This window comes from Cuculus canorus, chromosome 6 (assembly GCF_017976375.1).
Source record: "Cuculus canorus isolate bCucCan1 chromosome 6, bCucCan1.pri, whole genome shotgun sequence".
Lineage (NCBI taxonomy): Eukaryota > Metazoa > Chordata > Aves > Cuculiformes > Cuculidae > Cuculus > Cuculus canorus.
The window spans coordinates 29,444,882-29,516,745 of NC_071406.1; the positions used below are offsets into that span (position 1 = coordinate 29,444,882).

At 41.3% G+C, this 71,864-nt stretch overlaps 2 long non-coding RNA genes across 4 annotated transcripts in view; both read right to left on the bottom strand.

Annotated features, from left to right (window-relative positions):
• The window catches only part of LOC128852558 (uncharacterized), a 4,620-nt gene extending 2,645 nt beyond the window's left edge, over positions 1-1,975 (bottom strand). Inside the window, exons 1-2 of the long non-coding RNA XR_008450510.1 lie at positions 921-1,975; positions 625-713 (exon numbers count right to left, since the gene is read on the bottom strand). This is a non-coding gene — a long non-coding RNA (uncharacterized LOC128852558). The remainder of the gene's footprint in view (positions 1-624; positions 714-920) is intronic.
• A 6,194-nt stretch (positions 1,976-8,169) lies between these two features.
• On the bottom strand, positions 8,170-36,166 carry LOC128852557 (uncharacterized). 3 transcript variants are annotated; one of them, XR_008450508.1, is made up of 4 exons: positions 35,458-36,166; positions 34,494-34,696; positions 33,681-33,792; positions 25,754-28,771 (listed from the first exon to the last, which is right to left on the bottom strand). It is a non-coding gene; the product is annotated as an uncharacterized LOC128852557 (long non-coding RNA). The 3 variants fall into 3 exon arrangements; XR_008450509.1 differs by lacking the exons at positions 25,754-28,771; positions 33,681-33,792; positions 35,458-36,166 and adding exons at positions 8,170-8,452; positions 17,305-17,352 and having other exon boundaries at positions 34,494-35,447; XR_008450507.1 differs by lacking the exon at positions 35,458-36,166 and having other exon boundaries at positions 34,494-35,447.
• Between the last annotated feature and the right edge of the window lie 35,698 nt (positions 36,167-71,864).

A 71,864-nucleotide genomic window follows, 5' to 3' on the forward strand; every position in this document is an offset into this window, starting at 1 on the left:
GCACAAAGCCTGCAGAACTTAACTACCTGAATAAGTTTTCTGTGGTGTCACTATGCAGCTTATTTCTAGTATGCGTTTTCTGTGTATCTCATTAGTTTTCCTCTAGATTCTGTCTAGACTGGAGTGTATGGTTATGTGTTTAACTTGAATGGATTGATTTACACTGGAGCAGCAAACTGCATGTAGCTTTTTATTTTTTTCTCAGTCCTTGTTTTAAGAGTTTTCGTCAAAGTGTCTTAGAAGTTGGGTTCCAAGCCCATGACAGGGGAGTTGGAACTAGATGATCTTTAAGGTCCCTTCCAACCCAAACCATTCTATGATTAAGTGCTTAGATGCTGCAGCAGCCAAATGTTTTAACCTGAGGATTCTGACACAGGTCCTGTCTTTGACTGTATAAATAGGAGGTAGTGAATGAATAATTTCTTGCTATGAATACAGGCATCTGTTGGTGGGGTAGGTTGCTGAGAAATCCCACTCTTCATTCTGTTAGAGAACGTGATAGATAACAATGTAATTAAGTTGGCTGACTGAAGTAGAAACAAAGAAATTGGAAACCTAGTCTCAGTTGTGTTTTCAGAAATGAAAGTTGAAGTTTAAACACCTGTTCTTTCTGTGTAAACTTACATCTCTAGTGAAATTTGTTGTATTGTCAAAGCAGGTTTCTGTTAGCGTGATACTGCATTCAGTTTTTCTGTCCACTTGCTTGTCTGGATCTGTAAAAGTGAAGATCAAATCTTGATTAGGTTAGGCCAGGCTCAGATTTGTGCAGAATAGTTTTCCTTGCTGAACATCTGTACTGCAGCTGTGGTTCAGTGCCATTGGTCTCAGTAAAGTAAAGTACCCAAACTATAGCATGAGAGAATAGCTCTAGTTCTAAATTTGACATGGGAGGGGAAAAAAATTATGATTAACTCTCTTACCCTGAGAAGAATCTGGAACTTGCTGTTGCAGTCTCTTCTGGCTGGAGTTACAGTCCAATCAAATGTATTCGTTCTTGATGTGTAGGAACGTAAAAAGAATGATTTAATAAGTCTTACTAAGGATTAAATAGGAAGGAACTAGCGGTCACACATTCAAATTCGTTGGGAATTGAAGGACAGAGAGGGGAAAAAACCCAAAACAACAAATCAACAAAATAACTCTCCAAACTTGAGTTTGAAGTTAAAGACTTTCTAGAGGCTAAAGTGGCAATAGTACAGCCTTGGGTTGGGGAGAGGATTTTAGGTAGTATTTTAGAATTGAGGGTTTAGTGTTCAGTTATATTTCTAAATCCTTGAACCACTTTTGAGCCTTCAAATGGTAAGATAGGTAGAAGGTCTCCTGCAACTTTATATCAGACAGCAGTAGTAAAGGGATTGCTTTTTTAAATTAAAGCTTACAGGTGACCCACGAGCCTGACTAAGGCTGCTGGATCAGTGCTGTGGGGCTGTCAGTTACCAGACCTCAACTGTTGGCTAAATTAGTAGTAAGAAAAGGCAAGGGGATCTGTTAACAGTCATCTCTTTCTCTTCCTGACAAAGCCCCAGGAGACTATTTTCTTGCTAGCATCAACTAAAAGAGATTAAACTGTAGAAGTAAGCAATTATTTAGCAGTAGAAGATTATCCTTCCATTGTATATTTACTGACCGTATAGAATCTTGGAATTGTTTGGGCTGGAAGGGACCTTAAAGATCATCCAGGTCCATCGTTTAGGTCCAACTCCCCTGCCATGGGTAGGGACACCTCGAATACTTGGGAAGCACCTACTGAAAGAATGAACTTGAGGCCTGAAGGAACCAGGATTTTCACTGAGGAAAGCAAACGGCAGAGGTCTTTTGTGGTGTATGATGTTAAGGCGCCAGTAGGGAGAGCCATTGTTTAAAGCGTGTGTGAAAAGCCATAGGAATGGTACAAGTTGCTGTCAGGGCAAAGCACAAAGAACTGCGTTGCTGTGAGAGTTCATAAATTTTTAAGCAGATAAAAACTCTTGTAGAGAAGGATCTTCGCCTCCTAAAGCCCCCCCCCCCCCCATCTACAGAAAGTTGCACAAGGATCACCGAACAGTTCAAGGTTTAAATCGATGCTTCTGCATTTTTATGTTCCCTGTAATGTACAGTGTTAAATGATTTACCTGGGATATGTGCAGGGCTTCTCAAAAGAGCTTATAGAGTGAGGGCAGTCTCATGTGCCATGGGATGTTGGTCAGGAAAGGGCTGAGCGAGATGTGAATTCCAACTCAATATGTACTTAGAAGTCTCAGAACTTATGTCAAATGTGGTGAGGATCAAATTCAACGTAACAGCACAAACCATTCTTCCTGAAGTGCTCAGTTGCTGTTGAGACTTAACAGCATTGTCACCACTGAGGAAAATGGTGCATCCTTAGTGCGTGTGAGTTGGTATCATCCTGTTCTGAGTGTCCTGAGAGCACGCACCAGTCTTATTTTGGCTGTAAGGCTGATATTGCACACCCAAGAAGGAACGTGGCATTCCCAGCTGTTCTGTTACCCAGGACCGTTTGCAAAGCTGAATGTATCTATCTGCTTTTGTTGGGGCATGTGTAGTTGCTTGGCAGCTTCTTGGCCCAAGTGCCAAGACCCCGTAGGACTTCAGAGCTTGAACAAATCTCTACAGAAGACTTGACTGAAGCTGCAACTTCTCACCTTGCTGCATGCTGGGAACTTCCTGAATTCTTGATGTTACGTGTCCTTAATTGGCAGAGGATCTCTTACCTTGCCAAACCATTCTAGTGTGGGGGTAATGAAACCTGAAACCAGACAAGTTTTGTGTGGTTCTGAATTTCATCACATCTCACGCTTCTCATTTCTTGCCTGGGGGAGAAAAACTCTGGTATCTTTCTGTCTCCAGAAAGGAGGCAACGCCTGCATAGTTCCCCCATGATGGGTGATTATATTGACTTAATCATAATTGAGAATATCAGCTTATATGTGATACTGGCATGTGGAGCCCTGTACAACCGAAGGCCAGCCCTGATGAGACAGCAAGAAGGAAGCAGTGATGGCAGTGTGAAAAATAAGAGTTTTGCTGACATATCTTGCAGTCGTCACTAAAAGCTGAAGTGCAGTTGGAATTGCAAGGAAGCCACCTTTTGCTCACCAGAGTTCCTTCTTTAATAGGAAATACTGATTTCAGGAGATCTACTTCGAGTACACGGAATCAGCAGTGTATGCCAAGGAAAGCCAAACCGGAATGATGCAGGCTATGTAATAAAAATATCAAAATGGAGAGCATTTAAATATGAATCTTTCTTTCCTCAATGACAATCATAACACAATAAAGGAAACTTCCTGGGATTTTTGATTCTTACAAAGCTCATAAGCCTTGCATGAATTCTCACTACTATTTTTGCAGGCTTATTTCTTATTATCTCATATTGTAGTGAGTTTAAATGACTTTGTTGCAGAGCTGATCGGCTGCAGGAAAAAATCAGAAAGTCAATCAAAGCACACGTGCTTGCTGCTCTGGATGTTTTAACTCTTACTGGCTGTAGTGTCTATGTTATTTCTACTGCCTCGCTCCCCCCTTCTCACTCATCAGAAAAATGCAGTCAAGCATCTCTTCTTTTTTTTTTACCATGAAGCAATTGCTTACTAGTCCATACAGCCAGTGCCACCAGCCCCTGCTGTGGCTTCTGTGGTTTCATGCTATTTACCCACTGTGTCCTCGCATGGTGGAGAGTAGAATGACAGTGCGAGCCCTGAATTTTCTGTAAGGTAGTGATGCGTATATACTATAGGTTTAACTGAAGCCTTCATTTTTCTTCTCCCTGGCAGCTGCACTTATGCCAGCAGTGCTAGTACTGAGAAAGTTACCAGTGTTCAGCTAGCACAAGTGTAGCTGGGAGGGGAAAATGACTCTGCTGTTGTCTTGCACTGTTTCTGCAACAGTGAGTGACAGTGGGAAGCACTCATGGAACTACAATAATGGGAGACTTCTCAATTTATCTCCCATCAGTGGGTTTCTGAAGCAGCCCACAAAAACACTATGGCCTATAATGAAAACCATTTATTTACATTACTGGGATCGTGCAATATTTTTAGTGTGTTGGGATGCACCTTATCTTTCTCACTTCTTTTTCTGTTCTTTAAATAATTTTTACCTTTGAATGACCTTAATGATATGAGATTTCAAACCTTCAGTAACTTCAGCTCTTTACCACAATATCTGTGCTGCAGGAAGTAGTACTTTGCCTTGAAAGATCTGGGGACTTTCTGGAAGGTTGTTGTAAGAAGAAGAAAAGGGAAAAAAAACTAACATAAAAATGAATTCTGTGGAAACGGCTCTAGAGGGAGTTTTCAGAGCTGGGACGTACAGTCGCTATGGGCTTACTAACAAGAAATTCTGTACATGTGGAGTTCAGCAAAGAGAAATCAACTAGGAGATGAAACCCATGCTGTGTGAAAAGGTGCGCTTTAGGAACTCCCCTGGTGTGAGCAATGGGTAGCCAGGAGAGTTAAGAGGTTTAGCTAACAAATGCTGGAGAATAACGGATAAGAGAATGAAACTCCCTCACTAATGCACTGCACTGTTTTCTTTAGTGTTAAAAACAGCAGGAGAGAACTGGCATTGCTCAGTGTTAGTGGTTCTGGCCTGATACACACATGAAGGTTTTGTACATGTAAAGTACAAAGGGGAATGTGTAGCTCTTTTCCATCAGTTTCCTTTGTTGAAGTTTGCTCTAATCGGTTCCTTTCCACTTCTCTTGGACTTCCATATGCTTGAAGCTAGAGCTAAATTACTGAATGCTGCATTGGTGCCAGTGTGGCTTTCTGTGGATGATCTGGGGTGATGGTATGTGGAGACTGACCCTGCAGTGATGGAGCATCAGCAACTGGCTAGAAAGGGCGCTGTGTTTTACTCTGTCTCTTCACTTAAATTATCTGACAAGGGTGATGGGAGCATCAGTGTGACATAAAGATCACTCATGTATAAGTTTAAGCATCTGAGCTGCTTTTTCTTGTCATTTGTGTGATGCTTGTACTAAGTCAGTTGCTTGGAATAGTTACCACAGCAGTAAAAGCTGTTTTAGACATTTCTGGCAGCAAAAGCTCAGAAAAACAGGTAACTGATCCTCTGTGGAGGGATACCTGGCAAGAACAAAGGGAGGTGAAGGCAATAAGGTTCTGGCCAGAAGCACCAAAATTAAGCAGGGCACAGGAGAGTAGCTGAGGAGTTGATAAAGCTTGTAACATAGTTCTTAGCAAGAAGTGGCTTTCATTGTTAATGTTGCATGACAAACCCTTGATACTTAGGACTCAGTTAAAGGTAGGTCTGTGCCTTGATCCTATTTAAGCACTGGGGAATTAATTTCTGCGTGACACTTAAACCCAACAATAAAAGCTTTTGCTGACTCTAGCCCAGGAAAGCATGCAAAATATGAGAATATGGTGACTAGCTTTGTAGGCTACTCTGTATGAGCAGGAGGACAATGTATGGGTTTGGGCGACTGGTCTGTTCAGAAAAGTAAAGGTACATTTAGCTTTTTTTCAAAGAAATCTAAATTTCAGCTTCTGAGCTGCATGTGTAAAGAAATTAATGTGGTAGTTTTCCTCAGAAATTGCTGAACAGAAAAAGTCAGGGGAAAAAAAAAAAAGAGGGGTAAACTCGCTCTAACTCAAGTTTTGGGGAACTAAATTGAGCATTAAAATAGATTTGTACCATCAGTCTCCTTAGACAAGAACATTGCTAGGCTTAATGAGAAAGTACTGAAGCAGAATGACAGTTTCTTATTAACTCAACAAGACTTGTCTAGCTGTTTCCACGCTGCTTTTGCTTGCCCATTAATGACCTTCTGCACTATAAAAAGAACAACCCAAACACTCTAAGCCCCTGGGAAGACCTTTTTATATGGTCTATCAGATGTTAAATGGCCTGCTAGCGGCGAAGAATCAAGCCTGTGAAATGCTGGTCAGCATTTTTGTCTTGTTCTTGTGTCTAGACAAAAAAGTATAATTGATTAAATTGTCTAGTGCAAGATAACAAATGCAGGTGACACTCTAAGCCGGAGTCACTGATGTCTGTACTTCATTCCAGCCAAATCCAAGTTGACTTCAAAGTAATGGAGTCACAGCTGTAAGTAGCTCAGGAAGAAGATAAAGCTGTCAAACTTTCCATGAACACCGCTATAAGTGAGTGAATGGCCGAGAAGGAAAATGTTTGTCATTGACCCATTGTTCTGAAAAAGCAGAAAGTGTAGCAGGAAGGAAGTTAAAATAGCATGGATGTAAGTGATTGTTTCCTTCATGGGCTAGCTGGGTTCCTCAAGGTGGGAAATAGGTTCCTGTGTCAGAGCAACTTCTTACAGATGGAGATAAAAAGCAAATGCTGGCTGGGTCTGCTTTGTTAGCCCACGGCTCACCTCTGCAGCCACTTCCTCACAGTTCTACAGAATTACAGATAATTCCTAGTAGTGCCTGGCTATGAGTAGAATTATAGAATCGCTGGGTTGAGAAAGACCTTTGTAGCCAGGTTACCTGACACAGGACTGCTCACTGTGATTGGGGAATTGATAAATTGGTTTGTGAACTCTTGGCGGTGAGTTAAATTCATTTCTGGTGGTGTTTCAGAGTTCAGTGGATGCTACTCAAGCCTATTCTGTCAGTATGGGAGATTGCTGTGGTGAGTGGGAATAGCAGCTTAAAATAACTTGAGGACCAGAGCTCTATGGACTCAGTGCAGTGGAACCTTCAAACGCACACCATTTTCTGCTCTGAGGGACCATTATGCTTTTAAAGCTTGGGAAGCAAGAACCCAAAGTTGTGTTAGTGATATTCAAACTTGTTAGTGGTCCTCAACTTTGTCCCAAACAAATCTGAATCTGGAACAGTTTTTAAAATTAGATTAATTTTGTTTGTTTGTTTTCTTGTTTTGAGTTTATCTGGGTTGGGAATTGGTAGATGTGAGGGGAGTTATTCATTAGGCATCAGTGCAAGTCTATTGAATCGAGCAGTATCTAGGTACTTATATAAAATCAAAATAAATGCCTGCACAATCCCCTTTGGGCCGAGATTAGTGATTTGGCTTGATATGAAATCCCTATCCTCTAACCTGGAAAGCCTGCAGCTGTAAAAGAAGTGGTATTTAATAATAGACCAAGACTTGATTTCAATGGAGGCATTGTCCGCGTAGGGACATCAGAGCTTGGTTCCAGAGCACCAATAAAAAAAAATAAAATGGCCTTTTTATTTATTGGGCACTCAGACTTGAAGACTCCCAGGTGCCTATTAGTCTAAGGGCTTGTCTATACAGGAAAGTTAGTGTGCAATATGTTGTAATATGAATTTACAGTGCCCCAACTCCTCTGTGCTCCCCCTGTGTTTGGATATTTTTAGCACACAGTAATGGTGCCTTTCTCTGTGGCATTTCATTCAGCTTTGAAAGTAAAGTAAATCTTGTTCTTCTTAATGCTTGTGTGGTGAGTGAATGCCAAATAGCCAATGCCCTCTCAACTTGTACCCAAACTTCCTTCTCTTCACTAGTGCTAAGGGAGATGTTTAGTAGGATTCTGCCTTTGTCCATGGAGATGACAAGTATGACTCTGCTTATGTTTTTAGAAAGGAGGAAAATAGTACATTTTCAAAACTCCCTGTGTTTCAGTTCTCAATACAGTGTTGGGTACATAGGGGTTTAGTTCAGGAAGTTCCAGTAGAACTCCTCTTTGCGTTATTTTCTTTCATATTTAGCTGATGCTTACTAAAATACTGCATGCTTGAGCCTGACCAAAGGGTTTGTATGGCTTTTTAATGAATTGGATTGAAGTTTACTAACCTTCTCTTTTATAAACTTTCTTAGTTTTAAGGGCAAACCCATTCAAATGCTTTTGCATTTTGCATATGGAAGAGGTAATGTAGCATCCGAATGAGAACATGAAGGAATAAGGGTGTGAGCATGAGGATATTGCTCTGTGGTTATGTTTGGTTTTTTTGTGGCAGTGATGATGTTTGACATGTTTTGAAATTGAACATGCAAGGTGACCCAGTTTGCTCAATTTTTGTCATGAAAATTTTGACCAAGAAACCTGACTGTTGGAGAAACTTTGGAAGATGGATTGTTGTTTAGTTTTTTTTTTACTCAACCTGGGGAGAAAAATGCAACCATGACTCTCAAGTTAATATCTATTATGTTGGGGAGGGAAGGGAATAGGGAACAAGTGTCTTGCTAATTCAGTCTAATCCATGCTTGATCTACTCACCTAACTAATAAAATTCCTTCACCCTTAGTGCTCTGAAAATGTACCACCTTGCATGTAAAAGGTACAAACTGGTTGTGAATCTTACAGCTTTCACAAAACTGATGTTACTTTGCTGCTGTTCTGCTTCAGGTATCCATGGTATGTCATAGGAATGCAGCAGAGAACCGAAGTCCAACTTAGTCTGTTTATCTTGTATTACTCTGAAGCTTCTAGGGAGACAATCCTGACTTTGTGGCTCTCTGAATTCAGTAACAGTGTTTCCTGGAGGAAAAATGAGGGAGAAATTAGCACCAAAATGAGGAAGAAATATGTCCAAGCACCAAAAAAATGGTGCCACAGGAATTAGACTAAATTTCACATGACTAACTAGCTCATTTCTTGAGAAGGATCTAATTTGTCTGTTTCTGCTCTTCTGTGTGGTAAAAAAGAAAAAGAAACACACGCATTAATGCTAAATTAATTATTGTGTTTTTCCCAGCTCTATTGTTAAGCGGCTGAGAATTATTCTATCCATCTGGAGAACTAAAGCAGGCTGAAGGAAAAATTGCTGCTCTGTCCATCATATGTGTGTGCAGAGAAGATTTAGCAACCTGATGGGAACAGTGGGTTGCTCAAAGGGGACTGCACTTGGAGTCCATATGTAATGTCCATTGAAGAGCCTTATTCTGTGGTAATTCCTCCTTAATACCAATGTCATAAAACTGAAGGAGACGAAAGGTGACTGGGTATCAGCTAACTACAGCGAGTTATTTTCATGGGATGACTGCGGTGAACCAGTCAGCACTAGTTATTGCTGGGGACTGGTTTGTGTGATGTTTGCAAACACACAAGTTTGCAGTTAGAGTAGATTGGGAAAAACATGTTCTTCATTTAAGTCATGCTGGGAGAAGGCTCTCATCCAAGTCAAATTTTGCCTTGACCAGCTGATGTAGTGTACACAGCTTGTCCCTGCCTGTGGCATTTGTAAAGCCATGCTATGCATTGACGTGATCACAAAATATTTGAGCTCGTGATCTCCTGTGTTGTAACTGTGGTGAGGATAAGCCTAAAGGAAGTGCCTGCCCTTCACACAAGGACAATGCAGCTACGATACGAGTTGGAGCATCAGTGTTAGTGGGGTAACTATTTCTTCTGTACAAAGGAATTGACCCCCTACTGAACTTCTGGTTGTAGGAAGAGAAAAGCATTTGACCTTAAATTACGTGCACAAAGACCAAGAAGGAGACTGTCAGGCTAGGTCTTACAAGCAGCTTGCTCCTGATCCTCTGCTTAAGTCACTAGACCATATGTCTCTCTCCATTCATGCTGAATGAATTCTCAGGCTGTGCTACATTTCCTCCCTTGAATAATAATCTTTAATGAAAAGGAAAATGAGAAAACAAGGTAATGACAGATAGCACAGAGAAAACATTGGAAAGTGAAGAAAGAAATGTCTGGGAGTAATAGCAATGCTGATATTCCCATGTTAATGATTCAAGATCTTTCTGACTGCCATAGAAGCAAAAATAGTAGCTGCTGCAGCCTGCAGAGATTTAGGCAGTGCAGGGAAGAATTTGAAATTGAACAGTAATGGTCCCCTACATTTGTTCTCAAAAGATACCTCCAGCTTCTTCCTCAAGGTGTGAGATTGTCTCTGAGATGCAAAATGTCCCTTTGCAGGTTTAAGCCTGTAGTTAATTAATCTGAAATCCTTCCTATCTGGCTTGACGTGTTAAGAGAACATAATAAATTACTGAGACACTGATTGCAAAGAAAATAAAAACGCAAAATTCCCAATTATATCATCAGATTTGTCTGTGCCAGAGTTGCACCAACGTGCTCCTAGTACCTACTTCGGCTCCAGGTCTGCCATTCTTTTCACCCAAGCACAAATACTGGTGATTCTAGTAGCTCTTAAATCACTTTTTCCTTCAGACTCTATGGGGTTTTTTTTTTGTGACTTCATTCACCTCCCTTGCTCCCTCCTCTGTTTTGAGGTCAGTCGCCTGTGACAGATGCTATGTTCTATCTGGTATGTGCAACTAACCACTTCTGATTTTAGAGAACACGTTTTTAATTAGCACTCTTCCTCTCCTCTGGTTGCTGAACAGAGCTGGCCTCAGGTGGAATTTTTTAATTGTGCTATTGCTGTCTCTGTTACACAAGCTGGAGTTCTGTTTTGTAGACTAAATTTGAAACAAAAAAAAAGGAGACTTATTGTAGCAGAATTCACAAGACTAATCAAAACTTTTTTGAGTCATGACAACAGTAGTTTTTGACTTCTGTAGTAATGTACATAGAAAGTCAGGGAGGTAAAGACCTTCCTCTGTAGGTTTGCCTGATGATGATGGTTATTATTATGATTATTATTATTATTTGCCAGGCTGTTTGATGACATGTTTGAATGTGGCTGTGCTGTGGTGGTGCTGGAGTTGCCCATTTCTGCTATCTGTTAAGGAACTCGTTTCCTGAGACATTGAGGTAGCTACTGGGTTTCCCTTCTCCCTTTTCTCACTGGCATTGGTTCTCATGTTTGACTGACCTGTGACTAAGTGATCCAGGTTGCAACTTTGTCAGATTTTCTTTCTTTAATTTTATTTATTTATTTATTTGCTGGGCTAGTTGACAGGTGGATGAGGAGCTGATGGACTCATGGGAAAGTTAGGCAAATGCCAGGTCTAGAAGGAAGCAGTGGGAGTGTGGGATACCTGTTTTGGCATGGTCAGCTGTTTAGCTTACTGCATTGTGCTTGAGGTTTGCAAAGGTAAAAGCTATCTCCCTTCTTTTTAGGCTGCAGAGAAATTACTGGGGAACAGAAGAATTATTCTTACCTTAGAAGCAAAGCCAGGACCACGACTGTAAACAGTGCTGGGCCGTGAGGCAGCAGTGACAAAGACTTGACTGCTGATTTCCTTCACTGTGACAGGCTTGGAAAGCACCAGCCTTTCAGCCAGCACAGGAGAGAACAACTTTCTGCAACTTCTAGGACGTTTTCCTGAGTAGATCATGTTGGTAGGTGGTTTTGGTGGGTTTTTTTGTTTGGGTTTTTTTTTTTTTGGTGTCTTGTTGCCACTCATCCACCCGCTCCCCAAGGCCGTGCTCTAAGCTGTTTAAATACACTCTGGAAAAAGCTATCTCTAGTTTGAATATACCAGCCTCTTATCTATACAACCCCCAGAATGTCCTATCTTCAAGCAGTGGTTTCCAAGATTTCGGTGGGTTCCTGTGAAGATAAATCACATCACAGGCATGACCTTTATCCTCAGTGCTGTTTAAATAGCTTAAATATCTATTGACTTCGTGCCTTGTGATTTCAGTTGCTGAAAAGTGAACTCTAAAGAAAGGAAGAGTTGACCTACAGTGTATCAGATTGGTGATATCTTTGTTTATAGAGCTTCGCAAATACAGATGGCATTTTTCCAACAAATTCTCTCCCCAGCTTTACTGTATCGTGGCCAGATACTTTTGAGGGGGAATCTGTGCATCCGTATGTAACCTAGCAAAAGAAGAGATTAGTGTCTATTGTAACTGCTAAAGTTGTGCAGGGAAAGTAAAAAACATAAGTGAAACAATTGGGAAGCTTCTTTGTCTGCAAATACATCATATGTTCCTTAGTGGTTCTTAAGAACGCTTTTGAAATAACTTGCCTATGTAATTCTGCATCTTTGTGGGGATATTCTGAAGAGACAGTGGAGCCGTAACTGATCATGTCAGGAAAGCATAATCCAGAGCATCACAGTTAGTACGTTTAATAAAGAAATGTATTTGCGTTTGCCCCTTAAAGAGCACCAGGTTCAACGTATTATGGAAAATTATGACAAAGTGTATGGCACTCCATCTTTACAAAATGGATCCACTCCCATGGAACTCTGCTCTGGAATAATCTAATTAATACAAAACCCTGTTTTTTTACTTTAAAAGGCTGTGGAAAAAGTATTTCATGTAAGCCAGTGTGATGTGATGCCAACATGAGCGTGGAGACTCTGTGAAACTGTAATTGAAGAACTGATTAACTCACCAATGCTGATAGTTTGACTTTAGCCTATTTACTAACCTGGTTCAAAGACCAGGAATGCAAAGAACAGCACTAGACTGAGGCCTGTGGGTCAATGCAAGGAATTTAGAAGATATATATTAATTTCTTTGGAATGTGTTTCCCCATAAGAGTATTAACCATGTGTTTACACTGTATAAACTGGGTTTTGTATTGCTGTTTGCATTCTGGAATCTTTGTTCTGGTGGCAGATGCAACTGTGTTATCTGACTTGGGAGTATACATAGGGCAGGAAGAGGACAGTCAGCTTTCTCATTTCTCCGTACTCATATCAAACTGCGTCTTTGAAGATTTCTGTCTGTCATCTCAGGCACTGCTTCTGCGATAAGATCTATGAGAACAGACTTCTGTTCCTGGAAGTTTTGTTGTGTCCTCCAACTAAAAGATCCCTTGCATAAGGTCTTTAGTTATGTTGCTCTCAGCACAGGATAGGCTGTTGATATATTTTACCTATTGTTTGTTTAATAATCTGGCAAGTTAATCTTGTCATAAAGGTATATGACAGGAGACTAGACAGCACACTCACTTAAATGGTACATGCAAAACCCAAACATACTCTTTCTGTGTTTCTAAAGTCCTGAGGCTTCTCCTTTCTTCTGAACAGCTACCTCTGGAGTTTTCTGTGAAGATGACCTGAAAGATTTCAGACCCGTGACCTACAATGAATGATATTTAATATCTGAAATATTTTCAGAAATAGTTCTCATAACTGCAAGTATTAAAAGTGAACTCCTGAATATGGCTTGATAGACAGTCCTTTTCCTGGCTTTGGATGGTTGTGTAGTGTTGCTGTGAATCGTTAGCTGCAATTTGGCAGGGCACAGGCAGCAGCATTTCACTAGTGAGGTGACCCCATCTATAATTTGCTTTTATAGCTAAGCATTTGGATTTGTTAATGTTTATAAAATGCTTTGAATTAAATTTACAGAAATTTATATTATTGTGACATCTGTTCCTCCCCGAGAGCTTCTGTAACCTGGTGGAGCTGTACGACTGTAAACCAACAACATAGCCTGCACCCCTACGAAACAGTAAAGAACTAGAAGTAGGTTGGCTGTGTTTCTGTGGTTCCACACTACTGCTTGCATTATAGTTTCGGTTTTACATCAGCAGGGAAGGTCTCCACAAATTCTGACAGTCTCTGGAAGCAACAGGATTTGGATGGTGCTGAAAGGTCTGGTGGGTGATCATGGAGATACAGCTGCAGGTGAAAGAAAGCATTCAGTCCGCACGCTGAGCCTGTCTCTGCTGACAGGGACATGGAAAAAGTTTCAGGCTTTCTGCCATGTCTTACCCTCTGCATAGCCTATCGTTTTGATATTTATTCGTTGTACTGCTGCTTGATCCTGCTTTACCTTATGAAACTTGTCCAAGATGTTTTTTCTTAATGCAATTGTTTCTATAAATTCCTTTTCCGAAGTTGTTATCTTGGGTTAATGTAAACTCTCCTAACTTGAAAAGATAATGTCTCTATTTTGTATTTTTAAGAAGTACTTTGTGTGTTTGTGGTACTGTAGAATAATAAGCACAGATAACATAGGAACTCGTTTAGGTTATTGATTATAAGTGTTATCAGATTGTGATGGGATGAGTAGCAGATCGCAGATAAGTCCCTCTCCTCTAGCTGTTGCTTACATGTTACAATCCTCACTCTTTATCCTGATGGTCTGAAAGAAGCTGAATTGTAAATCACTATGCAGTTTGGAGGTACAGTTTGTTCAGATTGACTGGCAACCTTTATGTAAAACAGGCGCAGGGCTGGAACAGCAAAACTGTTGCAGATCAGGACTGAGTTGAGTTGGCACTGAGGTGTGAGAAGCTCACGTAATGCAAGTTGTAGCTGGTGGTTATCGACGCTTCACTTTAAGGAGCACAGAGCTTAACTTTGCTCTCAGCCTGGCAACTTCCCACTGGGATAATGTAATGCAGCTGCAAAATTCTTTTGGCTTTGTGCTAACTCCTTCCCATACCTTTTTAAATAGTCTATCTTGTGCCTTTCCCCGTCCAGTTATAAAACCCTTCCTAACATTTGTTCTGCTTTTAAGAGCTAGTAAGGGTATGGCAGTTGACAATGAAGCCAACATCCTTCAATAAAAATGCACTTTTCAGCAGTGAAATATGCTGCCTTTTTGGGAATTTCAAGAGTTGATTCTGGGGGATTGAGTTTTGTTTTGGTTTGTCCTTTCTCAGCTAGCTATGCCTCTTAACACAAGACTGGCTAAGGTGCAGTTTATGTATTTCTGTTGCTACTTAAAAACAGATCTGATGCTTTCCCAGTGGAATAAAAATCTAGTTTGCTTGAGTCTTGACCCATTTAAAGGGATATGAAAAGGCCTGAGATTCACCCTTGGAAGACAAGATTTCTTCGAGTTCTTGGTCCTGCCTTCTTCATAAAATCAGGACTAAGTTTGGCTCTCTAGAGAACAGACCCATATTCATGGGTGCTCAGTTTGACCTGTTCATCACAATCATTTTTTAACAAAGGTAATTATTGATGTTGCAATTAATGCATCAGTTATGGTAGAATGAGATTTGTTGTTTTAATCTTAACTAAAAGAGGCTTAATTTCTATTTATTGCCCAGCTTTCCAGTTCTTGACTATAAATAATGCAAAGAATTTGAGATTATTATAGTAAGTTTCTTCTTTTCATAGCTTCAAACCTGGAAGGACTAATGCAGCTCTTATAATCAGGATAAAGCCTTCGTTCAAGGCAGTGAGGAAAACACCAGAATAAGGGTGAGGTGAAGGCAGCTCACTACACTCTGCCTTTGACTCCAAGCTTCTTGCTTGGAACCTGTGACAAAAAAAAACCCTCCCAACCCATTTTTAACTCGCGTGATTATTTTCTTCTGGAATTTGACCTTTAAATGAAAATTTAAATAGTTTTGACTTCTTGTGGGGAAACCACAAATACGGAGGAGTGTAAACTGCAGCGGTGACAAATGTTGGTGTCTGCAGAGGCTGAAACAATAGACCCGGATGGTGAAGACTGCACCCTCCTGCTTAATCGATTCCTGACTTTCTGTGGCACATGGGCCAAGGTACAAACTTCTAAGAACTCAAACTGACCTCAGAAGGAAAGGAGGGAGACTGCTTTTATGTGTCTAATTACTTTCCTTCTTAGTAAGTCAGCGATTTCAGTTGCTGCTACCGAAATTCGTTCCCCTTTGCAACCGACGTGGTAAATTGTTCTTGTTTCTCTTCTAATGTTCCTTGTCCTTGCCCAGACAAACCATTCTTGTTAAGGGAGATCTATTTATGCCACTTCTGTTGGGGCCATTGTGTTCCAGATCGCTTTGGGAACTCGTTCAAGATGTGCCATTAAGACCTGAAAAAGATCTGGGAGAATTTCTTTGTTTAGTTTTCTCCCAAGCCGTGCCCGGGGCTGGCAGGGAGTCCCTCTTCCCGGCCTTGTGCCCTGCACTGCCGGGAGGAGGCAACAGCCGAGGCTCTGCAAGAGTTAAATAAACCCTTCGGAGACAAAAACTACATTTCTAACTAATTGTCCTGGTTTTCCAGAAATGCGGGATTGCCTGCTGTTACCAGCGACCTCGGTGTCCTTATCACTGATTTGAATATTCAGAAATTCAGCTTTTAGTTTGTATTTTTTATTTTTTCTTTTTTTTCTTTTTCTTTTTTCTTTTTCTTTTTCTTTTTCTTTTTCTTTTTCTTTTTCTTTTTCTTTTTCTTTTTCTTTTTCTTTTTCTTTTTCTTTTTCTTTTTCTTTTTCCTTTTTCTTTTTTCCTTTTTCCTTTTTCTTTTTTCTTTTTTCTTTTTCTTTTTTTCTTTTTTCTTTTTCTTTTTTCTTTTTTCTTTTTTCTTTTTTTTTCTTTTTTTCTTTTTTCTTTTTTCTTTTTTTCTTTTTTCTTTTTTCTTTTCCCCCCTCCCGAATAAAATTCTCCCCTATTGTCTTGACAGCAGGGAGGGGGAAAGCAGGGAGAGATTATCAAATAATGTGGATTGGAAATAACCAGTCAGTGTCTGGAGGGTGCCAGGGTGCAGTCACCAGCATGTAAAGGCAAACATCTGTAGGATGCTTTGGGTTCCTGAGATATTTTTATGAATGAAAGGTGCTTATGACAGGAATGCATGCTGAAATAGCCAGTGCTAATGGAGAGCCTCTACAATCTCCTTATCTTCTCCAGTAAATCTGCCCCTGAAGATAAACGTTTAATAACATTACTATTTGGTTTTACTTGTTAAAAGTGGTTGAACTAATGACCCATAATCCAATAGAGCCATTTGTAGTGAACAGCATTGAGGGTTCAATCCTGTGTTGCTGATTTAGCGAGATGTCTGCTTAATTTACTGTTTTTCTGTTACAGTGCTCACTCACTGCTCAAACCAAAATGATTTACCTGACAGTGCATGTAGCCCAACACTCAATTGCACAAGGGCAATGATTTCTTTGTATGTATAAAAATTAACAGAAATCACACATGCCCTTGGGAATCAGTAAATGTGAGCGTGAGAGGCAGACATTTGAGTTGTTCCTTCATTATGATTTGCTCAGATAACTAATGTGCGGTGGTAACAGTGTACACAAACTTCTGGTGCAAATACCAGTGAATGAGTCTGAGATCTGTTTCAGTCCATACTACTTGTGCACTCACATGGCTTTTTCCTGCAAACATTAAAGAAAGGTGGAAATGTGGCCAAACTAAATTTGTATCACACTTCAAACAAATACCTGTGGAATTCTTTCTAATTAGTAAATGAAGCACTCCTAATCACTTCAATGGGAATCTGTCTGGTTTAAGGAATGCAATATTCTGACCTAAGACCCCTGCTACAACTTACGTAATGAGACCCACTGAACCATGTGGGACTACTTATGCACATGAGTAGTTTTACTGACAACTTTGTGCAATACGCAGGTCCAGAACAGGGGTTATGACTGCAGGTACTGATTTTTGATTGCAAAGTAACAGACTTGTACATTAGGCTGGGGCGATAGTGACCCCAGCCTTGTTTTCCTGCTGCTGCATTGGGGATGATCTCCTCTTCCTTGCAATCTCTCTTTTAGAGGACAGTTGCTTTCATAAATCCTGAAAAATCTTCCAGCAGCTATTTACTCACCAATTTTTTTGCTAGATGGAAATGACTGGCCTGCATACCAGGAACTTCCTGTAATAAGAAATAAATGCATAAAGAAATAAGCCCCCCACCCTTCTGCGGTTACTCAATTATTTGCTCTGTTAGGAAGTTCTGCAGTTCAGAGTAATGATAATTGAAGTAGGGTAGGGAGAGAAATAACTACATCTGTGAGATACGTCTCTTAAAATTTTATTTTTTCTCAAGTATTGCTCTCAAGGTCGAGGTGTTTTATTGCTGTTCCAGATATAAGGCTTTCTTATTTGCATCTCTTTATACAAGAAATGTGTTGAGGCAACTGACTCTTGATCCCCCATCTTGTGCTCTCAGGTTTTGCAGTCTTGCCAGTAACACTTTATTGAGGACCTGTACTGAACAGTGACTGATAGGAATGATCTTACCACTGTTACTAAATAGCCTTTAATTTAGTAAATCGAGAGACGAAGTGAGGCCCCAGGGAAGGACACAGCAAAACAGTGGAGCAAAAGGATTCCCTTCACAGCCTGAGAATTTTCTGACCTGTGCTTAACACGATAGCAGCTGATGTATCAGGTGGTTTGCAGCAAAACTGAGGCATTTCATATGCTTGATTTCAAAAGGTTCATTAATTATATTTTTTCGAATTGCAAGTGTGTAAAGCAAGGCCAAGGTAAGGAAGGGAAGTAGCCTAAATACAGACTATGGATGATATCTCTTCCCTTTTATATCCTCCACAGTAAATTAGACTATTTTCCGTTTTCTAACCCTTGGGTAAGCTCATGCACACTTTCCAGTGTAAGCATTTGTGTTTAAACCTCTACCTTAACCTCTGTTTCCCTGCCTGGTATCCTTCATTTCTCCCTCGGTTTAATAAGATGCTGATCCACAAGTTTTACTAGGAAAAACCTGCTTCCTCATGTGACTCAATGACTCAGCAGCGTTGCATCCCATGTCTGTCTATTGTTTCAAATTCACTGAGTAATTATTTTTCTCCTGAATATGACAGGGTAGGATTTAACCTGGATATCTGTACAAACCACAAATGGTTGCATGTAAGGGAAATGACCAGAGCATTCTAGAGGAAAGTAGGTCCAACTTTCTGCAAGGGAAAATTAGTGAGGGGAAGCAGTTTCTCTTGTTAGACTTACTGACATAACTGGGAGCGGGGAGAACACATCAGCTTTTGGGTCCACAAGCCCTCTCCAGGCCTGCTAATTACCTATCCACTATGCAATATGCGCTTATGTTCTCCCATAAATGTTTTGTGTATTACTTCGTGCTGAATTTTATAAGAAGATACAGCTTGTACCTTATTAATAATTTCTTCAGTCGAAGAGGTTTCATGTGAATAACTGTGAAGACTGGCTCTAGGTTCAAAAGGTACTTCAGAGTCTCCTGCAGTGAAACTGAGAGCATCTTGGTCAAGGTCTATGTAGTTTTCTCTATGTCTCTACTTATAGAATGAGTTTTAATAATAACATTATTGCTTAAAACAAATAAACCAAAACTACAAGCAATCAAGCTAGACTGACAGCCCCAGAAACAGAAATGTCATCTGTTTCCTCACTTTTAGAACAGGAACAGCATGAGCAGTGCCACTTCCCAGGTACACAAACCTACTAAATATGCAAATAATACCCTAAGGCAGGGTAGGTCCACCTAGATCTTAGACTGCTCTAATGAAGCAGTGGCAGAGGTGGTTGTGTGGTGCTAGGCTCAAGGGCGAGACCAGCCGGGGTCTGGCTAACTTCATACTGGTGAAATAAAAATCGCATATCAGATCTCTGTGGAGGGTCTGCCCTTCTCTCCCGTGTTTGCAGGCAGTGCTGGGGGAAGGATGCATCTTGTGTGTTTCTCCTTGGGCACACTGAACTGGGAGATTGGGTTATCAGCTGAGGAAAAGCAGCTGTCTCTGGCTGACCCCTGTTAGTGGCTGCCTGAGTGTACTTAGACAGGTAGACTCCACAGTCAAAATACCAAGAGCAGGGTCACAGTCACAAACTCCTGTAAAAATGACTCAAAACTCTAGATATAAAATTGTAATGTGTCATTCCCTGGACCAGAGCTCATCTTTACCTCTGTCATCTGAGACTTCCTCACTTCTTAAATTCTTACATAACCTCACTTGCGGCATCTTGTGTGATAATCAAGTGCTGCTGTGAAACTCAGGAATAACTTGTGAACTTTGTGTGTGGTTTTACCTACTTGCTAATGAATAGCTCCCCATAGTCCTCACACTTTCAAGAAAGAGACAACATAGCCTTGTAGTTCTAAACAGGATAATGTAGGTTGCTTCTTTATAATACAGAATTAAAATAACATCAATTATAATTTTGTGTCTTTTCAAGTATCTATACCTTTTCTGCAATCTGCTAACATGAATAAGAAATGCAAAATGATCATATAAGATGTCTGTTCTAATTATAAGCATATTTTTATACGAATAAAGGACTGTTCTAGTCACCTTGAAATTTTCCTCCAGAGAATGGCTGCTCAAAATTTCTTATGCTTTTACTTTAAAATACTAGAGGGCCCTGTAGCTGATTGTCCTGTAACAATAATATGAAGACTTTGCTTTATGTGGTGCGATGAGGAAATTCTTGATATTCTTGTAACAGCATTTACATTTTTGCAATAAGAGGGCAAGTTGGTATCTGAGACCTGATGACTCTTACTTGTTTTTAAAAAACCTTCAGAAATCCCTTGTGAATCTCTTGGCTAGAGTGGAAAAACAACGCCACTGTTCTTCAGCTGTTTCTGAATACTTAAAATTATACATAAAATTAGAAAGGCTTTCTTACTCCAACTTGGAAGAAAATCTTTGCTCAGACTGCGACTAACTTGCACGCCAGTCATTTTGAATTGCTGACTCTGGCTTAGTCTGTTACTCCTTGACAAATGTAAGATTTTTTTTTCTCAGTTGAAATATTGACATGAATGTTGATAGTCAACATTGCCGTTTCTGATGTCATTTGACATGAAGATTGGATTGCTTTCTGCCTTCACTTCAATGATACTACTAAACTATAAGAACATCATTACAAGCATGAAATCATTGTCTCAGGGATGGCTGTTGTCCTAAAAACTTAGCGGGTGTAATATCTGAAGGTAGAAAGTACTGCCTGTCCACTCTCCTTCACTTCTAAGATGTGGCATTGAAGACCCTTCATTGTTGGGGCCATCATGGGAAAGAGTTTCATTTTTAAGGTGCTTTTCACTAATGGAAATGTTGTTGCTTTTGCAGGTGTCCTTGAATCCTGGAACTGAGTGGCTTCTTGCTGCAGACTAGGGTGTGGAATATGCCTCACTGACGACTTGCTTTTCTTGCTGAATAGCTGACCGTGGTCCGATGTGGCCGAGATCTGCAGGCATACAGGAAGGTAGACCAAAATGATGGCACTGTCTTGCCACAAGGGACTAGAGAAGGTGTGGTGATATACGGACAGTGAGAGAACCTGCTTCAGCTGGACTCTCCGCTGAAGGGTGGATGGAAGAGGAAATAGACTGCACAAGAGGGGGCACTTGTTTGCAGGGGAAATCCGCTTTGGTGAAGCTCTGAATGATGTGTGTGTGTCAGAGATGTGCAGTGTCCTCTCAGGGTGTCTGGGTGCCAGACACGCTATGGCCATCAAGGTAGGGTGTGAATGGATTGTTAACACATGCATTTTAAGAAGACTAACTCGCCAGAGCAGCCAGAGCAGCTAAACTATTTAAGTTCCACAAAAAAGTGAGTGCTGGGGGGGCAAACTTTGCTTGAGAAAAGCGCATTTCAAAGAGGAGCTGGTGCAGATATTACTGGTTTCAAAAGGTCTCCTGTGGGTTACTTGAGAGAACTCCTCGCCTTCCTGCACGAGTGGCAGTTTTGCCATTGAGTTCACTAAGACCAGGATGTTGCCCTGGGAGATAAGATGAAAGAAATCTCCCTTCTGGTGAAAGATCTCAAAATGAACAGGGAAGTTTCTTTATGGTCTTTGGTTGCAGTGCCCATGGTAACTTGGAATGAAAGGTGTGTTGAGTTAGTGATAACTGTAGGAAGGAAGATAATTTTTGACCTTTTCTTTCTCTTAAAAAATAATCACAATCAATTAATTTATAAAATAAATTGCCTGATAGGAAAACAAGTATTTTAATGCTGCCTGATTTGTTTTAGCTATTCCTGAACTTGTAATGTCTAACTTCTCTATTTTGGTAAAAATATTTATGGGAGTTTTATATTTGTGCTTAAAAGGATTGAAGAAGTGAGACCATAGGAACAGCATGTTAAATTGGGAACCTGAGAACAAACATTTATGGAAAGAGAAAAAATTGTGTATATTGTTAATTGTAGAGTTCGAGGGTAGACACACTGGAGATTGTAAATTCTTATTTGTCATTAATTATTGGGGTTTAATATATGATTAAATTAAGTGACAAGCAGTATTATAAGCATTGATTTCCTCCCTCAGAACAAAGAAAAATCTAGAAAAATTTTTTTCTAGAAAAATCTGAAAATGAAGAAAATGTGTGAGCTATATACAATTCTTAGAGTATTCCACTCCGTTATTTGTGTATTATCACATTTTACCTCATTAAATATTCACCTTAAAGTTATTGATTTTAAGTGATTATGGGAATATTGATTTCCATCCTTGTTATTTATTTATATATCTCTGATAGTTTGGGGGAAAGGTCTGTAATGTAAATTTTAACACTTTAAAGTTAGCAAACAAAAAGCATTAAAAAATTATTTACATTATATCCTCATTTAAGTTTGAGGTTTTGGAAAACTTACCTGAAGGGTTTTTTTTGGCTCTTACAGAACTTAAAGGAATAATGCTTGTAACTGCAAATTAGTACAACATTGGATTTAGTGGTTTATATTTTTTTTCAACACCTAAAACTGATTCTGTCTCCAACAGTAAGCATGGAAAAACAATATAGAATATTTTCTTACAAAACTGAAATATGTTCATGTTTTGGAGTAGGTTCCTGATGCCTTTTGATGAATAAGGGGCATTTTTTTTTTTATTATTAGTGCACCTTACCTGTTCCTGTGAAAAATCCCTCTAATTTATTTATAGGTATGTTATAAGCCTTTGAGAGATTTCCGTTTACGTAGTCCAGTGACATTTGTAAAGGAGAATGCAGAAAATCCATTAATATTGTTTTCATATCTCTTTTCTTAATGTTTTCCTCAGGATTGCTTCTCCTGGAAGGATGCTTTACATAGCCCCACTGTTACTATTATGTGCACATAAGACTTGAAAATGCATGTTACAGTTTAATGTAATTATTAAAGCGGTGTCTTAAGCAATCAGAGGAAATGTTTGGCTTTTTATTTTTGCCTTTCAGAGCACCAAGGATCTAATTCAATTCCCACTGTGGTCCAGAGCTGGTTTTCTACTTGGGATTACATTCCAGTAGCTTAATAAGGTACGCATTGTTGTAGTTTATTGCTATGGTTTAAAAATATTTCAGTGGTAGTAGGAAATCTTAACTTCAGTGGGCAGACATCTGACAAAGTTCTGTCTCTCTTTTGATAGTCTCAATCAATATCCTGCAGCACTAATGCTGTGTGCAAGATAACGCTTATCCTTAATTTTAACGAAGGTCAGACATCTTCAGCTTTATTAATGGTGCAGAATGGTTCAAATAGTAGCTGAGGTCTTACTTTGGCAAATAACTGTCCTTGAAGCTTTATTTATAGAAGTAGTAGCTAAACTAGCTGCTTAGACACAGTTTGTGTCCAGGTGTTTTTTTAAAGCGTCGTGCGTGTGGTGTTTCTTACTAAAGGGGACACCTCCAATGCTGGACTAGAATTGTTTGCCCTGTTAACTTAAAGAAGTGTTTGAAACCGTGCATAGTCTCTTTCTGAAGGAAATGTTTTTCACAGGTGTTCTGCTAAATAAATATTCCTGGAAGGTTTTTTTGATTTTTCTTGCTGGTTTTAGACTACCTTAAAACAGCTTAGTCTTTTTTTTAATATAGTTTTCTAACTTGGAACATAAACTTTCACAACAAAAAGAATATGGTTTGGTCTGAACTAGAGTTCTTTCCCCTAAACACAATTACAGCATATGTTCTTAATCTGTACAGCCTAGAGGAAGGCTCACTGTGTGCTAATATGTTTGGGCACGGTTTACCAGTTTGTTTCCCAATCATGTGCTGGACTTCATCTGTGCAACGCAAATGAGCTGAGATGCTTTCTCATGGTTAGGGTAAGAAGAATCTCTACTGAATTCTTTTGCTTTAGAGGAATTTAAAGGCTTTAAAGGATGCTTCATTGTATACAGAAAGGTTCCCTGTGATTGACTGTGTCTGGTTTCTAGCTCATAGAATGCCTTCATACCAAGCATTGGAGATGTACAGTTGCTGTTTGCACTGAAACCAAGTGGAAGGTGCTCTAGGAGTGTAATTCTTTATTTAGGGGACAGTTAGGGGAAATCAGGGATGTCCCTGTTTGCCGATGAAGGTTAAGCTGTCTTCAGCAGACCCAGAGGAAGGCAATATTCATTCACTTCAACCACACTCCCCTGTGTGTGGATTCAGGCCTCTGGAGCAAGACTGACTGAGAGGCAGAAAGCTCAAGTTGATGCTGCAGAGGCAGAAGTGTTTCTCTTTGGTATGGAATAAGAAAAACTAAACAAAGTTGATCCTTCACATGCATCTATACCCAGGAAACATAGAAGTATGTACAGAAATGTGATTTCTGGAAATGGTGTCACTGATTAGAATTTTGCTAGAGTTATAGAAAAATTAGTAAATGGTCTTGTAAGAAACTTATTTAAAATAGGCCAGCTTTGCACATAGCCTGAGAAAGTAACAAAGAACATCTTGTCACACTATGCCATTTCCCCTACCACCACTGAGTCTTCCCTGTGTTATTTGAGGAGGGGAGTACAAACTCTGTGGAGCTGTACGTGTGTAACTGAAGGCATAATTTGATCTTTGAGACATTTGTTACTGTGAGTGATACAAGAAAAATGAAAGTCGCAGGTGATGTGCAGGTACTAGATCAAGTTTAAAAAAATGCATAATTACAGAAAACATAATTCTTGCTGGCAGCTGGCTTTGCTATGACCTGCCCTGGCTTTTAAAACCCAGAGCAAACCATTTTACCAGGGAAAAGAAGCGGCGTGGAGAATATGTCAGTGCAGTAACAGGATAGTGCAAAATATCAGTAAGGAAGCAGGGAGAATATTTTTTGCCTTTTTTTCTGTTGTTGTCTATAGATTGACTAGGAATTGATTGATAGGCTGTCGGGCAGGGCTGCCTCTCCTCTGCCTGCTTACCTCCAACTTCCAAGAGGAGAGCTGTAGCACAGCTGAAGTTTGAACATGCCCTGGCTTTTGTGAAGGACATTAAGAAACCAAGGAGGGATTGGAAGGCCGGGGTTTTCCTGGCTCGGTGCCGTCTCTGTGTCCTAGGCAGGGTGCAGAACGCTCACAGGTCAGCACAGGCTGGACTGCGTTGATATGGCTGTCACAGCCAAATGGGACTTGGGTCAGGCGATCTGGCTCCCATGTCTAATGAAGCAGCCACATGCTTCTGCAGTAATATTCCTGCATTGACTGCATTACTGAACCAAGTAATCACTAACTGTGCAGTCTCTCATTGGATTCTAACATGCTTCCCACTTATTCCTAACAGTAAAAAAGATCTCAGAGACACAAGTTCTCTTTGTTGTTGTTGTCCACGAGTGACAACTGCAAACATTTGGTGTATGTGATGGCCATTACCAGAAACAAGACCTACTCCTTTCCCATAAACTAGTCTGCAACTTATTTTTTTTGAGATTGCACGACTTGTCTGTCAGAAGATGATTCACGTTGGCTGGCTGAGACGCATAGCAGAAATACCTGAGCAGATTACAAACTAGCTGCCTCTTCCTTTTTTTGATGCTCTCTGCAAGGGAAAGGGACACGTGGTTTACAGTTGGCAAATTCCAAGGCAGCTTTGACTCTCATTTGCACAATATCCCTAACTCCTCCATAGCTGTGCTGTGATCTTTCCTGTTGTTCTGGGCAAGTGAGCTTTCTGTACAGAAGTGTCTGGATAAGCAGAAGGGATTTTGTCTCAACGAGAAAAAATTTGACTGGGTCCCGTTCTTCAGTTTTTCAAGACTGTCTGAATTTTGTGAGCTACCTATGTGAAAACAAAATTAATCTTTGGAATGTTTGTGTTTCCCTTCATTTGGGTTGAAGCTGAATGGAACAGGAACATCTCAATTATTGGCAAACTCTGACAATGAGAGGCAAACTACTTAATCATCAGGAACCACCATGAGGCTGCCTAGTGAAGTGCTGTTATAATACACTTTAAAACATAAAACCAAGCAACGTTAGCAATCTGTATCATCAAGGCAGAAACATTTTTTTAGAGACAGAATTCTCACATTTAAATGTGCTTAAAATAATTGTTTACACTATAATCTGGTAATGCACAGAATGATGAAACTGTAAAGGACTGGGTGATTTATAGCACAAATGTAAATCCAGTTTGATAAGTGTTTTCAAATGTACTGATTATTTTCCCTTAGACTTTCATCTTTTTCAGCCAGGACTACCAAAATGCAGCTCTGCATCACAATGTGTGAGGTCAGTTCCAAAGCTCATGTACAGGATATTTTCGTCCACAATGCACAGATTTGAGCTCCTGAATACATACAAAAATGAAGAATGTTCTACAAAATAGGATCTTTTACTTGATTATTTTTTGCTTTCTGCCACTTCTCTAAACTTCCTGAGTGAAAGTGTATTTCTTTACTGTCTCTTCTTTCCTGTATATGAGTGTCTTGTGGGGTGGATACTGACTGACTGTTGCTTTTGGGGTGAATTTGGCATGGAAGCCAAAGCTGCCAATTGACAAAAGCAGAGATTTTAAAGGTGTGTAATAAAACATCTGCCTGCTGCACTGGAAGTGGTGGCTTTGCTGCCTGCAACTTTCTTCATGGATAAATCTTTGGAGTTTAGTTCTAACACTGATCTTTTTTCTGGTTTTCTTCAGTGAGTTATTAACTTTCTTGCCAGGATTTGCCAAGCCCTGCATATTGAGATGTGCAATCCACTCCCGTGCCAGGGCTTTACGCTCTTTGCAGTGAACGTGGCAGCTTTTATCAGCCCTTTCATCCATTACGTGGTTGAAAGCCCTACTGGCTTCCAGACTTTCTGCTTCTCACGCAATACTCTTTCTTCCACACCAAAACTGCCAGGTATTTTACCTGGCATGTGCCAGCCTGTAGCAGTGGGCCTGTTAATGGGCTCACGATGCGCAGGATGCAGTGTGTTCTGTCCATCAGGCAGGTCTGGTGCATTTGGGTTCTGGCAGGGAGGAGTCCAGCACTGAGCTGATGCTGGGGTCTTGGATACTCTTGTCTAGTGCACTGGAAAGACCTGTGTCTGGACTTTTCTACTACCTCTATGCTACTATAAAGATGTGTATAGACAGGGTATATAAAGGTGTTGAATCGTCTTGATTTTCCTGCTTTTTCAATATCATCTGGCACATGTGAATTTACAGAAATTAATTCCCAACCCTCTTTCCCTCTGCTTGTAAGTGAAAAACACAGACACTTCCTAAAATTCCCAGGATTCCTACTAAAAATATTACTCTATTCTCCATAGCTTAAACAAAGGCAGTAATTATAGATTCCTTTCGTAGAAGAAACATACAGCAGTGGCTTAGCTTTTTGCTCTTCCAGGAGAGCAACACGTGCAATCCCTACAGGGATAGCCTTGGAAGTGCTGTCTGGAAGGACATCAATGCTGCAGGGAGCTTTAGCACTGGCCCTGCTCTCCTGGCCTGCAGAATTTTTTGCTATAACTGGTGGCAGGAGACCTGGTGCTGAGGTGCTGGTTTGAGTACGTAGCTCATCATCTTCAGCGGAAAAGGCGTATCGGGGAAAATAAGGAAATACTGCATAAAAGAGGCACACTTCAAAATACAAAAACTAAAATGCAATAATGCAAAGAAGGCATTTAGAAATTAATAAATATGTAACATAACTTGTGATTTCCACACTAGTAATCTTTACCCATAACCATCTAATTAATCTTTATTTTTGCAAGGATTTGCAGGTGTTGTTTCTTTTACAATTATCAATCTGAAAAGATGAGCAATTGTAATGTCCTAAAGGAAATTCAATCAGTGTTTGTTAACCAAAAGTATAAATTGTCAGGTTTTGCTACAAAATTTAAGTAATGGATTGCTACTGGACGTACAGGAGCATGTAGAAAGGCATTTTTGTAGTATCCTTTTGAGAAATGATAATAGACATTGTGTTTTTCCTTTGCTTTTAGAAATAACTGTTCTATCTTATATTCCACTGGGTAACTGTGTGCACTGAGCACTGAATTTTTAATGTCCGTCACTGGCTTATAGAAAACAATTTCTGCCTTACTGGCCTTAATACTTGTAAAGTATTATGTGCACAACTACAATTTCTATTCTTATATGGATATTCTGTGTCAGGGCTTCTTTTCTAGAAACAACTGTTTTTCTATAGAAGAAGTTTTAATTAGGAAGTATTAATTAATAGGCTTCTTCCCTTAATTTGAAAATATTTTCCTAGAAATTCTGTTTGCATTTCAGTCACATAAATAGCTACAAAGCAGCACAAACACACGTGACATAGACATAAATGAGTTAACTTGAATTCTGTAAATGGTTTTGCTTGTAATTTATCTTTCCTCAAAGCGATAAACTGTGTGTAATTGTGATGCTGAGCCATTCAATAGGGTGCATACAGAGCACTAGGAAAAAGAGACCTGCTCTTCTAGCAGAGTTCCTTGTCAGTTTGCACATTCTTTCTGCTGAAACATTTCCTAAAGGTTTTGGTACAGTACAGCAGTAAAAAGCACATGCAGTGTCTTCCACATATCATCAGAAATGGCCACAGTTTAACAAATATTTGAGGGCACTATAATTACATGTACATAAAATCTTGCAAAATTTGTTTCATGTCTTGAACCTTCCAAAGTGTTAGTACAAACTGATGCTGCAGCAGAGACTGTTATCAGAGTGCTATCATCTGAACTGTACAAAATGTAGATGTAAAGTGCAGTTCAGGCATATTTCAATAGGAAGTTATTTTGGACTGACTGATGTGTTTGCAATCAGGTGCCATTTGCTGAGGGGGTAAGATCTAGGGGAGACTAACTAGGAACTTTTTAGTTTTATAACTGAAATTAAGTTAGTATGACTAACATTAGGCAAAGGCAGCCCTTTTTGATGTAGGCTGGTTGGCCTTTCTTGTAGCGGCCCTTCATGTTAGCATTCATCCTTCCCGATTCTGCCTTTTTCTCCTCCAGAGTAAACGCCTGGTTTCCTGTTGGGGATTGGGTGAAGCTACCTTGATGAATGTCTGGATAGCCTCCAGTGGCCATCTGGTGCTGCTTAGCTGTACCTTCTGGCCCAGAAATGAGATCATGCAGGGAAGGAGCCAACAAGTTCTCATGGCTGCTGGTTACTGGCTTGGATGTGTCACAAAGAGCTCCTGGAGTAAGGGAGGTAAATGCAACAGAGATACTAGTCAGTGTTTTTGTGACTCATTCCCTTACCCAGTTTCTTGGAAAAGATGCTTTCCAAATGGCTGTATTCCTGTTGTTCTTTTCTATGTTTTGAGGAGATGGGACTTGGCAAAGTCAGAAGGCACTATAGCTCTGAGCAGCATCTTTAATTTTTTGTTGCTATCAGAAACCTGACAAATACAACTTAATTTCTCATCTTTGTGCAATGCTGAATTGGTCATTGCCAAACCAGGCTGCAGCCAAATTAGGAGCACGTGCTAATGTTTGTTTTAGTCTGACTAATCTTAGAAATTGAGGGGAAAATTGCATGTGTTGCCTATGTGACATAGATGGGACTTATTACAGTCTCATTACATGATGTACTTCTCCACACAGGTTTTTCTCTTCTCTCTCAATTGTCTTCGATTATTAATTAGTAATAGACATTTTACGCAAATCAGAGATGTCTATTAATAGGGCTGAAGTTTCTTTCATACTGGTAAATGAATGTGACTCGTATGAAGTTGACTAAAAATTGCATGTGTGTGGAATCCAGTCCTAAAGTAATGGGGACGGTGCTTCTAATTTCTGTCCCTAGATGTGTATCTGACACTCTTGCAGTTGTCATGGGGTGACGAACACATATTTAATGAGTTTTTCTGCTAGTGATATTGTAAATTCATTGACTATGCTGATGATTAGGATACCCTATGTTATAGTACGGTATTCTTAGCATGTTTTCTGGGCTTCCCTTTTCTTCTAATAATGTCAAATTATTTAAGAATGCAGCTGTGAGCTTTCTTTCTTTTTGTTGTTGTTCTGGTGCACTTTTTCTGGGAGTGGATGTCATTGACCAAATGAAAATCATTCCTCTCAGGTGACAGGTCTGCCTGAGCAGACAGGCAGATGAGGATGACAGTCACAAGACAGAGAAGGGAAAACACAAGTGAAGACCAAAATACTGTGGTCTATGTTACAGATACAGACAGACCAACTGGCTCCTCATAGTCCCTTCTAGTTCTAGAACTCTGTGGAAGCACAGGCATGAGAAGGAGTAGGGAAACTGAGGAAGCCAGGGGATAAAGGGGAAAGCAGGACTGTAGTATACGTGGAAAAATTATTTTCTTTGTTTACAGTTTGCAAACTCCTGATTTGTTTCCTAGTGTGACATCTGTGGTTCAAGAGTCACATTAATGCCAGGTATACTGGGGAAAGTTGTTGCCTTTTCAATAAGTGACAAGCAGAATACTTTCCAAATATTGTGTTTTAAAGTGAAAAAGCATTTAAGCATTAAACAGCGCTGAGAAACAGCTTCAAAAAAAGCTTTCCCTAGGTACTTCAGTTTTCTTATTCACAAAACAAGTAAAAAGCCCCATGCTGTCACAGGTAATGCATCCCAAAAGCTGTCATGCTATCAGTGTCAAATGCAGTTTAACTCTTAAGAGGTTTGTTGTTTTGTTTTGTTTTGTTTTTTAAGAAACAAACAACAGTAAGAAACCGAACCCCCCCAAACTTAATACTGCCAGTTGTTGAGCTGAAGCAATGGGCCTGCTTATGTGGAGAAGTAGGAGTTGAGATGCAAATATGATCCAGAAGACTGGCAGACATAGGACTCCAGTCTTCGGGATTGATGATATTAAAAGCTTCTGTTGTGAGACAAGATGACCAGAAGGCTACTAACAACTTGGCTTGTTTTTTTAGGGAGCAAGGGTATTTATTTTATTGTATGATGTCAATGTCGATTGCAATGAAAGATGTGGCTATTGCTTTGTAAGTATGTGTGCAGGGAAAGGACAAGTGTGCAATGTACATTTGTACAGGTCTTGTACACTTGTGCTGGAGAACCTCCTTATCTTGGGTGTTTTCTTTCTCTGTGTTGCCTAAGCTGAGAAACCTGTCTTTGTAACATTTTCAGCCTTTGTTGCCTTGGCAGCCCAGATTCCAAATCTGATTTTTCTTCTGGCAGTGCGTGATGTTGCAAACTAACTGTGGGAGGGCCACATGTGATCTGCTGAGTTCTGCGATGTGCCCCGTGGCCCTGTATCTTTTTATAAAGAGATACGGCCTTCGGAGACCACGGGTCCCAGCAAGCAGTGCTCCATTTTGATCTGATAAGAACATACTCAAATCTAGATGTGTGTTGCGTGTTAGGGCGTGCTAGCTACATGAACCACACCTCGGCATTCAAGATAAAGGTGGCTGCAGACTCCTCCAGCCGACACAACGTAGGTGCAGCTCGGGCCACGGGCTGGATTTTCTTTTTCTTCTTGCCCTCAATTTAAGGAATTGCCTTTTTGTTTCCTGTCTAGTATTGCAATGAGGTTCCAGTATATAACATGATAGCTTATCGTTTTGAATAACTCTGCTTTTGTTTTCTGGGTTTTCCTAGATGCTACTCTTACCTTCGCTAGGATGGCTGCCCTCATATGCTGTGCAGGAGTGGGCAAAACTTTTGGAAGTGGCTGATTGCGTCAAGAAAGGGTGGTGTTGCAAGACATCCAGCGCAGTTTTTACTTGCCAAAGAGACCTGGCTCATTCAGACAAGCTTTGGCGAAGAAGTCTGAAATTTGGTGTGGTTTATCTGATAAGATTTTTTTTAAGTTTGTCCAATTCGAGGAGAGAGACTCTACCTTACTTTGACATGGATAGCTGAGGAAGGAGCTTTGACTCACCTTTGGACATAAGCAATTTAAGACATCTGCTCTGAGATGCCTGCAGATTAAGAGTGCAAAAGCTGACTCTACTTGGATGCAGTTCAGGATGGGAGAAATGCCTTTCTCCCAGCTGTTGGCCAGATACATTACAACGGGGTTTCCATGTAGCTTATTTCTCTATAGTGATGCCTTTCTGAGTCCTGCTCTTCAGCTGGGTCTACATCTGAACAAGCAAAGGCATGACCACGAGTTCCTTTGGGATTTCACTGTTTTTCAGGTGTTTCTCAAGGAATGTGTAAACCCTGGGTAACTCTTCTGAGATTGTAGTCAACTTCAATGTTTCTGTTATCTGTTGTAAAATATGAACCCAAGATGTCAAGTGCCCTGAATTGTCACTCATATTTATTTCTTGCTTTGTAGTCTTGTTCAAAGAAAGTTCGGTAGAGCAAAGAGCGGCTTCTTCATATTATTTTAAAATCCAGATAAATATTGCTTACTGCCACAAGAATGGCTGTATCGGGTTGACCAAGAGACTTGTTTGGCCCAGTATTCCATCTCAGCCTGTGGTCAATAACGGGCTTGTAAACAAAGAGTATAAATGACATTATACATGAGAAAAGAGCTTCACGTTGAAATGCTGTCCTGCTTAGGAGCTTGGGCTTCCTAAGTTAGAAGTCGCTTCTGGATCATGGTTATGCTTCAGTTCCTGCTGAAATGTTTTCTCTCACTCCGCATCCTATATATGCACTTTTGCACAATTAACATAAAAATCCCCTACAACGTTACTACTTGAATTTTTGTGTAGCTGTTTAGTATGGGTACTACACAAAAAAAAAAGCTGTGTGAAGGAAAATCAGATGCTGTTACTCCTTCCTGCTTGATGTTTTGTATATTTTGAAGCTTGGAGATAATTCTTAAGGCTGCAGTTTGGTCATGTATTACCTTTATTTATAATTCTTATTGAACCCTGCGATCTGGCTTTTATCTCAACCTGATAAATAATTGAATCTTTGGCTATTAGAGTGTGGATAAATACATAAATAAAGAAGAGCAGTTAATGAATAAGTACCTGGTCAGTAGTGATGACAGTGAATACAGATACCTGTCAATTCCTCACACCATAAAATCAAGCTCAATTGGCCTCATCCAATGTCTGAAGAATTTCTACTGATTCTAAAGGGATGCCTTGTTATCCGGCATATGACAAATTCTTATCTCTGTACCCTGTTTCCTTTTCTTTTTTCCTTTTTAAGCACAGCTACATTATTTGATTTTACTCCCTTCTGCTTCACTGTTTTCTGTACAAAACAGCTTCATGGAGAGGAGTGGCACTATGGTGTGCTGGGAACCGCCTGTTGGGTAGAGGCAAGACAAAAATGTTCATCCAATGCTTTTAAGGGAACGGCCAGCCATTGAAACATGGGTTTCTCCAGGCAAATACTGTAGTAAGGGAAGTGAAAAAGTCTGTGAGACTGAGAAGGCTCACCAATCCTCTGTGCTTATTCTAGGGCATACTTTTTGCTTCCCTTGCGAGACATATTATTTGGTTGATTTTCAACCAGAGCAAGTTTTAATGCAGTTATACGTACAAGTAAGCCTATCAAACTGCTGCACTGACAAATCTATCACAGGATTTCTGTCCAAGCCCCATTTTATTCTGAATTTCTGGCAGACATGAGTCTTTTTCCCCTAAGGCACTTCAACTGTGCTGTCTTTTTTACTCTGGATATTCTCTTGTTCTCTGACTCCATCTCAAATGTGTCTGCATCTTAGGACTTGGTTACCCTACTTGTCTCCCCTGGTGCAATTATAGCATGATTAAAATATGTAGTATGGCTGGGACCTTGATCATGCTCTAACAAGAATATAACCCTAGACATGTAGCCCAGTTACAGCATTGTAACGATGTCACAGAACAACCTTGCTTGTCTTCATAGCATGGAGTCTAAGTGCTTTTTCTTGGCATCTTTCTAGTCACACCACTTGCTATTGTTGTATTTCAAATGTCATTACCCAGGTGCCTACATCAGCCCCAGGGCTGAACTTATAAATACCCCTACACAGCCTTTCCAGTAGCATTTTGCTACTGTCTGCATCTCTAAAGGAGTAGTTGTAGGCACTTCCTAGTTTCCCCTTATTTTCAAAACATTAAGTATTTGCAGATTTACAAACTCTATTCCAAAATAGTGCAAATACTTACTTGTTAAATATTGTTAAAAATTGTTACTTACTTGTTACTTACTTGTTAAAAATTCTGCGACTCTGAGCTCAGAGGCCGGTCTATAACTTCATTTGTTCCCTTTTGGCCCCTTCTTGGGAAGTGTCCAATGCTATTCACTGTCAGAGACAAGATCCTAGACCAGATGGACCACTGGTTTGTCTCAGTTCTGCACATTTTATATGTCATGCTTAAATTATGACCTAGAGACAATTTTATAAGCTATTCCAACTACAGAAGAATTACAAAAAAAAGCCCCAAACCCAAACAACAATAAAAAACCTCAAACACACGCAAAACCCCCCAAACCTGACCTTTCTGTATTCCTCCATTACCAGATCTTGTTCTGAGCCAGGAGATGAGATAGTAGGAAAAAAAGCTGTTTTCACCAAGTCCTGTAACATACTGGCTCTTAGCACACCCTTGTTTAGCTATGAAAGAGCGGAAGATGGTATAAAGAAGACTGGCAAATAAAAACAGTTCAGTGTCTACAACTGGGAGACTTATCCTATCACTAAATCTATAGTGGAAAAAAGGCACTGCACTCCAGATGCCCCTGTGTAGGAGGAACCTTTCCTTATGACCCATTTCAATGTGTTGCATTGCAACAGTGCTTCCTTCTTATGCAGCATTGCTACATGCAACCATAACCATTAGGTCATATATACTGAAGAGCGATTCCCTGTGCCCTGTGGTCACAGCTAGCAGTGACAGCAGTGACAAATCAACACTTCCTTGTATGCTACATGTTAATAAACCTTGTCATTCTTCAGGAATCTGTCAAGTTCAGGACAAATATGCCTGCTATGTGGCATGAAAAATATACATATTTCTTACCCCTGTAGGCCTTCTTTCTTTCAGGGAAACAGCCTCCGCAGAAAGTGGAAAGGGATATCTCACTCAGCAGATGAGGTGTTGATAGCAATGTTCTGTGGGTTTGTTTAGAGTTTGTGTCCTTTTGGATTTTCTATATAGTTCTGCTCATTCCCGTGCTCTGCCGTAACAGCCTTTGCAACCTGGAGACTTTTCATCTGTGGGTTCTGGGAGACAAGAGAAGGAGAACTTTCATAGAAGAGCTGGGCAGAAGAGTGTGATATTCCATCCCTTCTGCCTATTTCCATATTTTCTTTGAATTTCTGTCATTTGACTTGAAGACAGTCTTCATTTTTGACAAACCTGAAATGTTCTGCAGAAAGCAGACACTCTCAGGAAGTTGTGCTTAGTCCAAAACATGGGTTCCATTCAACACAATTTTTACTAGAAATATTTTTGGTTGAGTCTGAGCTCTAGTCACGTGTTTGTTTTGTGCCCGGGATGTTTTTCTGCTGATTTAGTGAGCTGAATCAGCTCTTCCAGGAATCAAATGAATATCACAGCAAACACAAGGGGAGTATGACTGTTTGGCCAAAGCAGGAAGGTGAGGGAGTAAGTTTTAAGTTTTTCTATTCTCCGTTGCCAGCTAGTATGCTTAAATAGATAACCTTTTTCTTTCACGCATTTTTTTTGCGCTTTATACACCATTTAGCCAAGGAACTGTGCTGACTCTCAAGAGGGGCTTGGCAGCATTTTTGCTGACTTTGGTGTGATATATTGAGATCCCCTAAAAAGCGACACTTTAATGGGTATATTAGTGCAAGATATTTTTCTTCTATGAAGTCTCTGTAACTGTTTTCAATGCATTATTTGTATGCAGGCATATTATTCAAGTCTTGGTGAATAGTCCAAGTGTCACAACTCTAAACAAAATAATTGTATGGTTTTGAGAAAAGACTTTGACAAGAGCATTATAAACTTCACTTACATTCTCTGCATCGTCTCAGCAGTCAGATAGCTCCAGAGCTTTCATTAAGATTTTGGATGTTTCCAGTCTCCAAGCACCTTCCAGTTTATGCTGAGTAACGTGACTGCGATCTGTTTTGTGCTCAAGATGGAGTTTATGCTGATGCAAGTTTTGATGTAAGACGCTCCATTGTGCCCATTCAGAACCAGTCCTGGGGGTGCCTGAGGGGACTCGGAGCTGCAGGCCAGGAACTGGCTGAAAGGCAGCAAAGTGGAGCAGTGAACAGAGTACCTGTGGGATTTCTGAACAGGAGGCATTTTGGCTTCAGGCAGCATCCTTTGCAGCCCCTGGTCTCCATTATCTTGCTAATGGCCAAACAGGCTCTCCTCCTGCCAGATGTTTCCTTGCTTCTGTAGTTTCCTGCAAATTTTGTCTGTCCTCCGGCTCCTTTAGAAACAAATAAATCTGTCCTACAAGAAAAAGGGTTGTGAAGATTGGTAGCAGAAATGCAGCAACTACGGGAGATCATAGCAAGTCTAATATTTGGAGTTGAAATGATGTGGGGTTTCATCCCCGTCCAACACTGGGAGCTACGGTGTCTTGTAAGGCAGCAGATTATGCATATGGCTGCAAGAGTCTCTGTCCATCCTGATGCATCCAGTAACAACTGAGTGGTGCTGGTTTATGATTTTATGAAGTAGTTGATATGGCTGAGCTTCAGCGGTCTGTGATCAAGGACAGCAAGTGAGATTTGATCCTTGTGCACTGCATGCAAAGCTCCTTGTTTACTCTCTGAATGTATACGGGCACAGGTTAAGTTATAATCTAATTGAGAATTCATGCTGTATTCCAGGAAGTGGTGTTTTGCTTCAGCGATTTTGTTTTTCTTTAAGGTGTTGACCAGTACTTTGGAATTTAAAACTATGTATCCTGAAGAAGGCATAGAAAAGTAATTTGAATGCAAACTGTATTAAGCGTTCACATCCTGTATCCTAGCAGGAATTTCACCAAACAGGGGAGGTATTCATTGCACTAGGAGCAAAGCAATGTCAAGTTGAGAAGGAAATTACTATGGAAATGAGTTTTAAAAGCCTGAGGCAGATGTAGGGAGAGGTACATTGTACTGGGAATTTTCCTCACACTTTGTAGCTTATATGGCCTTTCCATTACTTCAGCAGCAGCATGTAAGAAATCCTTGGCTTGGAACACAGTATCTTAATTTCAGTAGTTTTGTGCTGTTGCTGTGGGCTGGGAAGAATGGAGGTATCTGCTTATCTAGGCATGGCCTTACTTGGGGCAGAGCAGAAGTCCTTTAAGCCCAACATGTTGTTTCTCTGTGGTCAGTAATGGATGCTTAGGAGAGAATGAGAATGGGAGAAATATTCTCTCAGTGCTTGGCAAGGAGCAGCTGAGTGCATCTGTAGGTTTAACAGTCAGGGTTCTTTTTGCTTCCATAAATTTGTATATATATATTTTTTAAATGAGTCATTTCAAGGATCCATATCTTGCAGCGATTAGTTCCACAGTGAATCTGCACAGTGTAGGGGTGTGGAGAAAAGACCTGCCTAATGATAATATCCCCCAGAATTTTCATGTTTTATAGAAATGGCAGACAAACTGCCTGTTAATTTTCTTTGTGCTCTTTATGATTATATAAACTTAGATCATGTTTTCTGTCTTTGAGCAGTACATTTTTGAGCAGTACATAAGTGTATATTTTGGCTTAGTTCATTGCAGAAGGATGGTGGTACAAACAAAGTGGGATTTTTCAGAAAAGGCAGAGAGGTTCTGTAGTGTCTCCCCATAAATTCCAGAATATTCCTGAGGCAGCAGTTGATTCCTGATTCACTCTGGAATGGTTAGATTGCAAGTAAAGAGATATATAGCTTAGGGCAGGTGAAGAGAAAACATTAATCATGTTGGCAATAATGGATGAGAAATTATTGTGGAGGAGAGGAAAACGGATTGTTACAGTATAAATAATTATACATCCTTATAGATTGTTGCGGGTCTAATGGAACTTTGAAGAGCTCAGTCCATTCCAGTTTCTCAGACATTGTAAGGGAATAAACTGTAACCCACCCCCCTTCTTTTTGTTATTTTGTTGCTAAAAATACGTAAAGAAAAAAAAAAATCTTAATAGACTGAAACCCACTTTTTTTGATAAACCATCTGAAAAATGGTTAATACTTAATACAGCTCTTTCTTTAATATACTTGGTTTCATTCAAAACACTTTGTAAAACTATTCTGATCACTCCCAGTAACAGCAGAAGTGTATCTGTTCCAGAGTTGTTCATGCTCAGCTGTGACATTGGAATTGAAATGACACGAATGTGCACACATAAAACCAGTTTTTAAGCTTTTCAGACACTAAACTGGGGAAGATGATATCAAGCGAGGTGCCAGTTGGAGACTGTTTCCCCAAAAAAATGTATCTGAATAGAGTGGAAGTTTATAACTTGGTTATATTCCCAAACATTGTGGCTATCTGCTATATCTTTAAAGAGGCAATTTATATGCCAGATCTGGGGAACATAGGTTTATTCAGAATACAAATTTTTCCGTCTTAATGTGTCTGCATTTGCTAAATCTGGAAAGTATGGAACTGAACATTTATAAACTGTAAAGTCCCAAATTTGTGTCCCTTTCCTTTATCACATGCAGTAAAATTATTAACTTACCAGGCTCAGTTATGCAGTTTTAGCAGTTTGTACGTTGATATTGATGATAATAATCTGAGCTCTGATTAAAGTCCTCTCTGCTGGTGTCTGTTCATTGATTTGAGTGAAAGCTGGTTTGGACTCCAAAACCTATGAATCCTGTTATCTGAGGAGAATGTTTTTTCTGTTTTCCTTCTGCTCAGCTAGGAAGGAATGTGTGTATCAATGTTCATTTTCCTCTTCCAACTCCATATATATGCAGTAGGGTTTTTTTTCCAACATCCCCCCAGTAATAACTTCAGAAACATCTGCATTATTCTTAAGTATAAAACAAATTAAGAAATATCATTGTAACTATCTTTTAACTTTAAATGCCATTGACCTGCACAGTGGAGCTTGTCTATTATGCCAGGATCCCAGGTTTGGGAGAGTCTGAAGAGGTACCTCTTGGACAAATAGCCTGGGCAAATCTGTTGGTCAACCTGGTTATTGAGTTTGCTGAGGAAATGGATGTATAGGTGCTGAAGTGTTCCTTTGTGATCCTTCTGCAGCAATAATAAGTGTGGAAGGACTTCAGTGTCGGTGTCTGACCCACCTCTCTGCTCCTGCTGAGTTAACAGGCTCTTAATAATTACTTGGAAGGTGCTGATGAAGAAGCCTACACGTAAGCAGCTAAGCCAGTAAGAATTTGAGAATTGTGGTCAGGGTCAGTCACCTTTTTAGTCTATTCTGATTTTAGCCACCTTCTCTGGTTTTGGGCCTCATCCAGGATCTGCTGTTGTGCAGTGTGTTGCCGATGATCTGAACAAGTCCCGGTGCCGTGCGGCATAAGAACTGAAAATGAGTTAATGAGGTCCTAGTGCCTTATCTCAAGTACTCTGCCATGTTTCATAGTTGTTTCCTGATTAGCGTGAGTGTCACTCATGTCACTCCCGTGGCTCAGGAGGGACTAACTTGGGAAGACCTGTTACTCTTCATGGGCTGGAAAGATCTGGGTTTCCTATGTCCCAGTGAGCAGATGAGTGAAGAGCTGAAAGGTCGTAAATGGAAAATCAAATGCTCTCCTAGAAAAAAATAAATGAAGAGTAGGAATAACAGCTCTGAACATTAGTTACCTCCATAGACTGTGAATTCTACTCAGTTCTAGAACTATAATTGTGTCTGCCAGTTAGTCATCATCTTCTAGTTTGTGTATATTCACGGGATGTATTTATTGGCACTTCACAAAACAGGCCACCCTGTGTTTCACAGTGTAGGAGGCATGTTGAAGCCTGTCATTTGCCTTTGCAATACAGGCAATTACTGCATTTAATCATTCTTTTCCTACATCTCTGTAAGTATTTCTCCTCAGCATTCTGTCATTTCTCCTAGCAAGAGCCATTGTAAACAACAGGTTGATACCATGCAGTATAAAACTTGCACTGACATCAATGGTGTTCATTGCTTTTGAGCCTGTCCAGTCCTGAGAGCCCTCTTAAGATGTGCAAGACTTGACTTTAAGGTACTGGGTGCTCTCAGCTTGAGCTGGAGTCAGGCAGCATATGAAGCCTTTGGCAACAAATGTGCCTGCATGTCAGAATATTGGGAAGTCTAAACTTGCATTAAAAAAAGATAAAACTAAGACTGATCAAAACTCCTTCCTCTGCAAGCTCCTGTCTTACACAGCTCCACAGCCAGCTATGGCTATTGAGGCATTGCAAGAGGACCTACACGAAGGAAGTTTTAAAAGGGCTATGGGAGAGATAGTTGGATGGCCTGTGGCCTCAAGCTCCGACAGGAGAGGTTCAGGCTTGACATCAGGAAAAAATTTTCCACCGAAAGGGTCATTGGGCACTGGCAGAGGCTGCCCAGGGAGGTGGTTGAGTCACCTTCCCTGGAAGTGTTTAAGGGATGGGTGGATGAGGTGCTGAGGGGCATGGCTTAGGGAGTGTTAGGAATGGTTGGACTCAATGACCCAGTGGGTCCCTTCCAACCTGATGATTCTATGATCCTATGATTCTATGGGGACATCAGAGCTCGTGGCGTCCAACTATAAGCAAGAGCCAGCCCAGATACTGAGAAGCAGTGGGGCTGTGATGCCAGAAGGGCCAGCCCTTCCAGCCCTTTTGGGGTTTTGTTTTGCTGAAAATCCAACTCTACGTCCTTTTCAAATGGTTCCCATTTTGGTTCTCATGCTATCTCAGGGGGACTTGCAGCAGATTTGAGAAGGTAGAACTAAGTTTAACTGACCCATTTTAAAATAAACATCAGTAAAAAAAGAGGAGTTTTTCCACAATTTGTGTGTCTATGGACATAATAACCCAAGTAGCTTGGACTTATTTTTTCTGTGAGCCCAATATTATCCAAACCTAGAGATTTCATTTTACAGTTTGTATGGTTTTTCACGTGCTCTAGTGCTCAGAAGGGCTTTCCATTCTTCTTTACCCAAACAGAATCAGCAAATGTCATGTCCAACCTGTATTCCTGTAGCGATCTGCTTTCAGCATAAGGACAAGATGGATCTTAACTGATGGAGCCCATTGGTGCTCTGCAAAGATGCATTGAGATTGTCACTCGACACTGGGGTACAGGAGCAGCTGCCTTCCTTGGCGACCCCAATCCTGCAGCCTTTGAGCGGTTCCCCTTGCTGCCAAACGGAATCCTAATTAAGAATCCCTCCTTGCTCGAAAAAAGTAAGAATTAAGCTCAGATTTCCTGCTTTCTGTAATTTTAAGTTTCCGTGTGTAATAGACTATTCTTCACATCCTGATCAGAAGGTGAGATGTTAGTAAAATGAGTCTTTTTATCATGATGAGAAAGCTTGCAGCTTCTTCCCTGTAACAGCTCGTTGTTATGGCTGGGGACAGCAGGATGGGTTAATCGTGGCCCCATTTCCTGAGGTCTCCTGCAGTCAGGATTTGTGAATGCCTGAGAATACCCCTGCTGAATTCTAATTGTTTGTGGCAGTCGGCACATGATTTCAAGTGTTTGGTCACAGCAGTGTTCGTTTTCTGCTCTTTTAATCTTTGATGGATGTTTCGCCTGGCTTCACTGATGTGGTTCATGACACAGTAGGCAGTGATTTCCTATAAGATGTTTTGTCTCGACTACAGAGGTGTGGAGTCCCTATGCGATGGCCAATATTTATTAATGACATCTCAAGGTTTCTAAAGAGAAAGCTCTGCCGTAGACCATTAGAACCTAATCTATTCCAAAATGTCAGATGCAGTTAAGCAAGAGCTAAGTCGATTGCAGAGAGACTTTCCTCATTAGTTCAGACTCTGATTAGAAGACTGATTAAAGGCTTTCTCTTTGTAAAGGTTCTCTCTTTATCTCTGCAGATATCGTTACTATGTAAGATGTGATAGAGCTAGCTTAAGGCTCATGCAAATGCTGGAACTGAAAGGTATTTGTGTATACGTGTGTGCACAGTCATTCATGGGCATACAGTGCACATGCATGTTTTTAAAATGCCCTTAATTAGTAACATGATAAACATTCATTTCTGAATATGAATAGGGTTGAATTTTGTTGCACCTGTCAAACTTTTCAGGTGATGTTATTAGTAAGCACTTGTATAAAAGGTCAGATTTTCATATCATATGTGAAGCTGTAGGATTAAGATTTTAACAGCAATTTGGGGGTTGCTGGGATACAGAGTATTTTCTGCAGAATACTTGGTATTTGAGATCATTATGACTGGCCAAATTGCTTCCTGTTATTTAAACATTGCTCTTGCTGTTCACTCTAAGCTACACAACTGTGATAGAGCTGAAATAGTCTAGGTTCCTCCTGATGTTTTACCTCCAAATAGCATGAAGCTTTGGGATATGCATTTAATTTTGTCATGATGTTCAGTGAAGATGGCAGTTTCGGATATAAGCTCGTAGAAGAAACGTTCATTGATTCGTTATGTGTTTGTATAGTGCTTAGCACAATAGGGGTGAGGTCTTCAGATATTTCTGGAGCCTAGATAATAAGCTGGCATTATCAGGAAATAAAAACATTCATGAGGCAACTGTCAAAACTTCCAAATGATTTTGCAAGATGTACTTCCTATAAAAATGGAGCTTTCAGCTTTTATTCTCAACTATTTTGTAGTTAACTGCCTTGTGCATGAATCATTTTACAAACACCTTGTGGGCTACTCAGAAAAAAAATCCCAAAACAAAAAGATAAAGACAGCTTTAAGAAATTGTATGGGAGTCAGCATTCATGTTAGAGGGATTTAATTGTTGTTTCTAGTCTAGTTGATTGCTTGGATATGCATATTTGTGTGTGAAAGAGAACATAATATGAAGTAGCCATATTGGTCCAGTTACCAGAGAACAGATAGTTTGTTTAATTATTGACAAACTTTATCTGGGAGACCATGCTCTGGAGGGCAGTGAGCAGTATAGTGTGCTGCTTCTGAAGTTAGCTGGTAGACCATGGTTGACCCTTTGTGTGCCACAGTCAACCTCATTAATCTTGTTCTGCAGTTTAAAAAAAAATCTAGCTGTTTTGTTGCAAATACCACGTAGGACGTAGCATGTCTTGTAGCTGATACATCTTGATTTTGCTTTTTTTTATGAGTGTCCCTTACATAAGTAACTGAAGTTGCCCTTTATTTAGGCTTATGGTTTTGATGAATTCTGGAAAACATTTTAGGCCCATCCTTTTTGGGACAAGGTAACCAGGGCTGCCAAAGACGGTAGCAGGGCTTCTTCTAGTGAGCTATGACAGTAACAGCAAGTCACAGGATTAAGACAAAAGCAGATCTCTCTACTGCAGAGTTGTCTGCTGACCAACTTCTAATTAGCTTTGCCAGATTCATCACAGACTTGCTTTGTGCTGTCAGATCTCCTGCAAAACTGATGCAGTTGTTTGTCAGAGGCTTTGGTTTCTCTGTATTTCAGTACTGGTGACCATTTTATTAAACCAAAGTTTTCTGAATGACAGGCCAGTATTTTTATGCCCTGTTCTGTGTGACTCTTAATAAATCAGTCAATCTCAGCTAACATATAAAAGAGGAAGAAAATTTCTGTCCTCCATCCATACAGCCCTACACACTCACACACATGCGCGTGCAAACACACACACACACACACACATATTGGCACAGAGTTTGTGTGTGCTATGTACCATTTTCCTCTTCCAGAATCTAGAGACAGTGTTTAGTCTTCTTGAATGAAGCAGATTAAATAATGGTGTGGATAGACAACTGACCAAGGAAAGGAAAGCCTTAAGGGCTGTGCTACGGACTGGGAGGAAATAGCTGTGTTGTAATTTATTTCCCAATTAAAAGTTCAATTCCTCCTTCCAATGCTGTTTTTCAGGAAACATCTACTCTGTGCAGCTGTATTTTTTTTCAGAATACCTGCAGCTGTTGATGACTTTAGCTGTGCTTGAGGCTGTTTCTGGACATCAGGTCCGGCAGTCTCAGTCTGGTGGTAGGCGTATTGGCTGGATCCTGCAGAGCTTTTGCTAGTGGTAGACTCTACAAGGTGGTATCTCTGCTTTCCTTCATGCCCTCCCAGACCTGCAGGGTGTGCTTCCAAAATGCACTTGGCAAGCTTCAACCCACACCTCGTTTAAATCTTAACACCAACCAACTGCAATTTTATCTCCAGAAAGTGCGTGCAGAGATGCTCTAACAAGGAAATATTGACCCTATCAAATCACCGTGAAGCACATCTTTGGCTCTACTTTGCTGTGTAGGAATAAGAAGTTACAAGTCTAGTTAAATTTGTCCCTTAAACTGGTCTTTAAGGTTGGTTGATATCTAAGGAATACTTTCAGTGTTTGGAAATCTCTGGATGAAGTACTATAAACTCAAGATATGACCTCTATACTCTCCTTCCCACAGAAAAAGGAATTTAGTTAGAGACATTAAGATGTTGCCAAAATCCTCAGCTGCCTCAGCTCTCTTGAAACTGCTAGGCAGCAGCAAAGTAAGTTGTGCTGGCCATGACAGTCCACTTAATTCCAGGATTAAGTAACAACATAGGTGGCACTGAGTTGTATTTGTGCATGACCCCTTCTGTCACATGAGGAACGAGGTGCAGCTTGCCATCAGGTGTGCTGCAGTATTTATAAGCTATATAATCTCCATCAGCCCATGTCATTGCCCTCGCTCTGGTCTGTACCTAGTTCATGAAGTAGAGTGCAGATGAAAAGAAAAAATTGCCTTTGTATCTCCTGTAGGCACTGTTGGCACAATATGGCCTGATGTTGCGTCTTCGGGTCTCTGATATTTAGTGTGGAGATGGAGTCATAGGAAAGCAAAACGAACAACTACTAGAAAATGGTTGGAAGGAAAACTAACCTGACCTGTGGTTGGTTTTTAAACTGTTTGGTCAGCTCTGACAATGTTTTACATTGTCTTCCAATGTATAAGCAAGCAATATTTAAGCATTTGTCAGCATGAAAATATGTGAGGCCGGATTAGGATACTTGCTACCTGATATTCATCTTAACTTACTAATACCCTGTGTCATCAGGAAAGTGGCACAGCATGGGCTTGCTTAATTTGAGAATTTACTGTTGTAGACATCTGTGAGTGTATCACTGGGTGTATATATAGCACAGATCAAGATGTAGGATGTTAGAAAAAATTCTTGCCACAAGTTTGGGATCAACTCATTACATCACTGATGGTGAGCCAAGAATGAGTTAAGTAAAGTCTTCCCAGACAAATGTCGGCAGCAGCTCTACGATATCTCACACCATCAGAGATTGCTGGATAAATCTCATCCTCTTAAAACACCTCATTGTGCTTTTTACCTTTTCTTTTTTTGAAGTAGAGTTGCTGCACTGCAGAAAAAGCATCATGTCATTGGCATGGGTGTAGCTTATTAGTATTAATAGCAATGAGTTATGCAGAATAAAAATTGCTATTATGTAATTGCTTTGAATATTATACTATAACTTGAGAAACATGGGAGCTGATGTGATGAATATCATGTGGGATGTCTGAGACTTTCCTTTCCAATACAAGCTAAAGAAAAAACTTGACTAGTTAGCATGAAAACTTTTTCCACTTGGACAGGAGTAGAGGAGGTTTGTTCCTTGTCAGGGTTCATAGACATGAAATCCGCACGTGAACTGGCTCAGTTGATGCTGATGGCAAAGTTCCAGCAGTCTTTACAACAGCCAAAATCCAGCTCCATGTGGGCTTCAAATAAAGCAACTTTCCATACGGCAATGTGTTTGTGAAATACCCTACCCTTTGTGGAGACACAAAGATCATGTTGGCACCATTTAAAACCTCAAAACAGGTAGAAATTTAATCATGCCAAACGAACTATAGCTGACAACTTTCAAAAAGAGGGGAAGATTCTAGGGAAGATGCTGGTAAAGGATATGTTTGAATATCAGGTGAATTTTATTAGCAGCTTAACATCAGTGAGCAGCAGCAGTCTTCTTGAGGTTTCATGGAGTCACTGTGCAGTTAACGTCTAGAGGAACAGTGCCAGGGGCCTCTTGTAATCTGTTCGTTCTTACCTGTTTTCCTCTGTATGCCAAAATGTCTCTTGTCAAGTCCTGGAGGGTGTGCAACTCCATCTGTAGTTTTCTTCTATGCTTGCGGTCCTGCAGGCCCACTCTCTGACCTCCCTTTTTCCATGAAGGCTCAGCTAGATTCTCACAGCAATGCACCCATTCTTGCACTGCAGGTTTTGGGAAGAAAGAGACCCAAGCAGTCCTTTGTGATGTGCTTTGCATTTGAAGTCTTGCTAAAATGGGAGTAACTTTCATGAGACTTCCAGTTAAAATAATCCTAAAATAGAGAAAGAAAATGTAGGGTAGACATTGGAAAGGGAAAAGCAAACCAAAATCTTTAATCAATTTGGAGTTTGTCAATTTGTGGCTTGCTAACTACACAGGAAATGATTCTTTCCTTACATGCTTTCACCATTGTGGCTTTATCGGCTGTCATCAACAAATCTATCAAATGAAGCTCTGTCTGTGCCCAAGAATTACGGTACAGCACAGCTAGGACCTGAGCCACCGTGTTCTCCAATAGACCACCTATAGCTAGAAGTACTGAAAAGCCAGAGTTCAGTGTGAATTAATCATCAAGGTTTTGCTCACTTTTAATCTGGCAACACACTACATTACTTCAGTGGGGACTTTAATTGGTTTCTTCTTGACTGCAAGAGGGTTTTATGGATTTAGGTCCAGACAAGCCCTGCCTGAGATGAAGGTACAGTAAGCATTTGCTCGAGGCAGCAGATGCATTGAGCTGCGACTGTGAGCAAGCAGAATGCTTTGCCTAAAACCAGAGCCATGTAAAGCCAGGCTGCTGCTGCGGTCACTGAGGTGGAGTCTCATTTGACAGTGGCAGTTGTGGCTTTTATCACTCCTTTTATCCTAGTGACAGCAGCAGCAGCAAGCCTACATCTGCAGAGCTTTCTCTTTTCTCTCCTCCCAGCTCTGCCATTTTCCAGTGCATCTCCCCTTCTCCACAGCAGCCCTGGAAGCAATCAGTTTTGCCTGCAATGCTGAGGAGCTCTGGAACAGTGCTAGGCTCAGGCTTCTGCATTGACAGATTTGTGAAAGATGACCATTTATAACTGCTTTGGGGATACTTCACAGTTTTCACATGGGGTCCAGCGTGTCTGAGCTATAGAATACAAAAATTGAAACAAATGTACTTTTAGGATGCTTCTGACTGCATCTGAAAAATGTCCTTTGAGAAGAACTCCAGAAGCAATGCTGAACACGTAAAACACTTGTGTTCTACGTACAAGCAGTGTCATTCTTAGCGTATTGCTGTGCTGAGAAATGTGGCAATGATGTCTTTTGATAAGCCTGCACGCTAGAGCCATATTCACATCTGTGTTCGATGTGGTTTGTATCACATTGGTTCCTCAAGAACCACAGACTCAAAAAGTTGTGTTGGTGCTTTGCAGCTCATCCATGACCACTATGACTCTGAAACATTTTTTCCTGTTGATTGGGAAATTAACAGAACTGAAATGTAATAGTACAGGGGTCAAATGTCTTAGGAATAAAATGCAATTGTAGCTTGTTATCTGTTTCAGTTTAAAATGTTTTCCCTCTTCGCCTTTTCTCTTTGCACAATTGATGTCTTTCGAAAGAGAGGGTGTCCCATGAACAGAAACATTGCTCAATATTGTCTTTGATGTAAAGTTAGGGTGTCATGTTCTGGTTCCCAATCACCAAAAGTTACATTTTAGAATAACTGTTGTGATAACAGTGCTTAGCAGGGTGAACAGTCCCAATTCTTATGGGAGGTGCACCTTGAGGCAGGATGAGAATACACAAAGCCGATGCTTTCTTCTCGGCCCTTCTGACTCTAGAACTGCAGTGCTGAAGCTGGCAGGGAAGTTTGGGGTAAATTTTGATCTGCACTCTGCTGGCTTTAGTTTTTCATTGTTTTCTGTGTAACTGGATCAAAATATGATTCTTTCAGAAATAATTCTGAAGATCCACTGTGCCAGGGTAGGGCTCCTGTGCAGAGTGCAGTTGGTGTGAACACACAGGAAAAAGTTGTCACTGGCTGTGATTCTAATGTGTTCAGTTCTCACCGCGGTGCTGCAGAGCATCATATGAATGAGTCTGTTCTTTTAGCTGTTGTGAAATTGGTGGAATGTGCTTTTCATGCAAAGTATTATTTTAAATCAGTAGAACAGATGTAGGCTCAAAAAATTCATACAAAAATCCTAGAACCAGCATGTTTACCTATTCATCTGACATTTAACAACACAACAACAGTGATTTTTCCATTGAAAATCTATTCTTTTTTGTGTGTTTTGGCTTCCCCAAAATTTTTAAGATTCTCCAGATTCAGCTGCAGCAGACATGTATATCTCTCATTATAGTACGCTAGTGGTTATTATTGCATTTTGATTTTCATTGCAAAGAAGATACCTTTAATTTGTCATTAAAAGGATTATTTCAACATTTGGTAACATTCTGAAATGGAAAATATTTAATCCTTGGGAGCTACTATGGAGAATTTTCTAACAGCAGCTCACTTCTGGTTCATAATGCACTTCCAGTTTCTCCTGGTCTTTTTTCCACCCAAAGCCCCACAGCACAGCTTAGCAGGGAGAGGCACTGAGCCCCAGGGACACCAGCGAGCTCGTGTCTTGACCGTAGAACTGCAAACTTATTGTCAGAGCACTCGGCCAGATTCTTTGTTCAGAAATGCACCAATTCATAACTCTGTGCATTGGTAATGTGCAACTCCGAATAGCAGAAACTCCAGACTGCTGTCTTGGGGTTTTAAAAAATGTGAGGAAGTTTGGTGCAGTTGGCTACTTCTTTCCCTCCTGTCTGTCCCACACACTTGTTATGTTCTCTGTTCTGCTTGCTCTGCAACATCTTGGGATGTGGGAATCCCACCACCACCCTTCTCGTTGTCATCGGGGGTTGTTTTTCCATTGTTATGGTGACAAACAGAAATCAGGATCCTTAAATCAGCTAGGGAGAGGACGAGTAAGCAGGGAAATATTTCAAAAGCCAGGTTCAGATTTAAAGGAAGGACTGCCCTGCAGTAAATACCCCAAGGTGACAGAATAACATTATTCTTCCCAAGCTGCTTTATTGCATTTTCTTTGTGGCACCCTCCAAATCCCATTATTAGTTGAGAATGGAGAAAATCTGTATTACTGGTGCTGGAAGAGACCAGTTTTGGGGGTTTTGTAGAATATTCGTCCTCTGTGGGTTTGTGTAGATCTCTACCTGAATGACTGTTTTTTCTGCTTCTTGACTGTTTTTCTGAAGAAACTTAGTATAGGAACATTTCACCCTTCCTAGGTAACTACGAAGGAAGGGAAGGTGTCAGCCTCTCAGCTGTGTTCTTGACTTCTGTGATTGAGTTCCTGTTCTTTAGACCCCACACCAGCACTGAGACGGCAGGACATATTCAGATATTTACTTTTTCAGGTGCTCGGGTGTGCAATTCTTTGTCCTTTTCATATTTCATTCAGGGGTACAGGGTTCTGTTTCTCTGATTTTCTCACTAAGCTACTCGATTTGCTTTGAGGATTTTTAGTAGGAGCAAGAGGGGTGGGGAGTTGTTGTTCAGCGCAAGCACGCTTTGCTTTCAGAAGTAAGATGTGAACACGCTGTGAGCTCTTCTGCCTGGTCTTGAAACCAGGGTAGTCTGTCAACTGCGCTTCAGCATCATCTTGTGGAAGTGCCCCCTGCTGCCATTTACAAAGACTTACAGCATATTACAACACTACAGCTAGATTTTATACAGTGTCTTTCACTGTACATGTGCTCAAAGTGCTTTACAATATACAAACAGCAATAGAAATTGTGCAAAACAAATATGTCTTCAAACAGAGGAGCTGCTTTCTTCAGTTGGCAAAAATGACACTTTCCATAACAGAAGAGCAATAGAAATGAGCCTGTACTGGCAGAGCCATTCTAAATTCCCCCCAGCTTAGGATAATTTTCTTCCAAGCATGATTGCTCTTCATGACTTTATGATGAATTGAACCAAACATAAATTAAGTTAAGAAAATAGAGATTTAGGTGAGAATATAAATCTAAATTTACTTCCAAAGGCTGTCATTGATTCTCTGCCTCACATGTCTTTAGTGATTCTTCTCCAACACTGTGCCATATAGTTTTTAAGCAGTGCTTCATTGCATTTCACTAATGTGGGAGAGGGCTCTATCAGCAATTGCTTTTTATTATTGTCAGCTTTATTGGTGAGTACTGTTAGTTTGTCTTAGAAGGATATATATTTTACAGCTAAAAATGTAGCACTTGAGTGCTCTGTCAGATCTGTTTTAAATGCCATTAAAATAAATGTGTGCAAATTCAGAATAATGTATTATTTAAATAAACTCCAAATCGTAGGTATGGAACAGCTATGGAAAACATGCATTTTCAGTAAGTATCAGAGTCTCATTGAGATAGTGATTGTAACGAGACTATTACTTGGGAAAAAATTATGCATTAACTCAAAGTAGGACCAGATGCTGATCTGAATGTAGCTGGGCTTGAAAGCAAAGGAGGAAACAATTTGAGCAAGGAAACGAGTAGTAGAGTCTGAGGAAGGAAATGGAAAAATCCCTTGCCAGCACCAAGGAGAGGAAGAGGATATGAGAACCCCTAGGGAGACTGGGCGGGGAGAAAGGGGAAAGGAGCGACTGAGGGGTGAGTGGGGCCAAAGCTGAAGAGGGATGTGGGCTGCAGGGGATAGAGAGGATAGGCTTGTTGCAGAGGTTGGACAGAGGGTGGGGCAGGGGGCTCTGGGCTGGGTACGGAACCAGAGGACTGAGCACAGAGACTCTGTGCCATGCGTGAGGACAGTCCAGTTGTTCAGGGCAGCATTCAGCTCTCTCAGACCAGAAAGCTCTTGTTGCTTTTCCCACTGTTTCCTGCCTCACTAGCTGTGCATCTTCTACTTTCTACAACAAAGGATGTATTGGAGTCCTACAGCACCCTGTTACTTTTGTCTTGGAGCAGGTGTAATCTTTACACCGATCCTTGGTGTGGTGGGAATGTGCAATTATGTCAGCTGAGAGTTATAACTCGATGCAGGTGGGAAGGGAGGAAATAAATTTATGAAAATGCAGTAAATACATCTTGGACTTAAAATTCTAGAAGGCTCCAATTTGTAAATTCAGTTAAGTCCCTCTAACACAGCAGCACCAGTGTGTCTGTAAGTGTATGGACTTGTCATGTGGAATGGGTGAGACTCTGACACGTGGCTAAAGAGACCCTCCCGTCAAGTCACAAGATTAAAAATCTTAGACTTGGTCAGTGGTTTATGGCTAAAGGATTATGTGTTTGTGTTTATACGTGTTTTTGCCACAAGTCAGAATCCAGTTACCTGTGAGAGTCTCCTTAGAGACTGGTACTCACAGTACGTGTGGTTCCCAAACTGGGTGTCCAGCAGCCTTGCAGCAAAGCTGGTCAGAGAGACAATTTCACAATGCTGGAGGCAGTAAGTAGTTTAATTCAAGTGACAGATTAAAACAATTTTTGGGATTGCCTTAATAAATTCACTGCTATGTTAGCACTTAAACACCTATAACTGGTTAACAATTAGATATAAAGCAAGTAACGGTAAAAACTCAAGTTAGTAGTTACTTTCCCAGGGACACATTCAGAGGCATATGATTCTTACCAAGACATTTTTTCTTGGTGGAGGAAGAGAGGTCCAAGCCCATTGACCTGTCTTTCAGGCAAGGTGGTCATTTTTTCTTCCCCCCAAAAAAAGGGGTTTCGGGTATCAATTTTGCACCTTTTGAAAACCTTTCAGCACCTCTTGGTGGGGCGGGAACTGAATCAATCAGTATGTGTGGATTGGCCCTTGGCAAGGCTGCTTGTGTTGGAAGTGAGGACTTGGCTGCTCACCACATCTTCGAGGTGAGGAGATCAGTACATGCTTTTGGGGGTGTCTATGTTTTTTATCTAAAGTAACATCAGGCTGTCAGGCCTTTGCCCCACCCCAGGTGCCACTTAGCTGATATGAATGTCAAGCCATCTCCCAATCTACGTGTTTTACCAGATGCGTTAACTGTTGCTGGTCACTCCACTGGCCAACCACCTTCTTATGCAAAAGTCAAGCTTATTTTGCCATTCACAGGGCCTAATAAATCTATTATACTACAGGAATATATATATTTTGGGGTGATGATCTTTGGTAAGGAGCTGAGCAACACATTGTGTGAGGGGGGAGAACAACAGCCAGTGTTAGATATCACTCCCCAGCAAGGTAACTTGAGTACATCTGCACCTCTTTGTAGTGCAGAGACTGAATTATTAGCCTTTGTAACAATACCGTCTTGCACTGCAGTTCTGTTTGCTCTTGCAAACTGAGCAGGATCACATCTGTGCGGGATCTTTGACGGGAACTCTGCAGAGGTCACTGACACGGCACGGAACCATGTTTGTTCAGTAAGTGACGCTTTCATCCTGATGTCCCACTAAGCAGCACACCAGAATGCCTTCCTTCGCCACTGTGTAGTATCTAGCTGCGTGTGTGTATGTTTTAGGCTCAAAATACAAAGTGCAGACACTGACTGTTTTTGATCGTTAGAGGTTTTGTATGGAACTGGTTAGAAAACTGGGCTGTTAGCCCTCAAACGTTGCCAAAGTTGTGTTTAGATAACTCTGCTCTGCCTGTAGAAATCTCTTCCAGTTCTTCACTTATTCACTGCTAACTTAAGCTGAGCTGCAGTGTTGTTTTTCCCGATTTATGAGGGTTACACAAGAGCTTTTGTAAAGAGGCGGTTGTGTCCTGCCTGAGACGGGGGCTCTGCAGTGGGAACCACTGCCGCAAGCCTGGCATGCGTATCTGCAGATTAAACACAGAAGTTAAACTGTAAGCAGGCAGGCAGCCCCTCTTTGTGGCAACACAGTGACTAAAGGGGTGTCTTGGGGCCAAGACTACAGCAGGCTCCTAGACCCCTAAAGTATATCACTGCAGAACCCAGGGAGAGAGAAGTGCTCTGTATGAGTTTGCAGTGCATTTTTCAGTGCTGTACCTTGCTGTACAAGTGCTTGTGTTCTCCTTGTCCTCAGCTATGCAATACAGCCATGAAATACTTGTTAGCTGGGACTCCAAGGGACTCCAGGGGGATGAACAATAAGTGTCGTCTTGACAGTGAGATGCTGTGCTTGTTTGGATATGGCCTGTGGATACACAGGAGCCTAGTTTTCCATCATCACTAAGCTGGGCAGGAATTGCCGCCGGAGTTGCATGAAGATTTTAAAATCAGCTTTGCACTATATCCACTCTTACCAGTCCCCTAGAATAAATTTGAGGGGCCCAAAGTTTATTGTCCCTTATGTTAGATTCTTAGAACTCACACTGAGACTTTATGGTCACTTAAGCATTATAATGGTATTGCTATGTCCTTTCCCCCCAGGCCTTCTGCTCTGTGGGAGAGGCATAAAAAAGGCAGTAGTACACTGGACCCCAACTCGGAGCTCGCTAGGCGGCTGGCATTACCACAGGATGTAAAGAGACTGAAATGGAGACTGACAGGGGGAGTTCAGTATAACACTGCCAACAACATGTTACTTGCTCAACACAGTTACCGGCTCCATGGGATCAAAGCAGTTACACAGTCAGTGCTGGCTACACGGGCATGGAGAGGCTTTCGCTCAAGCTGTGGAGTGGGAAAAGGTTTTTTATACTTAGGAACTTGTGCTGGGTTTGAACTGGAAGCCCAAAGGCGAAAATGTTTGGGACTAGTCGTTGTCCCGCAAGAACTACCAGGGCTTCCACACGTTACTGCTTCAAAATGGAGCAGGCAGGCTTTTGTGTTCAAAAAAAGTTTTGGTTACAGCCCCTTGTTGGTTTAATTTTAGTTCTTATGAATTGACATATGGCAGGCATGATTTTTAATTAGAGCTTTAGCTGCGTTTTACTGGTAGGGTTGCAGAGCACTGTGGAATTTACATTAGGAAAAAAATGCTCTGTCGGTAGAGTACAAGGCTGTTTAGTAATCAGAGTGGAAAGTTAACTTTGAAACAAATTGGCAACTGATCAGATAAAATTCAAATCGGTAACATTTGTGTTGGAAACCAGCTCAGATCTGGGAAAAATGGAATCTAAGCTATTCTGTTCCTCTTGCAGAGCAACTGACTGGTGAACATGCTGTGCACATCAGACTTCATGTGTAACACCCCCTACAAAAACAAAATTAATAATTTTATAGAGTTATCGCAGCACTTATCTGATTCCTTTTTTCACGTTAGTATAAAACTAAGTGTTACTTTGAAAAGAAGTTCCCTTACATATTTTGTAAAAATAAATGTGCCTTCTTTGCCAGTCAAAAACTAAAGGTCAAAAGTTTCCCTGCTTTGTTTTTCTTTTGGCTCAACGGTGTGTAAAAGAGAGATATCGGGAGATGTTTTGCTCCTGTGTGTTTGCAACAGACTCCCATCTTACCAGTTGATTGTGTGAACTCTTTCGGGTACTGAAAGAGTTAATGGTGTGTTCAGGCCTCAACCAGCAAATGCATTTAAAGCTCAGTCCAGCACTCACATGGTTTGTATTCTTGCGCTGCTGGAGTGGTGTGTTCATGGCATCTGGTTCCCTGGCAACAGCTTTCATTGGCTCAATCAAAGCCTTTTCTTCTTAAGAAAGCTCCCACTGTGACACCCTACCACCACCACTAATCACCATCTTAACCGAGTGTTTAAGATGCAGCTGGTATGAAAAATAGTGCTTGTGCATGTGAGAAGATTAAGAGGCTACCTTGCACGGTACACCTGCCCTGGAGAGAGCTCTCTTGTTGGTGTTGGGCACACTGGAGGCTGTCTGCTTTCCTACTGGAAGAGATGAGGCACCAGTACATGAAGAGTCTGCTTAGAAATAATCTTTTGTTAGGCAGAAATCCATAAACCTTTGTGCCTTGTGAATAGTCATTTCCTCTTTGCAGCTGAGATGGCGTTTGGGCCTCTGTGCTATTGACAAGGGGCAGAAGTGGGATGTAGGGAGTGTACAATAAAATCCATATTGTTGAAGCTGTCTCCCCTGACAAGGAGGAAGCAGAGGAAGAAGTCTCCCAACATGTGAATCGGAGAACAATGGGAGCAAAGAATTCATGTTAAGCCTCCTCAAGGGTTACATATGTTGGGATTTCTGGAGATTCAGAGTTTGCATAAATGTTGAGAAAACCTCTAGCACTCATGCCTGCCTGTGTCTGGCGAATTTGGGGTACAGAGTGATCAGTAAGCTTGGGCACTAGCGCGCCCTGCATCGTGCTTCCACTGTTAGAAATGTTATCCATTTGCATTACTGAAGCTCTCATTGACTTGGAAGCCGACAGAAACTCTTCCCTTGCTTTCCTACTCTTGATATTACCTTGGAGGATGCTCTGTAACCATCGGTGACCATTGCACTCCACAGGAATGGTGCAGTTAGAGCAGAGATGTAGGTGAGAGTAAGCAGAAGAGGAGACAGCGTGTGCATTGTAATCTCTGTGCTACGGTGGTTACTTGTTTACCAGGCAAAGCACACAGGGCAGACAACCCCCTCCTCTGCTTGTCTCTGTGCTGTTGAGCACAACAGTCAACACAGATTTAAGAATGTGGGCTGGAGAACATGTAACGTCTTCATTGACATTTCTTTAGTCATCAGATAACCTGCCAGAGAATATTTGACTGAATCTGTGTGTGTTTTGGTTAGGTTTTAAGGTAAACTGTAGTCTTGTGCTCTTTCCTGGGTTTATCCCTAATTTCAAAACAGTAATTGAACGTATCCCTCTGAAGCTGAGCAAAGGGGAGAAGGAAACCTTGTTTTGTGGTATTTGGCATAGGGAGGCTGAGACACTACGTGCCTGAGAAAGAAGCCAGGAAGGACAGTCTTGTGGTTAAGCTACTATATTGAGACTTGGAATTTGAGTGTGGCTTCCCGCTCTGTGTAGCCTTGGGAAGATCTGGACATGAGCAAAATAGGCAATTACAAAGGGCAGCCAAACCAGAAGTCAAGCCGTGGTGACTCCTTTGGCTGTGGCAGAGCCCAGGGAAGCTGCCTTGGTAGCTGCTGCTGCCAGGGTGAAGCAGAGCCAGCAGGGTAGCGCCTGGCTGCTGTTACCCCCTCACCGTTTCAGGGGCAGCTGGAGCAGCAAGTGCAGCTCGGCAAGCCTCAGTCCCCAGCTTCCATTCCCATCTCTGCCCTAGCCTTTCCCAATGGCTGAAATGCCCTGATATAGTGGTGTAAGAGCAGAGCAACAGTGATTTGAGTCAAAGGAGGACAGGCCTAAGCCCATAGTCTCCGATGCAGGCTCATAAAAAATGCCAGGGAAGAGTAACGAGAGCAGGGCAAACCTAAGGTAAGTGTCCCCAGAATTCACTCGGCGTGTCTAGCAATCAGCTCAGCACGTTCCTGAGCCGGCACTGGGTCTTTGTGTTAATAGGCTTTCTGAGATTGTTTTCTGTGGTTGTTTCTAGGTGTTTTGTGAGCCCAGCACTAGGCTGGCACCAAGCCCTTACGCTAGGACAGCAAAACCTCATTTTGCCCACACAGAGCAGAAGCCTGGAGCTTGTTCCATCTTGGCTTCCAAGTGTCCAATTCACCCTTTCAGTCCAGCTGCAGGGTCTTATCTTGGGGTGCAGCCTTTGCTCCCTGTGTCAACACTGCTGCAAACCAGGAGCATCCTGGCTCCCCCAGATACCACAGTAATACAGGCATGGGGCTGGAATGTGTAATGTCGTACAGGCACAGCTATGGGACCATCAGGGTATAATAGCTGCCCAACTTGTGAAGTGGGAACAATTTTCCCTTCACTCAGAAGGCTCTTACAAAAGTAAGTCCTTAATATATGAGAGATGCTTCGTAGCTGCACGGATAAAAGCCACTTTGAAAAGCCTATGTATGTTTTTAAACAGAAAATGTATTTTAAAGCAAGAAATTCAAAAGCTGAAATGACAGCTGCAAAGAAAGACATTTTGAATGTAGTATGTCTGTTTTCTTTAGTCACTCATAACTGTTAATTAAATTTATTTAAAGTTATTAACACCTCATCAGTGAAAAAGGAGCCCATGGTACGTACTAGAACTGTAAAAACAACCTGTTTTGAACATTAAATATCTGATTTGGTAAATTTGCTTTAGAGGCTGAACGTGGAGGTGTTGTTGTTTCCCCCATCCCAGAATATTTCAAAAGACCAGGGAAGTGTCTAGATGTGTCTACATGTGTGAGGAGCTACACTTTCTCTGCCGGGCTGACAATCTTGGCCTTTTGACTGATCCATGAGCCTCAGAGCAGGCAATGAAAACGTGACTTCGGTGGGGTAAGTGGTAGATGTCACCGCTCTAGTGAAAATCAGAATTGCTTTAGTTTAGATATGATTTTGGAAAACATTCTTTATTTGCACGCTGGTTTACTGTGAACTCTGGAACAAAGGAGTTTTGGGAATCACCTGTGGATATAAAGGGACAGGGAACTTCCACTGCTTAGGGGTTTTCACAGGCTTCCACTGGCCACGCAGATGGATAGCTGAAACTATATAAACTTGGCAAGGCACAGAAGGAATGACAGCGGAATGCAATCTCAGTTCTCTCCTTCACAAAACTGAGCAAGTACCTCTGTGAAGAAGTCCGGATCCTTTCCTTTCATGTATCAAGACATGCATTTAAATAAGATAAAGGAATCTTTATTTGTGGATTGAAGGTATTCAAGTGTACAGAGCACACTTCTGCTGTATAGGTGATGATTGAAAGGTGGAGATTATTTTGTTCCTTAATTTGTTGTGTAAAATGACTTACTATAATTTGTGTTGTTATGTCATTTCCCACTTTTCAGTTTATCAAATTGCTTTTGAGAAGCTAGTGTAACGTTTACACTGCTCCTTCTAATCACAGTCTGTACACATGTGCCTTCAATTATGTGATCGCAGTGTCTACTGGATAAACAGCATAACTTTTTTCTTTCTGAAAAAAGATCAGAGGGTAAGTGTGAGGCGCACACACAACTACAAACCTTTGAGAGAGGACGTAAATGCTGGCCCTTTGCGCAGGACTGAATTTCACCCTAAGTAAACCTAGAACAGGGTCATATAATATATTGGTCTGGAGTCACGGTAGTAGATTTATGTTTTGTCAGTGAATGGGGCTGTTTCTCGGGCACTGCTGCCTAACCTCTAGCAGAAGTTGTGTGGTGTGAATAAAGGCCAGAGGCCTGTTGTAAAAATGATGATTTAGGTGGTTGATTGGGACTCCAGAGATCTGGTCGCTTTTCCTGCCTCTCTTCTACATTTCTTTAGAAAGTATTTCAATCTTACTCTCTAAATTAGGCACAATATTTCCCCATCTCGCAGGGATGTTTTGGGAATAAGTATGTTAACTAGTGCAAAGCATTTGGGACTCTGGGGGCTGAACAGCAAAGAAAAAACAGTGTAGAACGGAAAAATATCATTGTTCATGCAGTGTTGCGACGGTTTGTAGGAGAGGAAGCCAGAGCCCCACACTCAAGAGCTGAGATTAAAAAGAATATTGAAGAGCTGCTTTGTATGCAGAGCACTGCCGGTCCTGTGCCTGGAGTGAAGCAGGGGCTCTTGCCAAAAAAATGAATGTGGGGGCAGTACCTGGTCAGAGACTGAAGCAGCGTATTATGCCGTACAACCTGGAGGCAGAAGGGAGGTTACATTAGGCAACCTTTGCTTTGCTCTTTCGTGATATTTGAGAGCTTTGCTTTTCAGCCTTTGATTGTTTTGTTTTAAACAACATAGTTTTTAGCGTCGAACTGATGATATAGATCTCGCAGTGCACCTGGAGTTTTACAGGAAAGTGTGCAGATAAAGTCTCGGCCCCTTAGATCTTACAAACTGGGGCCTTTTTCTCCCCTCGCGGACCTTGTTAGATTAAGTAATGTGAGGAATTCTGATTTTACTGCAATGACCCATAACTCAGCATTGGGTTAGGCATAAACCTGCAATACACTTCCATCCATGGAGTTTCAAACTGCAGAGAAGCCTTTTTATTTTTTTTTTTTTTTTTTTTTGGCTGCTTTGCATGCCTCAGTCCTGTACCACCTTTTCCCCAGCAGGGATTATATGACCTTTTTACTGACTGGCACCCAACAAATCAGCAATCAGCAGAAACACGAGTTACTAGACCTACTTTTAAAAACTGCTAGCATGTGTCTTTGTAGGCTCAGTGACATTTCTGCAGTGTATCCTGATACTGAAGAAAAATCAATTTCCTCCCCTGTCCTTTGGCAAAGATTGGTGAATTAAATTTAGTTATAGAAAAAAAGTTCCTTTTTTTTCTTTTAATGAAAGATTTTGGATTATCTAAAACTTCTTGCCTTTTAGACATTCTTTGGGTGTCTGATTTTTTTTTTCTTTTTTTAAAACATTTCCAAAATATCCAGTCTGCTGGAAAGAAAACTTATTTCAGTCCCATCAATATTATTTATGAGTACATCATCAGCTTCGCTTAGGAATACTTAATAAGCCCACGAGCACTCAAGAACAGCTAAACCCTGCTCGGCAGTGTACAGACAAGCCAGAAGAAGCGACAGGGCTGAAGGGGTTTAGATCACAGGCAGGAGGCTGCAGTGGGGAATGGACTTGGTGGCCTCTGGAATGGGAGATTGTGCTGGAACTCTTCCACCCAGTATTTAAGAAAACAGCAGGAATTAATGCTTTCACACAAGGAGTCAATTAAAGAAACACGAATTATTGCTATTTGAATAAACAATTATTTCTTTTTCACCCTCACAGAAGCTTGTTACGATGAACTAAAAGCCAGAACTAATTAAATGATCTGATAGCACAAATCATATCAGAAATGTTTCATCTGGCTTAATTAATTCTTGCCAGAAATCACTGCTACTCTTAGCATATGCAGAATGATTTATTTTTTTTTATTAATTCTTGTTAACAGTTACCATTTATATCTGTTTCCAGCACTGCTGGGATTCTTGTTCTCTGCAGATAAAGTGGGAGTGTTTACAGAAGCGCTTACTGCTGGGTAGTTTTTTAACTCTAGAGACAGTACCGCAAATACCTTGTAGATAAAGAAAAGAGACATTTTCACCTGAATCTAAGAGGATTTTTTTAACTACAGGATTAGACAAATAAGATACATGGTCTTCAGCCCACTCTCCTGGTTAACTCTTAATTTGCTGGTGACAAATGCTCTGATAAAAAATGCAATGAAAGGGAAAGAAAGAGGACAAGGAAGCTCTAGGGATTAACACTGTGCAGTCTTCACTAGCCTTTTTGCCCCTGCACACGAAATATGGCCAGTTATATTGACTGTCATTGGCCAGGTCTGCCATAGGGCATTTCTTTGTCAAGCAGAACAGGCCTTCGCTTGATTTCCTGAGCCAGTCGGGTGATTTTTGCACCCAGGGCTTGGGATTGAGGCTTGAGAGTGTCCAGGTCTAAGTATGGGGTCTGCAGCCCAGCAACTTCACCCTTGAGGATGGAGAGTATTTCTAAGCAACATGAGGATGCTGTTGTCAGCTTGCTGTAGGACAGCTCCTGCATTTTGGCTCTTTGTAGATGCTAATGGAAAGCTTCTTCGTTATGAGATACTTCGGGAAAATCCAAACTGTCAGAATGTGCCTGTATTCAGAGACTGAATTCTACATCTCTGGGACTGGAGGAGATGATTGGGATTCAAGACTCCGTTTTATAGTCCAGCTCTTGATGTCATACTAGTGTACCACTGGTAGCACATATTTGTGTCTATACAAAGGTGGGAACTTTGTTTAGCTCTGTAGTCTTTGATTTCTGTATTTATTTCTCATTTGGTACCGCATTCATTGCTCAACCAAAACTCTTAATCAAGGTGCACCCTCAGTAAGAAGTTTGCAGATGACACCAAATTGGGCAGGAGTGTCAATCTGCTTGAGGGCAAGAAGGCTTTGCAGAGAAACCTGGGCAAGCTTAATTAATTGGTTGAGGCCAGTTTTCTGAGATTCGATAAGGCCAAGTGCTGGGTTCTGCACTTTGGTCATGACAACCCCATACAATCCTACAGGCTTGGGGAAGAGTGGCTGGAAAGCTCCCTGGGCGAAAAGGATCTGCGAGGGTGCTGGTCGACAGCAGGCTGAATGTGAGCCAGCAATGTGCCTAGGTGGCCAAAAAAGCCAACATCATCCTGGCTTGTATTGAAAATGGTGTGGCCAGCATGACCAGGGATGTGTTTGTGCTCCTCTGCTTGGACTGGAGAGGCCACGCCTCGAATACCATGTTCAGTTTTGGACCCCTCGCTACAAGAAGGACATTGAGTTGCTGGACCATGTCCAAATGTGGGGCAACAAAGCCAGTGAAGGGTCTGGAGGACAAGTCTTATGAGAAGCAGCTGAGGGAACTAGGACTAGTTATCTTGGAGAGGAGGAGCCTGAGGGAAGGTATCTCTATGATTACCTGAAAGTTGGTTGTAGTGAAGTGGGTGTTGGTCTCTTCTTCCAAGTAACAAGAGATAGGACAAGAGGAAATGGCCTTAAATTGCACCAGGGGAAATTTGGATTGGATATTAGGAAAAATTTCTTTACTGAAAGAGTGGTGAAGCATTGGAACAGGCTGCCCATGGAAGTGGTGGAGTCTCCATCCCTGGAGGTGTTCAAAAACAATGTAGATGTGGCACTTTAGGACATGGTTTAGTAGGCATGGTGGTGTTGGGCTGATGGTCAGGCTTTATGATCTTAGAGGTCTTTTCCAACTTTAGTGATTCTATGATACTAGGATTTGCCCTTTGGTAGTAGTTGCCTGACAGTGCTGTGGAAACGGTCTACAGAAATTCTTACCAACAGGAGGACAGAAGTTTGCTTTAGGGACTGCTGCTTTGGATGTAAAGACCAGAAAAATATGGGAATAGCATTATTTTCCATCTGACTTTCATGAGGACAAGTGACAGGCTTTAAAGTTTAAAATAGCACTATTAAAGCTGTATAAAAATGTACATATTCAAGACATGTCAGTAAGATGGGACATTGTCACAGAATAATGGGTGCCAGCTACTCAGCATTCAAAGTAGGACAAAAAAGAGGGAGACGATAATGCGATTCTCAGTTTCCTAGGGAGCGAGGAACGAGAAATAAACAGAGAAGGAGGACAGCACAACACTTCTGAATATACCTCTGCCACAGAAAAAGCATTTGAGCAGAGTCCTCCATGGCCACGCATTTCAGAGCAGTGCTAGTGCCATAGCAGAGGTGGCACTCTCCCTGCCGTCCTAACCCTGCCAAATAAAAAAGCCTTAACTGATGCAGCATCAAAGTTGTCTGTGAGCATCTTATACCTTTCCATCTTGGTAAATATGGTAAGCCACAAGCCTTTTGAAAAGCAGTGTCTGAATTACGTCCCCCACGCTCTCTGTAGGGTTGGCCATGCTGCTGGGGATTGTACAGGTCAGCTGTGGGGGCTGCCCCGCTCCAGCTGGCAGAGCTGGAGCCTTTGGCTGCTTAGTGGCTGTGACACAAGAAAACTGCTGGGCTTTGACATGTGAAAGACCTTGTCCTTCTGGAAGGTGGCTTGCTTCTTTTTCTGCCTCCTCTGTTCATGGGGGTGGTTCAGTAGTCTGTCTCCTTTTGGCACTGACTTTGTAAATTGTGGTGATAACAGTGCCTAGAGCTCTTCCTCCCCAGGGGAATTACCCAGAGAGCGTGATAGTCTGTGGGCTTGGTGCTGGTGAAGAACGTTCTGGCAGTCTGTGAGGTCAGGAGCTGTAAATTGAGTCGGTGTTAGTCCTGAGGAAGAGACCAGCTGTCTCTTGGGTAAGGATGGTGTCTGCACTCCCCCTGCCCCCAGGCCCTGCAGCTTCAGCACAGACCAGTTTTCCCTTGTAAAAAGAAGACTCTGTCCTTTGGTCATGTGCCCTATTCCCCAAATGTTTGCACTCTGCCTTTGAGATAGCACAGGCTCTGTGTGTTATGGCCATATTGGGGCATGGCTCAAACAGTGCAGTTAAGGTTGTGTTTGCTCATACCTTAACTCTTTATTTACTGGTTTCCAAGAGAATAGCTAGGACTGACATTCTTGGAAGGCACCCTATGCTCCTGGCAACCTTCATGAATTTCTTTGTCAGTAACGTTTTTACTTCTGAACATTTATGAGGAGAATATAGTTTGGTGAGCATTCATGTTGATCGCAGCAGTTTACAGTCAGCAATTAGTTTGCCTTGGAGATGCTGCTGCTGTGTATGAATAAGTGCTCCTTCACAGCATGGGCACTTCACCACACTTAAAGGGTGACAGAGACAGTACTTTGCTATGTATAAAGGCCAGCCCTGTTAAAAAGGCAGCATGAAGAATCCCAGAGTCACAGCTGCCTAGACAGAGGCAGGCAGTCAGGCGTTGGCCTTGCGTAGGCTCTGGGATGGCCAGCCCCGTCCACAAGCCAGCCCATCACACTAGCCAGCAGGTACAGCCAGTTAGCGTGAGCGTTTAGCTGAGCAGGAGCAGAAGTACAGCTTCACACTGGAGTTATTTTATTTCTGGCCAACCTGAAAAGCAAGGAAAGCAATTGTACATGTAGCTGCAGCTGTGCCCATATTCCTCTTATGTCTCAGTCTCGACTATTTTTATTGCTCTCCTCTTTCTCTGCTCTCTACAAACTTTTCCCTATATTCCATTTCTAATCTCATTAAGCAAAATGTTCCATTTGCTGCCTTATGTCCCTTATTACCAGGCCTACATCGTGCAGGTGAAGTGGCTTAGACTTTCTCAGTGATAGGGAAGAAGCTGTAGGTGTAAATTGAGTTCCATGTCTCTCTTAAGCTTCCCGTGGTTCCAAAGCCAAGCTACCTGCCGTCACCTGCCTGTCTCATCCTTGGTCCATCCAGTCTGCCCCTTAACTCCATCTGAACCTTACAAGGTTGCTTACCGTTTTTCTCTCATTTTGGGTGCATTTCAAATTCAAACGTGGAGTTGCTTCATTTAGGAAACATCTAAACAAAACATTCAGACATTTTCTGCCCTTCTACTCTGCTCTTGTGAGAACCCACCTGGAGTGTCGTGTCCAGTTCTGGAATCCTCAGTATAAGAATATGGAACTGTTGGAATGGGTCCAGACAAAGGCCACAAAGATGATCTGAGGGCTGGAGCACCTCTGCTATGAGGACAGGCTGAGAGAGTTGGAGTTGTTTAGCCTGGAGAAGAGAAGGCTCTGAGGAGACCTTATAAAGGCCTTCCAGTACCTGAAGGTGCTTACAAGAAAGCTGGAGAAAGACTTTTTAGAAGGGCATGTAGTGACAGGACTAGGGGGAATGGCTATAGACTGGAAGGGGAAAGATTTAAATTAGACATTAGGAAGAAATTCTTCACACTGAGGGTGGTGAGGCACTGGCCCGGGATGCCCAAGGAAGCTGTGTCTGCCCCATCCGTGGAGGTGTTCAATGCCAGGCTGGATGGGGCCTTGGGCAGCCTGGTCTGGTGGGAGGTGTCCCTGCCCATGGCAGTGGCGTTGGAACTGGATGGGCCTTGAGGTATCTTCCAACTCAAACCATTCTATGATTGCATGATTTTCCCCTTTGTTTTCGTCTTCAAATGAGGAAGTTCAGAATGAACTGGAAAATTGTTTTGCTTGATTCAAATCCATATTTTGGAGGTGTGTGTGGAAGTAGTGGGTTTCTTCCTTGCTCTGCTGTGCAATTATTTAATCACTTCCCTAGTAATAATTTAATGAAATATCCAGCCAGTTATTTTGTTTTGGGGTTGGTCGTTTTGTTTGGTTCTTTTTTATTGCAGATAAATGGTTTCCTTTTATAAATGAGATAGTTTCTTCAGTGTCTGTTTTTCATTTTTATAGACTAGCCAGCCAACAAGAAATCCAACTGGCCAGCACCAATTCCACCCAGCTGGAGATATTTCGCAGTATGTGCTATCACACAGACCCCACATGACAATACTTTGTACAACCACCAAAAAAAGACAGGCAGAAGAGGGCATGTGACAGTAAATCCCATCATCTGATGAGGCCACAGAGACTCTTCAGAGAAGGGAACATTCCTTACGCACATTACACAAAAGCCCAAAAGGTGATGAGTGACACTTCCCACTTTCATTTCTTCGGGAAGACTCAGTGTCATCACACATGTCTCTACTTTGCCACTAGCGTTTGACTATTTCCCCATAGAAAGCAAAGTGCCAGCTCATGCTTTACCATTCTCTGCCTCTTAATGATCAATTATTTTTAATTGGAATCTCTTGCATTGTGCTGAATCTTGAGAGGCCCCCGTCAAGATCAGGGCTCCAGCAAGATGGGAATAGTACCAACACATACATAGGGACAATAGAGACATTTTTTGTCTCCAAGAGCATGATCCTATTTAGAGAAGAGCTGAGAAAAAAAATGGAGGTAAGGATGATTGGAAGAATTTGCAGACCAGGGGCAAATTTGGGAAAAGTATAACAGTCTTCTGACCCTAGTCTGGTGCCCTGTCTGCCAGCAACACTACTGCCCATTTGCTAATAAAAATGTCATTGTCTGTGCAGAATTACATTTAAGGACAAATAAAATAGGCTTGTATTGATACTGAGATCAGCTAAAAAAGATGCAGCCGAGGACGACACTGAGAGGCGGAGCTTGTGAAAATAAAGGTTGTTATGGTACAGTCCTTCATATGCTTATTTTTTGGTAAATAACTCATCGTTACACCTTTAATGTATGTGTTAGAGTCTGAGGGCAGTGGTGAAATGCTGACCAGAAGGCCCTTTATTAACAAAGCTAGTTTTAATGAAAATCAATATCAAAAGGGACGAGGCACGTAAGTGAAATTGCTGAGACTTTTGAGATTGTTTTCTGAGGAAGGTTTATTTTCAGTTCTAATGTTAGGAGGTTTTGATTAAGATTTGATTCAGAATTCAGTGCTGTCAGATCTTTGCTTGAGGAAAGTGAGAGACATGGAGTATCAGCTCTGTTAGTTAATGCTGACTCCACCAGCAAAACAGCAAAATCTGAAAGACAGAAAAATACATCCCTGTCCATGGGCATTGATTCAAACCTCTGTACGTTCATAACAAAGGAAAACTACCCACTGGTTAATTCACGTTTGCAAGTAAGGGATTTCTTACCAGAAAAGACAATTTCTGGCTCATAGTGACTGTAAAGTATGATCTTTCAAATCTTATAACGTTCAGATCCAGGACTTCAGTTTAGCCTACCATAAAAGCAGAAAGTTGCTGTGGGATTTGGCCTGGGCTCTGGAAACTCAGCCCACCTCCTGCCTCTGGCTTAGAAGAGAAATATGGTTCAGGCTCAGGCGCTGTTTAAGCCCCTTCGGACATGGGTGCAGTTCGGTCTTTTCCTGTGGTTACTACAAGCTTGTTCAGAGAGGCCAGATCTTTGCCTTCATCTACTTTGTGCCTGAATTCTTTAGCTGTCATGAGAGTTGTTTCTGCAAATCCAATAGCTGATTTACTATCTTCAGAGAGCAGAATGTGTAAAGAAAAACAGTATAAGTAAATCCTCTCTCTAGAAGGGCTTTCTATCCACTCACATAATCCCGCTTGGTTCCAGCCTGGTATGCATAGTTGTGTAAGGGTGTCAAATGACATCCCTTTTGCTGGCTGTTGGCCCTAATGGAATGCTGCTTTGCACATCTCATAAAGTAAGGACAGGAAATGCTGCCTGAAACTTCTACATTTTGCTGTTAATTAAAAAAAAAAAAAAAAAAAATTAAGAGGCAAGAGCATTACAATTAAGAAATGCTCTTTTCATCATAGATTCAATAAAAAGATTCCATCTTTACATTTAGTTTTCTACTCTTTCTAAAGACTGACTTTTGCTTTAGATAATCAAAGCTGGCTTTGAACTAGCTCACACAAAAAAAACCTTTTTTTTCTTTAAAAATAGCCCTATAGATATATATACATATCAGAGCCTTTCATTCCTTTTATAGACGATTTCATTTTCTGTGAGAATGTGAAAGTTCTGAGCAATGCAGGGCTCACGCAGGCACCACAACAAACACAGGGAAGGGGGTCCAAGAACACTATTGCAATTAACACCAGTGTTTAATTAGCAGACAGCTGCATTGGGCAAGGGTCTTTTGATTTTCTCTCTTCACTAGGTTTTTGATGAGCGATTTACCTGTAGCTGTAATTTGTAGTTGTTACACTAGCACGCACTCCCACTACACGTGTGCACACATGTACCCGCAACCCCTGCGTAGAAAATTTGTGGCAGGAAGCCACGTCAAGCAACCGATCTGATTTGTGCTTTAGGTAAATATTTTTGGAAGTAGGTCCCTTTGACTGTCTTCCATAAAAACTCTTAAGTTATATTTTTGTTTATTTGACAGGGGATTTATAAATCGGAGCATACTTTGATGTATTTAGGAATCCTTTTTCGTTTGTTGGTTTACTTTATTTAGCAATGAAATCCTGATGTGTGATGAGGGTGAATGGGTGCAGAAGTCTCCCATAGGAAAAGCTGGCACCAGGGCAGCACACAAACATTTACCCCAGTCAGCCTAGACGCCTCTGTATTTCATTGGTGAAAGAAGCATAGTGGTCTCATGCTGTTCCCTGTTGTTGAGGCAGAAAAATGTCCAAACAGCCAACTAGTCCTTCTACTTGTCCATTCTCTTAGTGAAGAGAAAAACATCAGAGGACATGTTAACAGAAAAAAATTGTTGAGGAACTAAGTGACAGATTGAAAATATGGGAGAGAAGGAGAGTTCTTACTGCTAAGGGCTTGGATGAACCCTTGGACAACTGTACTTTAGGCCTCCTACTTACTATGGTTCAGATCTTGCTTAAAGGAAGCTGAAGTGAAGTGTAATGATTTGAAGAGGGACAGCAGAGGTGTCATGGAGTCTTGATAATAACAGTGTTTATAGCATATACAAAATGAGAGACTGAGGAGTGCTGGAAGAGCTAAGCACTCTATAGCACCAGCGAGGATGGGCCCATATCCTTATCTCTGCCATGTGTAAGCACCAGGATAACACAAGCCCATTTTGTTTGGCTGTCATCATCAGCTGTTGATTTTCATCCATGCCTAGTTCAGTGTAATTTTCTAATTACCTAGCTTGCATCTTTATACTGTCTCACACCTTATACTTGAGCCTTGGCTAGAGTGATGCTCCTGTAAAAGCATGTGCTCAGCCTGCCTAGTTTTAGAGAAGATGCTGGAAAACAGACAAGGAATTTATTCTAGCTGGTAGTCTTAATTTGACGTTCTCTAGAATAGGGTCTACTTGCAAAACATCAAATTATGGGACAAAGATCTCACAGAGGTATTTATATAAACCCTGCTATCATTATATTTAATTTCTGCTGTTGTTGAGAGTGTTTATTCTCACAACATTCCTATAATACAGGGAAATGCCACTGTTCCAATTTTATAAACAAGGCATTAGAGACAGAGATCAGGTTTTCAGTCACTTACCAAGACATGCACCTGGGAATTTAAGCAGTTACAAAAAGTGCTTTCCACGTACCTGCCTGCATCTTCAGCTGCCTGCATACTGCCGAAAATCTTGCTGTGATTTGTCCACCCTCTGTGACAGTGCAGGTGATCAAGCACTTGTCTTCCAAATCCGAGATTAGTGCCTACTTGCTGCAACACCCTTTTGTGTCCATCTGAGCCAGATAACATCTTTTTCTTTTGCTACAACTCCTGTCAGAATTCCCCATTCACCACAAGCTATTTCTGAAGCCCCTCTGTGTGTCTGCCTGGGGAAAAGGACACCAAGATGGGGATAATGTTACTCCTTGCCTGCCCTGAGAATGGCATTGCTTTCTTGCAGACTGGTTTGTGAACAATGCTGGAATTGCCAGTACCTGCAGTAAAGCTGGAGGTCGGAGAGAACTGGGCCTCTCTCTTTCTTTCTTCCTAATTGCCATCATGGCCTTTGGGATCCTGGTGTTAATAGTAAGGTTCACAGCTACTTTGGTGGCCACATGATGGGGTTAATTTCCAATACCTGTGCAGCCAAAGCCTACTCATAGAGACAAATTATCTAGGGAGCCCACACTGGTTTTCCACCTGGGTTTGGAAGAGTAACAAGCTTAAGCAAAGAGTTGCGTATAACCAACCCAAGTTATGACAGAACTAGGGCAGCCAAAATGAACAAGTTGTTGCTAGTAGGACTTCCTGACTAAAATGAATAAGTGATCCCCCCCTCAATTTACAATTGTTATTTAATAACGTGCTCTAGACCTTCCTTATTCCTACCATTTGTCCAGATGTCCATTTATCCCAGTCCCATAGTTTCCTGGCATGGTTAGGCTGGCTGTGCAGAGAGGAGCAAGTGACGTAGAGGAGTACACATTTGTGATCCTGTTTGGGCCTGTTTCTTCTCAGTGTGCATCATTCAGTCAAATACTATTTGGCTGCAGCAGTGGTAACACTGCGCTTGTGCCTGGTCTTTACCTGGATTAGGAGAAAGTGCTGTGTCCTACATCCACTGATCTGGTTTTGAGACAAGCAACGCCCAGCCACCTGAACCAGGCAACCCTGGACCCCGGGTTTATACGGTGTCAAAACTCTCCTTGTGCTGCTCTGACTGCAGTGCAGGCGGCTTGTCTGAGCAGTGTTAAAACCTGATATTTTACTTTTACAGTTTAGGCATCGTGTTAATCAAAATCTGTCAGTTCTGTGTGGGGCATTTGGGAACGTGCCATACACTGTATTCATTCTCCCAATCCTATATTATCCTGTGCAGTGTTGTAGCTGCCAAAACCACACACTCATGTTGGCATGAAACAATTATTCTGGTTTATATAGAACAGGCTTGGCAATAGTCTATCTCAATGAACAGTCATAGTGCTGAAAGATTCAGAGTCGTCTTTTCTTCTCCAAGCAACAGACTAAATTTCTTTCAGCTGGATTCATGATTTAAAAAAATAACAGGAGTAGAAAGCAAGTATGGAGAGGAGGGTGTACACAGTACCTTTAGGGTCTGGAAGGAAGCGAGAATGAGAAATAGAAAAAAAGGCTATATAAGATACAAGCCAGTAACTGGGTTTCTAAACCCATGTGAAAGTATAAATAATATTTACTGTTGCCGGTTGGTGAACACAGAGATGTGTGGTTTTTTACTTGCATGCAAAGCTTTTGGTTGCGGGTGAAGTACTCAGACAAAAACATTCAATGGCTGGTGTGGGTATCCCGCCAAAAATAAACCCAAACAAATACTGACATATTATAAAAGCACTTTTTTTTCTGCAGAGACATCCAGTTGCTGCTGCTATTCATGAAGTCTAAAAAACTGTTAAAGCCTCCTGTTTAACTTGCCTGAAATAATAATACTTTCTTCTAGAAAGCAACGCAAACATTTCTGAAACTTAAGAACCAGTGTTTTATATTTTTCACAAAAATGTAGCGTGTCCTAAACTTACAGGGCTATTGATCAACAATAACTACTACTTGCCGAGGTCCTGTGAACCAAAACCACTGCACGGACAAGGGCCAAAGGTGAAGGGTAGAAAACTTTTCTTAAGCTTAAAAAAATGCTAACTGAGAGTGGACTTAGTCAAAGAAAAATCATTTTGCAGTGATTAGCAAAGGTTGGTGATGGCCTATTTTTCCTCCCGTTTTCCAGACAACTTCACAAAGAGATTTTGTAAATCATATCCCATTATGAAAGTACCGGCTGCTTTGTTATCAGAATGGTGACAGAGATTTTTATTCTAAAAGGGCAGGCACTATCACTACTTGAAATTCTCCACATTGTTTCCACTGTGAGCAAATTTCAGCCTTAACGTGAGTCACATCTGCTTAAAAGTGAATAGTGGTTGCTTCCACTTTACACCAGCATGAAATCTCACCTACAGACTTGAATCTTAAAAATCAACTTAAATCCCAGAATTTGGATAGTTTTGCATAGGTGACTTTAAATCCAGACGTTCCTAATAGGAAATACTGAAATAAAAGCACTAAGCTTTAGTAGTTTCTGGTGGGAACAGAGATGTCCTTTCAGATATGAATGTCTTGTGAACTAAAAAAAATAAGTCTTATTTAAGTTTTGCCATATGTGGACAAAAAAATAGTGATCACACCTAAATGTAGTTTCTCATCCAGCCAGCGAGGATGGGTGCTGTGTGGAGAGAAGAGCCGGGGGGACTCTTGGCCGGTGAATTGTGGGCATAGCTGTCCATAATGTATTATGGATTAATTGCATGTTTGGCAGCGCAGCTGTGGCTGCACAGCACAGGGGCGTCAGTCACACCACTGCTCCTGTCGGTTCTCAGTCCTTCAGAGCACGAGCTGTTTTAGCTATCCCATCGCTCCAGCCAGCACTGATGGATTAATGGGAGGAAATGTTTATAGAAAGTTTCAGGTTTCCTAAGTGAGTGGAATGAAACCCCTCTCAGCAATGATCACCGAGCTCATGTCGTGGAGCAGTTTGGAGCAGCTTGACTTGCAGGAAAGCAAAGGCCTTTCCTAAAAGGAAACTTGACAACTCCGATTCCAGGGAGCAGCTAGAGGCGTTTTCAAATGGAAGACGTGGCTTTTCTAGAGACACAGCATGAATGGGGCCAGGTCGGAAAAGAACTTTAAATCAGCAGTTCATACACTGTAAATGTAAGAGGTTATGTTTGAGAGCAGTGTGTCTGAAAAAAGTGCCCGGAGAGAAAGTGCAACTATTGCACACTGCTCAGTAAATGAAACAGTATTGCAGTGCAATCAGAGCTACCATGATGGCATCCAGCTAAGGCATCTTAGATCCCCGCTCTGTAGCTTATGGTATAGTATAGCCATGGTTTAAGGCAAAGGAAGGTTGATGAACCCAATAAATAGGCTGAAAGCATTGTGAGAGGAAAGCTGGAAACTGTCATCATTTCACAGGTGTAAAATTCTGTTTGCTGGGGCACTTTTCATGGTTGTAGCGATACACCTTGTGATCTAAACATTAATTTCAGTTTTAAAAAATGAAATAAAATAGACAATTTCATCGAAGCTATCAGCTTTCAGATGACTCTGATAAGAAAGAATGTAGGCTTCGGGCTAGCTATGAAGATTAAAGTAAAATTCACCTGAGCAAAACTGAAGATAGCAAAGGTGCTATAGGAGATAAAAAAACCCGCCAATTCAAAACGCTACCCTTCGAAAGCTTTAGCAAAGGACCTAGTCCTTACTGTTTCCTTAAAACACTCCACCCATCACAGTGAGGATTTAATTTACAGCACTTGTGGCACCCTCCAGTTCTCAGTCTCAGAGTCCTTTTGGAATAGGAAGAGAGCATTATCCTTACTTTCTAGATAAGGAAACTGGTTTATCAGCTTGCCCGCAGTGAGAGGCAAAGCCTGGAAGAAAACTTGGCTAAGACACAAATACCTCACGTGAGGGCAAACATTTGAAACCGTCTCAAAATGTGATCTCCTACTGTGAGGGTTACTTAGAAAAGCCAGTTTCAAGTCACAGTTGAGTTTCTGGTCAGTATATTCTCAGCT